Source organism: Peromyscus californicus, unplaced genomic scaffold, assembly GCF_007827085.1.
Source record: "Peromyscus californicus insignis strain IS unplaced genomic scaffold, ASM782708v3 Scaffold_11__1_contigs__length_118956290, whole genome shotgun sequence".
Lineage (NCBI taxonomy): Eukaryota > Metazoa > Chordata > Mammalia > Rodentia > Cricetidae > Peromyscus > Peromyscus californicus.
In genome coordinates, this window is record NW_026294402.1 from 61,644,292 (window position 1) to 61,698,801 (window position 54,510).

Sequence of the window (54,510 nt, forward strand, 5' to 3'; positions counted from 1 at the left end):
TTTAGGTGATGGTGCTGTTTGGTGTCACAGGGGCGAATGAACACGTCACACCACTTTGTGTTTTAGCTGTTCTCACAAGGTCCAGAGCAGCTCTGCCAAGGATGTCACTCATCTCCCTGCCCAGCTTCTCAGAGATGAAAATGGTGAGCTTTGCCTCGACCAGTCCAGCTGCAGACAGCACACACAGCAGCTTTGACCTGAGGGGGAGCCTGGACTTGGCACAATTCTAGACTCTCCCAAGGAATTCAGCATGTAATCACTCCTAAAGAGCCCAGATTTATACTAAAAAGAATAACTTAATGCCTCAGGAAGAAAAACTTAAACTGGGGAAACCAGCCTTGATGAAAATGCAGGTTATATACAGACCTTACCTGGCTAAGTTCTAGTGTCAGTGTAGGTTACTGCATTTAAAGGCACAGCCTATGGTGCTAGTGAAGGACCTAAAGCCGTTCACAGAGGACAGCCCTTCAGCCTTGTGTGCCATCAGTACATAAAAAGACAAGGACTACCCAGGTTACTACATCCAGAAATTTACTTGCTCAGCAGGAGTTGGCTTAGGAGACCGTTAAATATTGAACCTCATTCTCTTTGGGTGTTCTCAGAACTTCCCAGTGGACCCCAGTGGTTCTCAGCTGCACTGCACACCCAGGATGATCAGATCTGGAGGGGAAGTCCAGAAGCGTCAGTCTTTGTTTCCCCAGATGCCTCAAACATGCAGCCAGGCTGCAGGCCACCCTGCAGCTCTTCCAGAGGCTGCTGTGCGAAAGCTTAGGGACAGTTCCAGGCTAGACCGTTCTGCTGCTTCTGTGTTCCAGGAGAAAGGGTCTTTTTAGAAAAGGGCACAGCTGTGCCTCCTCTAAAGACACAGGCTGCTGTGTGGAGGTGCTGACTGTCAGAGGTTATCTGGAGCGCTGGTTGTAAAGAAGGAAGTCCTTGTCTTGGCAGAGCAGGCAGAGTTTCAGGCTTCGGCAGCTACCTCCAGCAACAAAAAATGCCCAGATGCCCATGACCACCATGATTATGTATGCTGACACCAGATTTACTCCATAATAAGGAGTTAGGAAGGTCTGCAAAGGAAAAGGAAATCAGCTTGGGTAAAAGCACAAGCTTTTAAAACCTGTGGAATAAACAGAGACAGAGGAAAATACACAATGCTTTCAACAGCTGGACTGCGTCTCACAAACATGGGATGACTGTCCTGTGTGAGAGACTCAGGAAGGCCCAGCAGACACTGGTCTGTGAACTTGCCCTGTGCTTGACTCAAATGGCAACCCCAGAAGACAGCTTTAGCCAGGACCTAATGGGATACTTAACAGAAAACAATGGAGCACCTGGGCCTGATTTGTAGCCATTTCTGTGTTAATTAAATTGGCTCTAAGAATTTGCAGCAAAGTCAGGTACATCTAGATTACTTTAATATGAACCATTAGTATTCAAAGGAACATGCTTTTGGCTGTACAATTGCTATGGATTCCAAAAGTTTAATCATTATAAAACACTATCAGGAACACAGCTCAGTGGTAGAGTGCCTGAAGGCCTGGGTTCAATCCCCAGCACCAAAGAATGACTGATAGAGAGTGCCAAATGGTTACATTGAGTGAAATTACTGAAGACAAGTATCCACCATAATGGAACTTATATACTACTAAATAACACAGATAATGAAGAAGTAATTAAATAATTAATTGCAAATTATGATTGATAGTAAGACAGAATATTTAGAGTTGTGATGAATGCTAGGATGAGAACATGGTGATCTTCTTAAGGGGTGATGGAGGCCTGGAGAAAATGGCACTTAACCTGAGACAGATAGCAAGAGGAACCCTGTATAGGCTGGCTGTGGGAGGAGCAAAGGTGAGGACCAAGAGCTGGAAACGGATGAAAACTAGAGCCCAAATGAATATAGTTTAGGGATGGAGGATCAGATGAGGTCAGACAGCTGAGGAGCCTGTGGGTAAACAATGTGAATGTTATTCTCTGTGCAATGCAGGGTCATAGAAAAGGTTTAGGTTGGGATAATAATGGTTGATTTTGATTTTTCAAACTGCATAAAAAGGATTAAGGGAGATTATGGTGAATCAAGATGAGTTAGGAGAAGATTGCACTGGGTGAGGAGAGCATAGGATGGTTACTTAGGGTGGTAGTGGTGGGGATGGAGAGTGAACAGGATGAGCTCACAGGGCTTGCTGACTGACTGAATGTGAGGCAGATGCCAAGGCTGACTCATTATTTCTGCCTTGATGGTAAATGAAGGCTTGAAAAGCACTAACCTTGAAAGAGACAAAAGTAGTGGGGAAGGAACAAGCTTGCAGTGAATGGTACCAATCCGATCCAAAGATGTCATGGTGAGGAGTAACAGGCCGCCAGGCGGGGGTGGCACATGCCTTTAATCCCAGCACTCGGGAGGCAGAGGCAGGCGGATCTCTGTGAGTTTGAGGCCAGCCTGGGCTACAGAGTAAGTTCCAGGAAAGGTGCCGGATCTACACAGAGAAACCCTGTCTCGAAAAACAAAACAAAACAAACAGTAAGAGGCCATGATATTTCAATAGGCAGAGGTCAAATACTTGTATGGATTTCTGAGCATGATACTTATAGGAGAGACAGAGGCTAGAAAAATACAAGCACAGTCTAATAATTAATGCCATTATTCCATTATTATTGTCACCCAAAGAGCTACTGCAGAGATAGGCAAAGGTAATACAAAAATTGAGCCCTGAGAAACTCCAGCACTTATAATACTAAGAGCCAACAAAGGAGTCCTGAAAAATCAGGACAGTGTGCTGCAGCAGAAGAAAAGTAGAGAAAATGAACTTTTTTTTTTCCTGGAGCTGAGGACCGAACCCAGGGCCTTGCGCTTGCTAGGCAAGTGCTCTACCACTGAGCTAAATCCCCAACCCTGAAAATGAACTTTTTAAAGGCTGCTAAGCTAGAGAGACGGCTCGTTTGTTGCTCTTTTAGAGGACTGGAGTTGGTTCCCAGCACCCATGAAGGGCAGCCTGCAACTGACTATAACTCTGGCTCCTGGAGATCTGATGCCCTCCCACCTCAGCTCCAGGGGAATCCAGTGACATTTTCTGGCCTCTATGCATACCCACACACATATGCATATATGTATACACTGATGTTACGGGACTTTTGATCATACTGTGACACTCTGAGACTGTTAAATAAAGTTTACCTTGAATCAGGAGGCAGAGCTAGTGACTAGCTGGCTGGAATTGGCCATAGAGAAGCCAGCAATTTGGGAAAGAAAAGGCAGGGACTTGAGTTTGGCACTTCCTTTTGGTTTGGGAACTGGTGAAGAGACATCTCTTACTGCGTCTCCAGCCAAAAAGCAAGGTCAACTGGTTGCTTCTTGGCTTCTCTGATCTAGCAGGTTTTTTTCTTTCTTTCTTTTCTTGGGTGGGGTTTGGGGTGTGTGAAAACCTGCTGGCTCAGAGAGGCTGAGTAGCAACTAGCTGACCTTCCCTCTTTGCGGTGTCTCTAGAAGACAGCCTCCTTTTGCTCAACCAAAACAAACAAACAAACAACAACAACAAAAAACCCCATGCCGCACAAAGGCCCACTTCCTGTGCATCTATGTCTATCATCTTACAGACACCCTGTGACTCTCTAGGATTACTTTCTGTCAACTAATCAACCTGACCCAAGGTTGATTTTATTTAATTAACACAAATGCAAACTTAGGGTTCACAGTGTGATCAAATGCCCCATAACACACTGACTCACCATATATACATAAATTAAAATAAAAAATCTTAAAGGCTGCCGGCATGAACAAAGAACAATGTCCATTAGATCTGGAAAAATGAAGGTTTGGAAGGACGGTTTGAGCAGAAGCCAGACTGGGCTAGAAGTCTGAGGGCAAAGTAGAAGAGAGGCCAGGGAGGTGGCTCAGTGGGTAAAGGCTCTTGTCGTCATCCTCTGACTTCCACACCATGTGCACGAGCGCGCGCACACACACACACACACACACACACACACACACACACACACACACACTCACACACACACACACACTCACACACACACACACTCACACACACACACACTCACACACACACTCACATACACACACACACACACACACTCACACACACACACACTCACATACACACATACACACACACACTCACACACACTCACACACACACACTCACACACACACACACACACACACTCACACACACACACACTCACACACACACACACACTCACACACACACACACACACTCACACACACACTCACACACACACACTCACACACACACACTCACACACACACACACTCACACACACACACTCACACACACACACTCACACACACACACACAGACACACACACACTCACACACACACACACACAGACACACACACACACTCACACACACACACACTCACACACACACACACAGACACACACACACACACTCACACACACACACACACACACTCACACACACACACACACTCACACACACACACACACACACTAATAAATACATACATACAAATAAATAATTTCTTTTTAAAAGTGGAGACAGAGTTTGTGGAGATTGTTCTTTGAGATGTGCGCTGTAATGAAAGAGGAAAAAGTTGCAGGAAGAGGGGAAGTCACATCAACAAGTTTTGTGTAAGATGTGTCTGGTGGAAAGAGGGAGAAAGACTGGTCCTGGATGACGGTGGCCCACCAAAGGAGGGCAGTACTCAGGCCAGGGAGGATGGACTAGGGTCACGGCCTAAGCAGGCTGGCCTTAACCTGGGAGCCAGATTTTGCCTCTGTTGGACCAGGGCTAAGGTTAGAACCTAAGTTTCTGTCCAGCCTCAGCCTTATCCTAACAAAGGAGAAGATTTGACTGTGGCAATTGTTTACCAGACGGTTTTAAAGTAAGTGTTTTGAGATTCCCCAAGTAGCCCTTCTCGTCTCCACTCAGCCTGCACATGGCCCTGGCTAAAGCACTGAACTTGACCTATAGGCTCTGTTTGGGGGATGGGTTCATTTTTCAGGTAGCACCTCACACAGGAAGAATGTTTTATTCTACAGGCATCTGTGGGTATGGCAGGTGTTGAGAAGTTTATGGGTTCTTTTCTGGAATAATTCTATAGACAACCCCATTAAACTTCAATTTAAATTACAGAATGATGAAGTCTTTGCATTTTCTTCAGTTTATTTCCTTTAGATCCAGTTTTCTCTTTTAAGCAATCACAAAAAACAATGTAACCTTGTTATAGAAAATGAGAACACACAAAAGAGAAAAGTTGAGAACAAATGAGAACAAACAAATGAGAAACTTGAAATTTAGTTACATTACTTATTCATCAGAACATAAAAAAAGAAATAATAAAACCCAATTAAAGAGACAATATAAAATGGAAAACTGGTATTAGGGATGTAACTCATGGGAGACTTGCCTGTGTGCACACAGGAGCCCCAGAGTTACACACACAAGACCTTCAAAAATAACACAAAAATAACGTGAAAGCTGGATGTGGCAGCTCATGTTTATAATACTAGCGCTAAGGCAGTTGAGACAGGAGGATTGCCACAAATGAGGCTAGTTAAAGCAACAGAATGAATTCTAAGCCAGTTTGGGCTATAGAATGAGATTATCTAAAAAACAAAACAAAGATAAACATGCTGTATAAGCTATTTGCAATATCTGACTAAAGATTCTTTTTTAGAAAATATAAAAAAATTCTAAAAAATTTAAAGACAGTTGGAGGTAGGTAAAATATTTGAACAAGAGCTTCAAAAAGAATTATCCAACTGACAACAGACATATGAAGATGTGTTTATTACTGAGGGAATGAAAGTTTGAAGTTTACTGTGCTTCTACTATATTCCCAGCAAGACTGAAAGTTATAACAGTGTTGGCAAGGACACAGAGGAGCTGAAGCTCATAAATAAATGGTTAGTGTTTAAGTCAACATAACCGTGCTGAGAAACTGAGTGATCCCACCAGCTGACTTATGTATTCCTCGAGCCCAACCAGAGCTTCTGGGAATGTATCCAGATGAAACGTGCACACGTGTTTGTTGAAGGACGTACATTTAAACACTTATTGTCATATTCTTTACAATAGTCAAAAACCAGAGCACTAAAGAGATGGCTCAGGGGTGAAGTGCTTTGGGTGCAGCAATCAGATGTTCTGCTACACGCCTTTAATCCAAGCATCTGGGAGGCAGAAGCACCTGGGTCTTTGTGAGTTTGAGGCCAATCAAGGCTACACAGTGAAAACGTGTCTTAAAAAAAAAAAAAAAAGACAGGTAGATCCCATGTCTCTCCTCAGTGTGCCTGGCTCTCAGGACACACTGCTCTCTGGGGTGTCCTCACTCCCTACTTTTCAGCTACTCCTTGTGCTTCTTTGCTGGCTCCCTTTTAACCTAATCTCAAGGATGGAGCATCATGGGACTCCATGCTTGAGCATCTTCTCTGTTTACCCACAATTCTTTGAATTATCTTTTCTCAGGCAAACTCCTTCCCCAAACTACCCCTTTTCATCCAACTTTCACCTGACCTCTACTCTTGGATGTTAAACAGGGTACCTCCAAAGTAATGGACCCCAAATAGAACCACCCTCTCAGGCCCTCAGTCTCAGCGGATGACAACACTATCCTTTCAGTGGTCCAGGCCAAACCATTAACCAAATCCTTGGCTCCTCATCTTCCTCATCCACTCTGTAGGGAACACTGATGGCTCTACTTTTGATACGTATTTCCTGAATCTGGCCATTTCTATTTCTTCACTGCTCTTTCATCCAAGTCCTCCTTGCCTTTCCCTTAAGGAAGGGACCTCTCCCAGCCAGCCAGTTTATTCTTAGTGAAGTAGTCAAGGCAATTCTTTCCAGATGTATATCAGATTATCCTCCACCTTTTCCTCCATTTTGTATTTTAAGGTAGGATCTCAGCTATGTAGACAAATACATGCTTGGCTTAACATAGATGCCATCATGTTAAAGGCAACTTTAGTATCCACAAGTTCTGCAAGGTTTAACCATGTAAAAGGCAAACAGACTGCATTTTAGCTGAGGGTAAGAAGCCTAGTGAATAAAATATTATAGGAATTCTAAATAGACAGAGAAGAGAGAAGCAGGAGGCAGGTCCCATTAGTAAAGACCTTTTTTTTTCTTTTTAACTTTCTTTTTATTTATTCTTTGTGTTTTTCATATCATGCATCTCGATCCCATTCATTTCCCTGTCCATATCTGCCCTCTGCCCTTGCAAAGCCCTCCCCCCAAAATAGAATAGAATTTAAGAGAAAAGAATGAAAAGTAAAAGAAAAAAAGAGGAAAAATCTTGTCATTAATACTGTAGTGTGATACAGTGAGTCACACAGTAAAACCTTTGCCCATATATCTTTACTTGGAAGTGTTCATTGCAACGAGCCATTGGTCTGGTTCGAGGCCTCTGGTTTCTGCTACACTATTGATTCTGGGCCCTCACTGGGACTCCTCTTGGATAACCTGTTGTTGCTTGGTCTGGTTCGAGGCCTCTGGTTTCTGCTACACTATTGATTCTGGGCCCTCACTGGGACTCCTCTTGGATAACCTGTTGTTGCCCTGTGTTGGAGATTCTGCAGCTGTGGGTCTGCAGGACCAGCCCTTTCATGTGCTCCCACCAGCCTGCCAGCCCACCAGCACCCAACGCCACTACCAGGGTGAGCTCTCCAGCATGCCCTGGTTAGTTCACCCCTTGCAGCAATAAGCAAGGGGAGGGGCCGTTCTCCTGCTTTCATGCCCTCAGGGTTGGCTCTCCCACACCTGGACCGTGAGGGCAGCTCTACTGTGTTGTTCAGGGGGAGGTTCAGGGACCACTCTCCGGAGTGCTGCAGCTGGTGAGGGGCAGGGACAGCCGTCCTGCTCTTATGACCTCAGGGTCAGCTCTCCCATACACCACCATATGGCAGATGAGGGGTTTGGACAGCTACTCCACACTCACACCCTCAGGGCCAGCTCACCCCTGCCTCTGCCAATAGGGTTAGCTCTCCTGTGCTGCCCAGGCAAGGAGCAGGGCCTGCTTTTCTGAGTGCTGCAGCTGGTAAAGGGGAAGGTTGGCTCCTCTGTCTGTCACAGGCAGTGAGGGGTAAGGGGTAAGAGTGCCCACATCACTCCATGACAGACAGCAGTAGAACACTTCTTCCATGCTCACAGCTTCGGGACTGGCTCACCCACACCTCCACCAACAGGGCCTGCTCTCCTGTGCTGCCCAGGCGAGGAGCAGGGCCTGCCTCCCTGAGTGCTGCAGCTGGTAAAGGGGAGGGTCAGCTCTCTTGCCAGCTGGAGGCGGTAGGGTCTAGGGGAGAGGGCATCTTTCCCTCGCCCCCACCACCATGCAGACTCAAACAAGGGAGGCGGTACCAGTGATGTCCCTCTCACACCCTCAGGGCTGGTTCACCTGCACCCCTGACTACAGGGTCATCTCAGGAGAGACCTTTTTAAAAAATCAACTATTATTATTATCATTTGTATACATATGTATAGCACACATGCCAATGTGCAGGGTAGAGATCAGAGGACAATTTTTGGAAGTTAGCTCTGTCCCTCCACAGTGGGCTCTGTGGCTCAAACTCAGGTAATCAAGCTTGCCGAGTTTACCTGCTGATCCATCTCCCTGGCCCAGGAGAAACCTTTTCAATATTGTACATAAAATGTGCAAAGGGTCTAGACAGGGCCGCGGCAGGGTCATTTTGATAACTGTCATGTATACAAATGACCAATTAGCACTCAGATCCAAGTCCTTACACACTGCTGTGTAAGACTCAAAATATTCAAGAACTCAAAATATTCACACCAATTGACTTCATAGTTCCCTGCCTCAAAGCCTAACATATGGGGAAAGCACATAAAGCCAAGTGTTCCAAGTCACAAAAGCTTCATAACAGAAAAAAAAGGGGAGGTGATTAACAAAATTAATCAAGTTAAAATAATTTTCACCTAAAGATTTAAACTTAACTAAAATCTGTATCTTAAGGAATTCGTAATGGAGGAAAATTGCTTCAGATATGCTTCATGCATAAGCATGATGCAAACTATTTTAGGCTTGACCAGACATCCTTAAAGGACAGACATGAGGAAAATCTCTAATGAGACAGAACCCCCCCCCCCAAAAAAAATTTATCTAGACTGTCACTGTGCTGAAACACACATGACCCACTGTCCACTCCAGGGCTTTTCTGACTTGCCCCACTTTCCCGAGGGTGTCCTTCATTTGGGTGGAATCCACCACACAGACCTCTGCACTTGAGCTCTGCAAGCACTGAGAACACAGGGACAACACTCACCTGGGTGGACACCAGCAGGTGAGTCAGGAGAACTGTAAGGAGGGTGTGCCACTTTTTCTTCTCACAGCCATCAAAAAACACAATGCTCCAGAACACATGCAGCATTATGATCACCAGCGTCATGAAAGCTGAAAAGACAAGTCGGCAATTAGTGGCCAGTCCTGCAGACAGCAGACACCAAACCCAGCTGAACCCCAACCCTGTGCACTGGCCCTGAGGGTCCCCTGACTACAGAGATAGAATCTGACCACCAGTGCACAGAACTGGCTTGCTAAGAACTCCACATTAACTTTCAAAGAAGTTAGGATGGGGCAGTCTTTGTAGAAGCTATTCCTCTAGAATACAAACCTGTTAGACATAAGCCAACTTGGATTTGGCTTTCAGAGAGTTTCCCTGAGGTATGCAATGAGATTAGTATGAAATTTACACAAGTATTTGTTTAAAACATATTTATTTTTATATGTATAGATGGTTTGCTTGCATATAAATCTGTGTAGCACATATGTGCCTAAAGTTCGAACATGCCTGAAAAAGACCTCAGATCTCCTGGGACTGGAGTTATAGACAGCTATGAGCTGCCTGCAGGTGCTGGAAATTGAACCCAGGTCTTCTAAAAGAACAGCCAGTGCTTTTAATCACTGAGCCATATCTCTACTCCAACATAGCTTATTTTCAAATAGCCTTCAGCCCCACTTAGAATTTTCTCAATTGAACAGAGCATCTTCTGTCTAAACAAGTCTCTGCACTGAAGGGGACTTTTTCTTTAGAACTCTTTTAAAAGAATGTAATAAAAAAATTAGTGTAACTAAAAATCACTATAATTATCTAAGATTCCTCTCTCTCTCTCTGTCTCTTTCTCTCTTTCTGATTTTTTAGAAACAGGGTTTCTCCGTTTAGTTTTGGTGCCTCTCCTGGAGCTCGCTCTGTAGACCAGGCTGGCCTCGAACTCACAGACATCTGCCTGGCTCTGCCTCCTGAGTGCTGGGATTAAAGTTGTGATTTCTTCTTTAAAGCAGGCAAGTTCCATATATTCACACTTTAACATGAAAAAAAGGCATATAGATTTCCCTTTCCTGCCACATAATAAACAGGCCATGAGCTTTAACCCACCAGACAGAAAAACCCCAGGCTAGAGTTCTACACCACTTGAAGGAAAAATAACCTGGCATTGCCAAGCAAAGGAGAATAGTTACATCTATTTCAGTCCAGCAAGGCATTTGAGCTACACTATAGACTATAGACTATATACACTATGGACTATGTACACTATAGACTATATATACTATGGACTATATACACTATCGACTATAGACTATATATACTATGGACTATATACACTATATACTATATACTATGGACTATATACACTATACACTATAAACTATATAGACTATGGACTATATACACTATAGACTATATAGACTATATAGACTATGGACTATATACACTATAGACTATGTGTACTATGGACTGACTATATATGCTATATACTCTATCTGTACTCCAAACCAGTGAGTTCTCAAATCAACAGATCACTAGCCCAGGGACCTGTTATCAGTGCAATTTACTGGTACCCACCCACCCATGAATCAGAAGCAATGGGGCAGGAGCCCAGCAAAGCCAGTTTAAACAGCCTTCCTAGAGATTCAATGCATGGTCAAGTTTCAGAATCCTGCCAAGGAGGCATTCTTATATATAAGGAGATACAAGAATATTTACACCAGCACTGCTGTAATAATAAAAATTCCCCACCATTACCACAACAGATAAGTAAATTACACTGTACTCACACAGTGGACTGCTGTATATGACCCACAACATGTATGATCTCAAGAACACAATGCTTAGTGAGAACAAACACACTGTGAAAATGCATATTATTCATATGAAGTAAGACATCAACAAAATAATATTAAAAGGACATAACTGTTGTGGCTAGAGGAGAGTAAGCTGTCACATCTCTGTGACAGTGTCTTTGTGTCAGCCTCTGGAAGACCACACTAAAAGGATTCAATCCAGGTCCAGTCATCATTCTGAAGAGGACAGTTCTTAAGGACAGATGCCTATCAATGGTCTGACACTGAGACCACTTAAGATGCCCAGGGGCTAAGCAAAGGCTTTTAAGTTTTCTCTGAGTCAAAAAAGACCAAGGCAAAAACTGACACAATGGGAACTTTTTTAAAATCATAAAGTGTTCATATTCTTTTTTTTTTTTTTTTTTTTTTTTGGTTTTTCGAGACAGGGTTTCTCTGTGTAGCTTTGCGCCTTTCCTGGATCTCGCTCTCTAGACCATGCTGGCCTCGAACTCACAGAGATCCGCCTGCCTCTGCCTCCCGAGTGCTGGGATTAAAGGCGTGCGCCACCACCGCCCAGCAGTGTTCATATTCTAAGGAAGGGTTTTCTAAGACCTAGATGTCAAGAGGAATCACTACCACAGGCATTTGCCATCTGCCCTGGCAGCCTCTGCTTGCCCTTCTCTCTAGGCTTTGCCATGGGTGCTGAGATCAGCTAAGTGTGCTCCCAAGGTTAGCTCCTAGAGTTCATTTTCCAGCCTGTTCTTATCCAAAACAGTGTTATTCTATAAGCTTCAGGCAAGTATCCTCTGGACCTTGCTCATCCTGATCATGCTTCCAAATTCCAGATCTGAATGTCTTGATCCTTCCAGCTAAGAGGTCTGATGGACTGACTTTGCCTCCAAAGTCAAATCAGACATCCCAGACCAGCATTCAAGTTCCTCCTCAATCTAGACCCAAATGATTTTAACAGCAGATCCTTGTGACTCTTTAACTGCGTCCTTGTGTCAGAAGCACAGACCTCAAGCCAGGCATGGTGGTACTGCCATTGAGAGGTAGAGACAGAGGCAGGAGGCTCAAAAGTTCAAGGTCATACTTAGTTACATATTAAGCTCGAGGCCAGCCTGGGCTACATGAGATACTATCTCAAAAAATCAGAACTGTTCTCTTCTCCTCCCTTTCTTTCCCCCTCCTCTCCTCCGTGTGTGTGTGTGTGTGTGTGTGTGTGTGTGTGTGTGTGTGTGTGTGCAAACAGATTGTCCCTTTAACCTAAATACCCACCCCTCCCCATTCTAACACACCCAAATCTTGCTTAAGATACTGTAGAGAGCCGTGCACGGCCGTGCCTCAAAGATGGCGCCGGCATCCGGCTTCTGCCTTCCCGATGGCAGGTGCTCCTTATTTGGCTAAGGCTAGGATCTGACTTGCTTCCGCACACCTGGACCTAATCTGGCTTGCTGGCGTATGTCTGACCCTATCGGCATTGTCCACGTGGCACTATGGGGTTGATTGCCCAGTGGCTATAAAGGGCGTGGGCTGGCTTTCCCGAGGGAGATCGGAGGAGAGAGAGAAGAAGATGGCTTTCCCCGGGGTCAGAAGATTGTCTCAAGGTTTCTGAATAAACTGCTTGGAGAAGAGCCTGGTGTTGCGTCTTCCTTGCTGGTCGAGGCGGACGCGACAAGATACAGCACAGAAGAGAGGAGGGAGGGATCCTATGAGCAAAGGGGTCAAGATCATGATGGGGAAACCCACAGAGACAGCTGACCCAAGCTAGTGGGAGCTCACAGACTCTGGACTGACAGCTGGGGAACCTGCATGGGACCAAACTAGGCCCTCTGAATATGGGTGACAGTTTCAAGGTTTCATTTGTTTGTGCAGCGGGGGAGGCTAGACCTTGCCTCAACTTGGTAGGCCAGACTTGGTTGACTACCCAAGGGAGGCCTTACCTCCTCTGAGGAATGGATGCGGGGTAGGACGAAGGGAGGTGGAGGGTGGGATGGGAGAAAGGGAGGGAGGGGGAACTGGGGATGGTATATAATATGACAAAATTTTTAAATAAATAAAAAAAGATACAGCACAGGGTCAACAAGATGGCTCAGTAGGTAAAGGTACTTGCTGCCAAACCTATGATGTAAGTTTAATACCCAGATACACATTGTTGAAGGAAAAAAGACTTTTGCAAGGTGTCCTCTAACATCTACACATGTGCGGGTGCATGTGTACATGTGCACACACAAACACCAAAATGTAATAATTTTTTAAGATCTAGCACAATGTTACTTCTTCAGTAAATATTCCCCTAATACATACTCTTCTCTGTGATTTTTCTTACATTTGTTGTTGAGACTCCTATTCCATAGACAGGTGGCATTGAATTTGTGGTATTCCTACTACCTCAGTCTCCCAAGTACTGGAATTATAGGTATGAACCACTGCATCTGGCTTCCAATTCTGGTTACACTCAATACACATTTTCTGAGCATGGTGACAGTCAAGTATGAATATTCTGGTTGGGTATCTTTAAAGTCAGATAACTGTGAATTAGAATGCCACTTGTGTGGATTTAGACAAGCTGTTTAACTCTCTCAGCTTACATTTCCTTTACTTCTAAAATGTATATTTCACAGACCCATTGCAAGGAACAACAGCACTTGGCAAATCAGAGCTTTTCAGCAAAACAGTGACCACTACACTCTACAGCAATGGTTCTCAACCTTCCTGATGCTGCAACCTTTTAATATAGTTCCTCATGTTGTGGTGACCCCAACCATAAAGTTACTTTGTTAGCATTTCATAACTGTAATTTTGCTACTATTACAAATCGTAATGTAAATATCTGATATGTGAACCCCGTGAAAGGGTTGTTTAATCAACAAAGGGGTCATGATCCACAGGTTGAGAACCGCTGTTCTACAGCCTCATAGATAATACAGCAAGTCCTTAGGTATACTGTCAGGTAGGAAAGTAAAGTGGAAGACATCTGATAATCACATTTATTCAAGATTCCTGGGTACTTGGCTATGGATTAAAACCCATTCCTCTCCACTCTTTTATAGATTATTCTTCCTCTGACTTTGTTTTATTATCACACTTTCTTCCTTTACTCTTTCAGTATCCAGCAAGTATTTTCTCAGTGACCAATACAGGCCAGGAACTATTCTAAGCACTGAGGCTCCTGCATATTTGGAACAGTCTCATAGAAGACACCCCACCTTCAGCTTTCTGTTTTATTAATGTAATATTCAAGAAATCACTCAAATGTTACTGAAAGACTGTACATTCCTACATTCTGGCTGGCTTTGCTATCACCATATAGCAGACACTTAGAAGCTGCTTTCATTAAAAAGCACTGGCTTCTTACTCAGGTAACTGAAAGCAGATTGAGAGCCTGGCATCTCTGACTTCACTTTATGAAGTGTTTCCTTTTTTGTTGGGTATCTGCTCATCTCTGTAGCAGGCATGATAATCATTCAAGGAGAGTTTGTCTTAAGAACTGGAGACTCCTAACCTATCTCATTCCCCTTCAAGGTTGAATGCACAAAGATAAGAGTAATTGAGGCATCTTACTTCCAGCTTTTTAATGTCCTGGTCCAGACCCCAAAGGCACCTGAGTGTCTCCAGTCATCATCTTAAACAAGCATTCATCTTGGATTAGAGGAATAGAAGGGCTGGCTGGAGAGAACACTTCCCAGATGAGGGCAGTTCTAATGCGGTTCTGGACCGGGGCCATCATCTCACAAGAACTTGCTTGTCTCCTCAAGCCATAAACTGTTTTCAGACCACCTTGCAGGACCAGAACTGAGACACTGACCAATCAGGACCACACACTGATGGCTTAACTGTTCACACCCTTTGCCCTCACACCTCAATTCTTCTTTTCAGACCTAAAGCTCTTGTCAATGTGATCGAGATAGAGTCTGGGGTCACTGAACCCCCATGACTGATCTTCTCCCCCACTGCACCATATTGATCTCTTCCTCAAACTTTTCATATTGCTCATCTCTTGACTTGGTGTACAGTAGACAGCTGGCCAATCCTAGTCTTGGGACTCTGAGAGATGGGATTTTGTTTCAAAATTCCAATACTGGCCATAAGCTAAATTTTACTATGGCAAATATTGTGGAGCATTTATTCCATCTACAACTGGTAAGAAACTGAGGCCTGACTATCTAAACTATCTACCACATACAAATAGTTACACTACATGCATGCCACTTTGTTACTTATTAACAAATGGACTGAATTCCAACTAGAAATGAAGACATAATAACAGTATCTGTAAAGTCTTCCCCCCCATTTTCATTGCTAAACTCTCTCAGTTCATATTCCTATACATAAAATCCTAAAAGTCCTTCAGAGACTCTAACTCTAAAATTTACTTTATTCTATTCTTCTTAAGAAAAACATGGGGCTAGAGAGATGGCTCCATGGTTAAGAGCTCTTAATATATTTTACAATGCTGGGTTTAGTTTTACTTAATTCTGTTTTTGTTTGTTTTGTTTTGTTTTTTGAGACAAGTTTTCCTTGTATAACAGCCTTTACTATCCTGGAACTAGCCCTGTAAACCAGGTTGGCATCAAACAGAGATCCGCCTGCCTTGAGTGCTGATATTGAAGGTGTGTACTGATGCTATCACCACAACCAGGCTAATTTTACTTAATTCTTACTGACTCTAATCTAGACATTCTCTTCCTTCTCTTCTTTTGTCTTTTTAGATTTAGATAGGGTCTCACTATATAGCCCTGTCTCACTTGAAACTTGTTATCTAGACCTGGCTGGCCTAGAACTCACAGAGATCCACCTGGCTCTGCCTCTTGAGTGCTAGGATTACAAGCATACACTACCATTGCCTGGCTTTTGATCATTTCTTCTGTCCTTCCTGAAAGACCTAGAAATTGAGGCCTGAGAGGTCAGGTCTCTTCCTCCAGTTTGGAACAGCCTTCTCCTCAGTTCCTTCCTTTGTTGGCATAGTTATTACTTATCTTTAAGTAAATCTCTATAATTCCATAAGCAGTGACTAGCTTCTATTTTTCAGTCAATATTTATCAAGTTTTGTCTAGTAACAATGGACCCCATGAGAATCTATGGATGGGATATGGTAATAAACAAGACATAGTCCTTGCTAAATCATGTGATTTAGCACAAAACTGGAGAGACAGGCACTAGACAATAGTGACATCATCAGTTAATCAAGGCTGGGGTACATAGGCAAAGAGACAGGCACTAAACAATAGTCACATCATCAGTTAATCGCGGCTGGGGTACATAGGCAAAGAATTGCACTGTCCACACATACCCTTACACTTCTCTTCCTCTTTGTAATATTTATATTATGCTTTGTGCAGTTAGGTGTTTGTTTTTATGTCATCGTGGGCAGAGAGCATGGAGAAATCTTTAGTAATTACTTACAGACTGCATACATAAATAATCAAAAGGACTTGTCCCCAAATACTAAATTGATGATATGACTTGAACTTGGAACCTAAATCTCATACTTCCTTCTCAGCCAAGTACTTCCAAGAAATGGCAATGAGTCTAACTTAATGTGGGCCTGCTCTACAAGTACTGATAAAAAAGAACTAACTTACATATGTATTTCATAAAACTATTTTTATGTAACACAAAAATTCATGTACATACAGATATCATACAATATGTGTATTATTAACATAATGGACATAGAGATGCTCATAAGGATCTCATATTCCTTACTTATTGTAATTACCATTTTAGGAACAAATCTACTCTTCCAAGGGACTCATTTTAAGCTGACCTTGAAAATAGCCTGGTTTACTAAGAGAGTTAGCACCATCTAGAGGACAAAAGCCGGCAATACATGATGATGGAAAGAAAACAGTTCCTGTAACAATGTAAACTAAGAAAATTCACAATACAGAAGGTGTCTTAATTTCTACTGGACTCTGATAGACATTAAACACTAGAACTACATTTGCTTTTTGCAACCCAAGCACTATTGCCATTTAAAATTTATGCCAGGAATATTCCAGTTTGGAATATTCACAAAGGCAATTTGCTACTTTGGGGGCGACATTAACAAGCATGATCCATTAACACACGTTCCCTTAACTCGCAGCCAGAGTTAAAGGGTCTGAACTGGATGCTCTCAGCCTCACAAAGTCAAACACTTTTCAAACAGGGAAGACTAGCTTGCTGGCTGCACAGGGGCAGGTTCACTTGAGAAGCTGACACATTAATGTCCACAGGTGAGGCTCAGATTTGAACACAAGGAAACTGAGAGTGGTGGGAGACTGTCTCTGGGGTCAGGGAGTGCCAGGATGTCTCTAAACTACTGCAGCTTTGAAAAATTGGCCATTTCGCTTTATAATCTTTTTATTCTATTAAAAGCTACTGAAACACTATTTAGTTTTTGGTCATATTCCCCTACAAGATGATAAGCTCCCTAATGATCTTTGGCCTGGATGTGAACATGGATTTAATTGAAAAAATGGGTATGTGAGTTCACTTATTCCAATTAATAACTGCTATTGGTCTAGACAACTACAAACACGACTATTTTTCCTCTAGTTTTTGTTTTTGTTTTTTGTTTTTTTTTTTTTTTGGTTTTTTTTTTTTTTTTTTTTTTTTTTTTTGGTTTTTCGAGACAGGGTTTCTCTGTGTAGCTTTGTGCCTTTCCTGGAACTCGCTTTGGAGACCAGGCTGGCCTCGAACTCACAGAGATCCGCCTGGCTCTGCCTCCTGAGTGCTGGGATTAAAGGCGTGCGCCACCACCGCCCAGCTGTTCCTCTAGTTTTAAACAAAGTGGAATTTAATAAAATAATATTCTAATTATAAAACAAACTTGTGGTCATTGTGTCATAACTTGTTGCTGGTGAATGAAAAGCAATGTGAAAAGAGTTGGTCCTTTTTTTACTGCATCTTTGCACAAAAAGATTAATGCATCTACTTTTCCTCTACATTTAAAGCAAGTCATGCTGCCTATCTACAAAAGGCACTGAGTTATAGATTAATCAGAGATTAGAATGTAGACTAGAGGTCTTGTGTTGAATCACTAGCACTGGGCAAGAAAAAAAGCAGGTGCTTACAGGTTTATATCGAAGATAAATCTAAAATGACAAAACAGAAAGGATATAGCTCATAAAAATTAGCTGCTAATGTTTCAACTACACTGTAACATTTTAGTATAGCCAAATAAATATATATATATAAATCTTTTTGTGTAGTTGGTTGGTTGGGTTTTGTTGTTGGTTTGTTGTTGTTGTTTGTTTGTTTGGTAGTTGATTGGTTGGTTTTTTGAGACAGGGTTTCTCTGTGTAGCTTTGGAATCTATCATGGAACTTGCTCTGTAGACCAGGCTGTCCTCAAACTCACAGAGATCCTTCTGCTTCTGCCTCCCAAGTGCTGGGATTAAAGGTGTGTACCACCACTACCCAGCAAATATATAAATCTTGTGCAAGATCAATTCCTGTAGTATTCTTTTTTTTTTTTTTTTTGGTTTTTCGAGACAGGGTTTCTCTGTGTAGCTTTGCCCCTTTCCTGGAACTCACTTGGTAGCCCAGGCTGGCCTCTAACTCACAGAGATCCGCCTGGCTCTGCCTCCCGAGTGCTGGGATTAAAGGCGTGCGCCACCACCGCCCGGCTCAATTCCTGTAGTATTCTAAAGCACTCCAATCAAACCCCTGCCCCCACTCCCAGGTCCTTCACTTGTAGTGCCCAAGAATATCTTCCCTTTGAAAGTCTTAACATAAACCACCTCCGCTTGAACTCTGAGGCCAATGAATTGCAATAAGGACGATGCTTTAGAGCACAGCTAGGACACATACCTGAATTAAGGAAGAACTGAGGAGAATCACCATGAATGCCCACTGTGCCTGGCCCCAACGAGTCAGACAGGGTGTTCACAAAGGAAAACACTCCACTCATGATTCCAAAGCCCAAGCCAGAAACTAGAGAGGAAGAAAACACCATTAAGCCCTTTTCCTGTTATGAGTTCAGTTCAAATCTAATTTGCAAGGACTGGGGAATACTATTTCACTGCAGGGAAAGGGTACACCTGCTGTTGCTGAAGCACCAGACAGCCAGCTCTGGAAGGCTAAGTGAGAAAGGGGAGGAGAAAGGGAAGGACAGGATGTAGTAGATCAATGAACAAGGAGAGGCACAGAAGAAACTGGAGAGGAAGAAGAGGGTAATGTGATGAAGGCCCTGGCTTTGGTTTATTGTCGCCAGACTAAGAGGGAGTAACTGTGATTGCAAGGTGGGATCTCTGGGCCAGACTGAGCTAATTCTACATGGAGACCTAGATCCAGTGTGTGTGTGTGTGTGTGTGTGTGTGTGTGTGTGTGTGTGTGTGTGTGTGCGCGTGCGCGCGCGCTGTGGGATGGTCTGTATGTCAAATATGTTGCTGATTGGTCAATAAATAAATCACTGATTGGCCCGTGGCCAGGCAGGAAGTATAGGCGGGACAAGGAGGAGAATAGAGCTGGGAAGTGGAAGGCTGAGTGGGGAGACACTGCCAGCCGCCATCAGGACAAGGAAGATGTAAAGTACCGGTAAGCCACAAGCCACGTGGCAAGGTATAGATTAATAGAAATGGATTAATTTAAGCTGTAAGAACAGTTAACAAGAAGCCTGCCACGGCCATACAGTTTGAAACCAATATAAGTGTCTGTGTTTACTTGATCGGGTTTGAGGGGCTTGGGACTGGCAGGTGAGAGAGATTTGTCCTGACTGTGGGCCAGGCAGGAAAACTCTAGCGACATGTGTGTGTGTGTGTGTGCCATGTGCAGGCTGTACAGGTGTTGGAGCCCCTAGAACTAGAGTTCCAGGTGGTTGTGAGCCATCATCTGGGTGCTGGGAACTGAATTCAGGTCCTCTGCAAGAGCAATAGGTGCTCCTAACTGCTGAGCCACCTCTTCAGCACTTCTATTATTTTTCTTCATGACACCACAGGGTCTAACTTACCATAGGCCAACAGTTGCATTGAGGGTGTTGTCTCCTCAGGGTTTACGCTTTTCAAACCCTCACTGGCTGTTCTAAAAGAAAAACACATTTTTTTTTTATTTTTAAAGAAATGACTCATATCAGGCACATCATGAACCCTTCAAAACTAGATTCTTAGTGAGACTTCTGATAAGGTTACACTCCAGGTTGCAGTTCAGAATCCATTTAAATGAAACCCAGCACTCTTTTTTGTTGTTTGTTTTGTTTTTATTTGAGACAGGCTCTCTCTACATAGCCTGGATGTTCACTATATAGATCAGACTGGCCTCAAACTCACAGAGGTCCATCTGCTTCTGCCTCCCAAAGGCTGGGATTAAAGGTGTGTGCCACCAGCTCCAGCACATTTTCTTTTCTTTTTTTTTTTTTTTTTTTTGGTTTTTCGAGACAGGGTTTCTCTGTGTAGCTTTGCGCCTTTCCTGGAACTCACTTGGTAGCCCAGGCTGGCCTCTAACTCACAGAGATCCGCCTGGCTCTGCCTCCCGAGTGCTGGGATTAAAGGCGTGCGCCACCACCGCCCGGCTCATTTTCTTTTCTTTTTAAGATTTACTTATTTTTATATGCATTAGTGTTTTGCCTGCATGTATGTCTGTGTGAGGGTGTAGGATCCTTTTGTACTGGAGTTACAGACAGCTATGAGCTGCCTTGTGGGTACTGGGAATTGAACCCCGGTCCACTGGAAGAGCAACCAGTGCTCTTAACTGCTGAGCCAACTCTCCAGCCCAACTCCAGCACATGTTCAATAACTGAAGCCAAGAAATGAGATTTCCACCAACTCTATCTAGCTGATGTTTCCATAAAAGGAAAAAATTAAAATATCAGTAACAAGCCAATAGGGATTGAGTTCAATAAGAATAAAAGCAGTACTCTAGTTTCTGAGCTCAATGAATATTTATTTCTTTGTCCTGAGGGATCTATCACTCTGGATTTTCTTTTCCCCAAAGTCTTAGGTCTTTATCTTCAACTTATGGTCATTTGGTCGTATTTTCCACTATGGCTATACTTACTACCCCTTCTCTCTTTCACACTGAAGAACCAAAATTATTCCCACCCTTCTAGCAGCAACTTTTTTCTTTGGTTCAGGAACTGATCCCACGCCTCACACCTGCCAGGCACATGTCCCACCACTGGGGTTTTTCTTTTTCTGTTTGTTCATTTGGTTGCTTTGAGATGGTCTATGTAAGTAGGCTGACTTCAAAACCACTATGTAGCGAAGATTACAGGTGTGTACCCTCGTGCCTAGTCTATGAGGTGCAGGTTACTGGGAATCGAACCCAGGGCTCCATCTTCAGCCCCCTTAACACACCATTTTAGAAAATTTTAAAAACAGAGAGACACTTCTAAAAAAGAAAAAAAACAAACAGGGCTGAGGGTCTGGGTCAGTGATAGAGCTCTCTCCTGGCTTGTGCCAAGACCCCGGGTGGGGGTGGGGGGACATCGACAGGGACAAAAAACAAAACACAACTGTAGCATTGGTTATCTTAGCTTTTCACTTTTCTGTAGATATAAGATTTCTCTAAAATCACAAAATGTGTATTTTATTAATATTATTTAAAAAACTGACTTAGGTTGCAAAACTTGCAATCCAAGTATTTAAAAAACACACACAAGACACAATTCCCATATATTTCAGGCATCATACAGCAGTTTTAGACAATACAGGAGTTCCTGAAAATGCTTTTTAGGCAATGACAGTTATGTTTTAGGCAAATAACTTGAAATTGTAAAAGGTTTGTGTGGAAAGGGCTAGAGAGAGAGCTCAGCGGTTGAGAGCACTGGCTGCTCTTCCAGGGAACTCAGGCTCTACTCCTAGCACCCACATGGTGACACATAACTGCTTATAACTTCAGGGCCAGGGGATCTGTTGTCTTTTTCTGGACTTCTTGGACACCAGGCATGCACACAGTGCACAGACATACATGCAGGCAAAACACTCATACACATAAGATAAAAATGAGTGTGTTAAAAAATGAAAAATAAAATTTGTGCAGAAATGGACATTGCAGCCATATGCCAACATCTCACTGTACAAGGTTTTGTTGTGTTTGAAAGTTACAATCATCTCATTCATTCATCAACAATGTAGTAACTACTCCTGATTTCCTGACTCATGAAATAAACTTATTTGACTGCAATGATTTATAAAAGTGGGTACAAATGCTCCACATTTTAATCAGGGCAGCAAATTCAGGCAGCAAAATTTTGGTTGAGTTGGTCCCTTAAACTAAAAGGCTCAAACATATTTGTATTAGTATAGATATTTAAGCAAAATCTGAATAAACCAAAATCTCTAGTACTGAATAAAGTATACCATGAGAGATCAATTTAAATGTACTCACTTATATCTTAGCTCCAAAAAAGAGCTCATGCCTCAGGCTTTGTTCTTAAATGTATTTTTCCTTTTGTAGATTTGAAACTATAGAATATGTTTTTTAAAAATGAGCCTCTGTTTCCCACTAATAGTAAAAAAAATGGAAGACATAATCTCCATAAGAATAATTTATTTCAGGCGGTAAGAGGGAAACATGAAGTCCCAATGGGAAGGCTCTCTGTTGTTTCAGTAATTATTTCTCTGGGTTATTTTTCTTCAATAATGTGGGGTTTTTTTGGTTTATTCATTTCTTGCCAGTTTCCTCCCATTATAAGCTCCACCAGCCAGAGTTCTCTCTTTATCACTTTTGTGATAAACCTCCAGTTTCTACAAAGTGCCTGGCATTGGGCAATTCTTAAGAAACATTTTTGAGAGGAAGGAGACGAAAGAGGAAAGAAAAAGGAAGGGTATGAGGGCAGGCAGGCAAGCCAGGCCAGAAGTTTAAATACTCCATATTTTCAGGCTAGAAATGGACCAATCACCAAATCACAACTCAAGTCTAACTGGGAAAATAAAGCAAACATTTAACTTACTTCAACAGCCTATAATACGCAAACCTGAACAGTTCTTGGAAACAGACAGAGAGCAACACTCCAAAGATGAGCAGGTACTTCTGTATTGGTCCATCTCTGTTGTCAGTAATGACTCTCACTAGGTACCAAAAAACAGATGAAAGCAGAAGAGACACCAACCAGAAGAAAGCTCTGGAATGTAGAAGAAAAAAAAAAGCCACAAGTGAACAGAAGCACAAGATATTAATAATGACTTTAAATCTGCTGGAAAAGGAACAAAGATCTTGATTTTTTTTTTTTAATTGGGAAAAAAGTCCTTGAAGTGGCGTTCTGGATCATCAGTTGCTGATCAATGGTCCATTTCTCTCCTAGTGAGAAAAATAGTCCAAGAGGAATGTCAGTCAGATGTGCTCAACAAGACCGTGCTCAGTGACCCTGTCAGGTGCACACTAAGACACTGTCTGCCAAGGACTGGCCAAGAGGAACTTGGTTGCTGACTATTTTCCTAAGCGATGTTTTGCCTTTTTTGGTGTGCCATAGAAATATATAACCAGTGACCATTGCAATTTTCATATTCTCAAAATTCGCCAGAAACTGTGGATTTAATGGCTAACTATCTGTAAAGATAAGTGTCTTTTTCTGACAGAAAACAAATACCTAAACCTGCATTCATAGTGTGCACCGTGTAAATTTCAGAAGTTGCAAACCCGTGCTCTGGTGTAGTTGTTTTCCAGGCCCGGTTCTGACAATCCTCCTGTGGATTTTAATGACGACAGCAAGCTTTATAAGCCATCGGATCAACAGACTCTATTGTTTTTAAATTACAATAGCGAAGGAGCACTGTTCGGTAGAGTCAAAAAGTAGCTCAGAAAGGCGGGAGTCCCTGGCCTAGCTAGCCGGCCTGATGCCAAGTCCCAGAAACTCTCAGCAGGTGCAAAGAGACCAAGACCACGTTCACCAGCGGAGTTCGGTGTTTACCGAGCTCTCAGGACCACGTGCCTGGTCAGGTGTTGCTGCCTTTTCTCGCACTTCCACCCTCCGCTGCACCCCAGTCGTTACCCAGGGGTCTACAAGAAAAATCTGAGCCCAAGCCCCTCTCAGGCATTCTGAGTCCGAGGATGGGGGCTGGGGAGGAGTGGGCCACTGATCCCCAGGTGACTTTCATGACAGAGGGTGGGAACGACCCTTGGACGCCACTGAGCACTGGGTGAAATGAGACTCCTGTGGAAAGGCGAAGGCTCCACACACGAATGGAGCCAAGTGTTCCCATACCTAGTCCACAGAAGCCTAGATGCGCAGGGCGCGCCTGCTCAGCCTGCCCTTCTCCTCAGACCCTGGCAGGAGAGGAGGAGTCTCCCCTCCTTTCAGCCCTGGCTGTCCCACAGGCTGGCGACAGTGCGGGGTGGTGATTCCTGAGGTCATGGGAACCCGGGCGCGGGAGGGGACCCGCTGCGTCAAGGACCTGGGGCAGTCTCACCCGGCGATGAGGAAGATGACGCGCAAAGGGTCGGTGGCGATGGTGAAGACGTAGAGAGAGAGCGCGGGCCCGAAGGCGATGAAGGCGCAACCGAAGAACACGGCCGCCGTCATGGCGACCGCGGAAGCGAGTCCCGGGAGCCCGAGGGGACCCGAGGTGCCCAGTGGGCAGTGGGTGCTGGATAAGGGGCGGGGCCAGGCTGCAAGGCTCCGAGTGCTCAGTCAGAGCAGAGCTCAGGAGGCGGGGCCTCGAGATGCTCCAAAGCCCGTGGCAGCCGAGGGAGGGGCGGAGCTCAGGAGGCGGGGCCTGGTGGTGATAGAAAGCCCGTGGCAGCCGAGGGAGGGGCGGAGCTGGGGAGGCGGGGCCTCGAGGTGCTCCAAAGCCCGTGGCAGCCGAGGGAGGGGCGGAGCTCAGGAGGCGGGGCCTGGTGGTGATAGAAAGCCCGTGGCAGCCGAGGAAGGGGCGGAGCTCGGGAGGCGGGGCCTGGTGGTGCTCAAATCAAAGAGAGGACCAGATTGAAGTTCGCGAGGCGCGTCTTCCCTGTGTTCCTTTGCCCGTCAGGGTGGATGGCGGAGCGGGCCTCTACTCCAGTCACAGCGGACAAGGCAAGACTCAGTTGTTGGGACCTCGAGAAGCTCCATGGCCGTAAAAGCGGATCGCTGGTTCGAGTTGGGCAGGCAGGCGGAGACTCAAGGTGCTCCAAGCTCAAAGGAGGAGGGGCGTAACTTCGGACGCTCCTCTCGAGGTGCTCCAGGCCCAGTCTAAGTGAGTTTCCTGGCAGAAATGTAGCAGCTCTGCTCCTGCCCTGGAGAAAGTTGTTACTTCTCTGCCCCGCTCTGCTCTGGTGAAAGGAGGTCATCACCTAAACCTCATTCAAGAGATTTACTGGCGGAGAGGAATCCAGGAGAGTGACAGCCTCTAATGGTAGAAAAAGGCAACTTCAAACTGAACAGGTACAGGAGTTATATAGGGTTTCTTAGGAAGTTTTTCCAGGGTGAAAATTTTCAGGGTGGGAATTGGTTGGATTTCAATCCCTGAGCTTGGACAAGCTCAGAGATTGGCTGGATTTCGTGCTCAGAGATTCGTTGGTTTTTGTACTGAGTTGGTCAGGGGCAAGGAGTGTTTCTTTCACTGGCCCTTTTTAACCCTTTGGCTCTGGTTTCAGGGTCAGGGTGTGTTGCTTTGGCTGACCCTTTTACCCTACAATGAGACCTGACTTTGATTCCCCAGGACCCATGCAAATCTTGGTTAGGTAGCAGGCATCTGAGTCCTTCAGTTAGATGGGAGGTGGATATAAAATAATTCCCTGAAGCCCTCTGTCCAGCTATCCTGGCACACACAGCAGCGAACAACAAAACAACAGAGACCTTTGTCACAAACAAGTAGAAGGTGAATCAAATCCCAAGGTTGTCTTTTGACCTCCACATAAGTACCAAATATAGGCTCCTGACCTTACACTCACATATGAGTACATGTGTGCGCACATACACACACACACACACACCACAACTATACACATATGCACATAAAGATTTTTTTAAAAGAATAGAACAGTGCATATTGAATATGAAAAGTTAGTAACTGAGTGGATGGGGCAGTAAGTAAATAGTAACACTCTTCAATAACTTCTTCATTCATTCACTCAACAAACACTGAGGGCCTTTAAAGGTTCAGGTACACTGAGTTTCTTGGTTTTAGAATGTATTTTAAGGAGCTGGAGAGATGTCTCAGTGGTAAAGAATACTTGTTTGCTCTTGTGGAGGACCCAGTTTCAGTTCAGAGGACTCAATACCCACATTGTGGCTCACAACCATCTGTAACTCCAGTTCCAGGGGATCCAAAGCCCACTTCTGGCCTCCTCAGGTATGCATATGGTACACAGACATACATGCAGGCAAACACGCATTAATAATTGTTTCTGATCTATCAATAAGCAAGCAACAACAAATGTAGGTACACAATAATTCTTTCCCTTGATCAAAAACTATTTTTATAAGGCAAGGAGCTCACTATGTCTGTAGCCCAGACTGGCCTTAAATTCAAGATCCTGTTGCCTCAGCTCAGGCCAGGGCTAAAAAAGTGCACCATCATGCTTGGTCACACTGTTTCCTTATTGCTATATAGTTTCAGTTTTTCCTCCATAGAATTTATTTCCACTCAGCATAAAAAGATATATGTGTCTATGAAATAAAAGTATCAGTGGAAGAAGAAAGCCAATATCCGCAAGATGTCCTCTGACCTCCACACACACATAACTGTCAATTTTTTTAATTAAAAAATTTTTTTGGCCAGCAGCGGTGGCACATGCCTTTAATCCTAGCACTTGGGAGGCAGAGACAGGCAGATCTCTGTGAGTTCCAGGCCAGCTTGGTCTACATAGTGAGTTCCGGAACAGCCAGAACTGTTACACAGAGAAATCCAGTCTCAAAAGAAAATAAAACCAAAAAAAAATTTTTTTGACCATTATCACACATTTAAAGGTGGCTTGTATGTGTTGGATACAACTCAGAAAGTTTATAAGGTAACTGACAATAACTATATTAAGTATATAATACATTCACACTTTATATACATGAATGCTGCATTCAGAAAGACTCACTGTAGTGCTCTAAATTAATCCAGTGTAATCCACACATATGTGCTTTGCTTTGACCAGTAAAGAGACAATACCATGAAAATAATTTGCATGGCTTGAGGTTAGGCTATTCCAAAACATAATCCTCTTGTCCTACAGGCAACCACAAAAACTACCAGCTAAGGCCACAGCAATGGATAGAGTAGGTTATTGAGATTTTTAAATCTGTGTTAATTTCTTGTGTGTGTGTGTGTGTGTGTGTGTGTGTGTGTGTGTGTGTGTGTGTGTGTGGTTCTTTGTCTGGTTTTGGTATTGGGGTAATAGTGGCTTTGAAAAAAAAATTAGGAAATGTTCCTTCAGTTTCTATTTTGCAGACTTATTTGAGGAGCATTGACATCAGTTCTTTGAAGGTCTGGTAGAATTCTATGCTGAATCCATTTAGCCCAGGGGTTTTTTTTTTTGGTTCAGAGATTTTTAATTACTGCTTCTGTTTCACTTGGGAATATAGGTCTGTTTAAATTGTTTATCTGATCTTGATCTAGCTTTGGTAGATTGTATGTATCAAGAAATTCATTTCTTGAAGGTTTTTCAGTTTAATGGAATACAGATTTGTAAAGTATATGCTTATTATTTCTCTGAATTTCCTTTGTGTCTGTTGTAATGTCCCACTTTGGGTCTTCTCTCACTGTCATTTAATTAATTTGGTTAAGGATTTGTTGTTAATTTTTTCAAATAATCAAAATAAATTCTTCATTCTCCAACTTCTTAGGCCAGAGATGCAGAGCTCTGCTAGGAAGCCCCCTTAAGTGGGGGCTGAGCAAAGCTCAGCTGTAGCAACTCTCCAGGAGAGGAGCAGGATTGCTATATCTTGCAGGGAGACCATCCCCTATCCCACCAGGTATAGCCTGACTCTCCGGAATAGTCAGGTTACCCTTCCTGCAGAGCTGTCCTGGCAGCTCCAGGCCTGACTTTCTTAGTCAGGATGCCCTTCCCTGCTGAAGCAGTTCCAGGCCTGACTCTCCTGAGCAGTCAGAAAAACTTCCCTTCCAGGGCTGAGCTGTCTCTTTGCAGCTCCAGCCATCAGAGCTGTCCTAAACAGCTTCAGGTGTTGCCTGACTCCCCAAGTAGTCAGGCTACCTCTTCCCAGAGTTGCAAAACTCACATTTTGGTGCCAAAATCTGGGACCAAACCCAAGAGTTGCAACAAATTTACTCACAATAACTCTGTTCTGTCATAGTATATTAATGATGACTAAAAGATGAGCAAAAGGAAGTGAAACACATGTCCAAAACCAAAAATTATATGACCTATGTTTTGGAACATCATGAATGTATCCCTGCTTACTAAATTCTGTATAAATAAACACTCTGGCTGCTAGTCAGTCAGGCTGCAAGATTCTCCCAACCATGGCCTGGCTCACTTCATTCCCCTGCTGACTCCTTACATCCTCTGCAGGACCCATCCACCACCGGGAATGGCTCCTGGCATTCCAGTATGTGGTCAATTTTGGAGAAAGTTCCATGAGCTGTTGAGAAGTATGTTCTTTAGTGTTTGAGTGGAATGTTCTGTAGATATCTGTGAGGGCCATCTGATTTACAGTATTTAGTTCCAGCATTTCTGTTTAGTTTTTTTTCTGGATGACCTATCTATTGGTAGGAGTGGGATATTGAAGTCACCCAGTATTGTGAGGGTCAGTATGTGATTTTAGCTGTAATACTCTTTCTTTCATGAACTTGGATCTCCTTGTGTTTCACACACATAAATGTTTAGAATTGCAATATCCTTTTGGTGGATTTTTCTTTGAGTATGTAGTATCCTTCCCTATCTCTTCTGACTAGTTTTGGTTTGGTCTATTTTGTCAGATATTAAAATGGTTACACCTGCTTGCTTTTTTGGGTCCGTTTGCTTGGAATACCTTTTCCATCCTTTCATTCTATAGTAATGTCCATCCATGATGGTGAGGTGTGTTTCTCAGATGGATTCTGTTCTCTATCCAACCTCTTAGTCTTTGTCTCTATATTTGGGGAATTAAGATCATTGAGTTATTAATGAGCAGTATTTATTGATTCCTATTATTTTGTTGTTATAGTGTGCCCCCACCCCATTTTTTACTTACTATTCTGGGATTGTTTATTCCTGTTGTCTTCTTGGTGTATGTAGTTGAAGTTTTCCTACTAGTGCCTTCTGTAGAGCTGGATTGGTAGATTACTTACTTAAATTTGGTTTTCTCATGGAACATTTTCTTTCTTCATTGATTGTAATCAATAGTTTTGGGGGGTATAGTAGTCTGGACTGGCATCTGTAGTCTCTCAGAGTTTGCAGAACATATATGCAAGTCTTTCTGGCTTTCAGACTCTCCATTGGAAAATCAGGGGTTATTCTAATGGGCCTGCCTTTATATGTGACCTGGTCTTTTCCCCTGCAGCTTTTCATATCCTTTCCATCTTGTGTAAATTTAATGTTTTGATTATTATGTGCTGTGGGTAATTTGTTTTCTGGTCCTGTCTATTCAGTGTTCTGTACACTTCTTGTACCTTAACCAGCACCTCCTTCATTACACCGGGGACATTTTCTTCTATGATTTTTTTAACAAATATTTTCTGTGCCTTTGACCTGGGTTCTTCCCCTTCTTCCATACCACCTATTATTCATAGGCTTTGTCTTTTTTTAGAGTCCCAGATTTTCTGGCTATTTTGTGCCTTGTTTTAAGGTCACATTTTCTTTGACTGAGCTATTTATTTCTTCTATCTTGTCATCAAGACCTGAAATTCCCTCTTCCACATCTTTTAATCTATTGGTGAGATTTACCTCTGAGATTTTAATTTGACATCCAGGGCTTTTCATTTCCAATTTTATTTCAATTTGCATTTTCTTTAGTGATTCTATTTCTATTTTCATGTCTTAAAGTGTTTTATTATTTTATTCAACTTTTCATTTGTGTTTTCATGGTCTTCATTAAGGCATTTATTCATATCTCCTTTAAGGTCCTTGAACATGTTCATATTGCCATTTTGAATCATTGTCTGATGATTCAACTAAATTTCATTTCTCCAGGCCTATTTCAATAGGGTTACTGATTTCTGGAGAAGGTATGTTGTCTTGACTGTTCCTGTTTATGTTTTTATAGTATCTGGAGTTAATGATATTTGAGGTGTTTGGGGGTAAATGTGTTTTTGTCTTTGCTGGTTAAGTATCTGTTCTTTGGTTGCTATTGCACACTGCTGTAGGGCTCCCAGTAGAGAGGTCAGTAGATGACACAAAGGAATAGAGACGGGCTGGGAGGAAAGGCTGAGAGGGTCAGCAGTAATAACCAACTAATGTGTTTCTTACTTAGCTTAACAAAAGAAAATACTGTGCTTGGGTAGGAACACATCCCAGCTCTATGGGCATCTTCTTGCTCTCGGTTCAGCACAGTGATGGTCACTGTTTGGTTTCTATATCTTTATCTTTTCTAGTTCTGGGGAAATCTTATATAAAGCTGCAAAACCCACCAACTCCAGCAGAAGCACTGCTGTGACTTAGTGCTGAAGTAACCTTTAAGGGCATAACTACAGTGTTTCTCTGGTGATAGGTAATCTTCCTAGAAGCTGCACTCCTCTTGCATCTCTACACTGAGACACTCAAACATTTTAAGCATGGTGTTTGTTCCCCAATTAAGGTTTGGATCAGAGGTAAAAAACACACACATGTTCTTCCTGTCACCACATGCTGTCGTGCTCATCTGCATGCACTGCAAGCCCTCTCCCTGCTGCTCCTGCTTCTGTAAATGTGCAAGGATGTGCTGGGCTCACCACTTTCCCGAGAGGTAATTTCTACTTTACACTCTAAGCTCCCAAAAGACTTCGACTGGGAACAGTTAGTACACTCAGTTCCGTAAGTAGCATTTATCATAAAAAGGAAGTCAGGTGACCTAAATAAGCCCAACAAAGCCCCTGGGTATTCTTATAAAGAGAATTCTATTTCACTGCAACCAAAACCTAGACCAACCTGCTGAAGATTAAAAGTTACATGCCAGCTTGAAATCTGGTAGCTTAATGTCTATCTGCAGGTTCACCCTTAGCATTTAGGTGATGGTGCTGTTTGGTGTCACAGGGGCGAATGAACACGTCACACCACTTTGTGTTTTAGCTGTTCTCACAAGGTCCAGAGCAGCTCTGCCAAGGATGTCACTCATCTCCCTGCCCAGCTTCTCAGAGATGAAAATGGTGAGCTTTGCCTCGACCAGTCCAGCTGCAGACAGCACACACAGCAGCTTTGACCTGAGGGGGAGCCTGGACTTGGCACAATTCTAGACTCTCCCAAGGAATTCAGCATGTAATCACTCCTAAAGAGCCCAGATTTATACTAAAAAGAATAACTTAATGCCTCAGGAAGAAAAACTTAAACTGGGGAAACCAGCCTTGATGAAAATGCAGGTTATATACAGACCTTACCTGGCTAAGTTCTAGTGTCAGTGCAGGTTACTGCATTTAAAGGCACAGCCTATGGTGCTAGTGAAGGACCTAAAGCCGTTCACAGAGAGAACAGCCCTTCAGCCTTGTGTGCCATCAGTACATAAAAAGACAAGGACTACCCAGGTTACTACATCCAGAAATTTACTTGCTCAGCAGAAGTTGGCTTAGGAGACCGTTAAATATTGAACCTCATTCTCTTTGGGTGTTCTCAGAACTTCCCAGTGGACCCCAGTGGTTCTCAGCTGCACTGCACAGCCAGGATGATCAGATCTGGAGGGGAAGTCCAGAAGCGTCAGTCTTTGTTTCCCCAGATGCCTCAAACATGCAGCCAGGCTGCAGGCCACACTGCAGCTCTTCCAGAGGCTGCTGTGCGAAAGCTTAGGGACAGTTCCAGGCTAGACCGTTCTGCTGCTTCTGTGTTCCAGGAGAAAGGGTCTTTTTAGAAAAGGTCACAGCTGTGCCTCCTCTAAAGACACAGGCTGCTGTCTGGAGGTGCTGACTGTCAGAGGTTATCTGGAGCGCTGGTTGTAAAGAAGGAAGTCCTTGTCTTGGCAGAGCAGGCAGAGTTTCAGGCTTCGGCAGCTACCTCCAGCAACAAAAAATGCCCAGATGCCCATGACCACCATGATTATGTATGCTGACACCAGATTTACTCCATAATAAGGAGTTAGGAAGGTCTGCAAAGGAAAAGGAAATCAGCTTGGGTAAAAGCACAAGCTTTTAAAACCTGTGGAATAAACAGAGACAGAGGAAAATACACAATGCTTTCAACAGCTGGACTGTGTCTCACAAACATGGGATGACTGTCCTGTGTGAGAGACTCAGGAAGGCCCAGCAGACACTGGTCTGTGAACTTGCCCTGTGCTTGACTCAAATGGCAACCCCAGAAGACAGCTTTAGCCAGGACCTAATGGGATACTTAACAGAAAGCAATGGAGCACCTGGGCCTGGTTTGTAGCCATTTCTGTGTTAATTAAATTGGCTCTAAGAATTTGCAGCAAAGTCAGGTACATCTAGATTACTTTAATATGAACCATTAGTATTCAAAGGAACATGCTTTTTGGCTGTACAATTGCTATGGATTCCAAAAGTTTAATCATTATAAAACACTATCAGGAACACAGCTCAGTGGTAGAGTGCCTGAAGGCCAGGGTTCAATCCCCAGCACCAAAGAATGACTGATAGAGAGTGCCAAACGGTTACATTGAGTGAAATTACTGAAGACAAGTCTCCACCATAATGGAACTTATATACTACTAAATAACACAGACAATGAAGAAGTAATTAAACTATTAATTGCAAATTATGATTGAAAGGACTGGGAGGATGAGGCAGAAACAAGCTTGAAATTATGGGCACGAGTAATCCAAAGATATCATATTACTATTAATAGTAACAGACCATGAGATTTCAAAAGGCCGAAGTCAAATAAGCACTTGAAAGTCTGAGCATAGTACTCAGAGGACAGGCCAAGGAAAGGAAAAGCACTAGCACAACCTCCACTTGGAACTTAATGCCATCCCATGAATGAGAGTTCCCAAGGAGCTACTACAAAGACAGGAAAAGACAATGCAAGATTAAGCCCTAAGATACTCCAACATTGCTCAATCTCTGGAAGACTGAGAGTCAGTAATGGCCAAGTGTTGGTAGAGCACGCCTTTAATCCCAGCAACTCAGGAGGCAGAGGCAGGTGGAACTCTGTGAGTTTGAGGCCAGCCTGGTCTACAGAGCAAGTTCTAGGACAGCCAAGGCTCACAGAGAATACCTGTCTTGAAAAACAAAAAAAACGAACAAAAATGAGTCTGCAAAGGAGTCAAGAATGAGGTAAAAGAAAATCAGGAATAGTGTCTGTAGCAGAAGTCAAGGAGGAAATTGAGGGACCAGTTCTAGCAAAAGGTCAATTTGTTGCCACACACCTTTAAAACAAGTGCGCTTTTCTTCACTCAACCTGCATATGCCCCTGACTAAGGAACCAAAGATGAACTCTCCAGAAATGGGTTTATTTTTCAGGTAGTACCTCATGCAGAAAGAATGCATTCTTCAAGAGCCATACTTGGGGCAAAGTAGATGTTGGAAATGTTATGGAAACTTTTCCAGAATAATCCTACATTCAAGCCCATTAAGTTTTAGTTTATAATGCAGAATGATCGAGTCCTTTGAATTTTATCAATTTATCTGTTTTAGAGCCATTTCCCCCTTTTAAGCAATCACAAAAGCATTGTATCTTTGTTGCAGAAAATGACACTACCCAGATAAGAAAAATAATTCTTAAAACTTGAAGTTTAGCTAAGTTATTTATCAGAAGACAAAAGTAAAATAATAAAAACCAATAAATTAGACAACATTAAAATGAAAAAACTGGGACTGGGGAAGTAACTCATGGGAGGCTTGCCTGTGTCCATGCAGGATACCCTTCGCTGGTGCCTCAGAACCACACACAAGACACATCTACAATACTAACTCCAGGTGGCTGAGGCAGAACAGCCACATTTGAGGCTAGCCAGAGCTACAGAATGAATTCCAGACCAGACTGGGCTATAAAGGGAGAGTGTCTAAAAAAAGAATATAAAGACAATGAAACAGAAACTGTTTACAGCACATATACCTGACAAGAGATTCTCTTGTAGAAAGTATAAAGAACTCCTAAAACATTAAAAAAAGATAGCAGGAAGTAGGCAAAATATTGGAAGAGATTTCAAAAAGAAATACTCCAAGTGCTTACTTTTCTATCAGGACATAAAAGTGTAGTATGCTTTCACTATATTCCCAGTAAAATAGGACAGAAAGTCATACCAAGTATTGGCAATGATGTAGAGCAACAGAAGCTTGTTGATAAATGGTTAGTAGTTATGTCAATATAAACTGCTAAAAAACTGAGTGATATGACCAGTTGATGTATGTACTCTTCTAGCTATGTATCAAAAGAAAATATGTGCCCGTGTTCGCTGACATATCCCGGAATGAATTATAGATGTAATTGTCACCGTAGCTAGGAACTAGAGGGCTGAGCAGAAGGCTTAGTGCTTCAAGTGCTTGTTCAATAACCTGCACTCATCTTCCTCTCATCCGCCTCATCCACTCTGTAGGGAACACTGATGGCTCTCCTTCTGACACGGGTTTTCCTGAATCTGGCCATTTCTCATTTCTTCACTGCTCTTTCATCCAAGTCCTCCTTGCCTTTCCCTCAACAAAATGACCTCTCCCAGCTAATCTACCCTTATCAAAGCAATCTTTTCCAGATGGTGTCAGATTATGCCCCACTTTCCCTGCTTTTTGTATTTTGAAACAGGATCTCACTCTGTAGCCTAGGCTAGCTTGTAAATCACTAGGTAGACAGACTAGCCTCAAAGTCATGGTGAACCTCCTGCCTCAGCCTCCTCAGAGCCCACATTCCTTTGTTCAACATTCTTATAACAACCCTTCAATTCACTGAGAGGAAAGACGAAGTCCTACATTATCTGTATGTGGCTCTCACTTCCAACCTCCTACTTCCCTCCCTCCATCAGTTCTCAACAGCATCTCCCACTAATCTCACATGGCTCATCTGCTCTGACCACCCTGGTCCATAAACATGCTAAGCATGCTCTCTAACCAGAAGACCTTGGCTACTCAGTCTAGTATGTTCTATCTTAAGACAACCACATGATCAATTCCTTTACCTAGACCTCACTCTCCCTCCCCCAAATGAAGTAAAGGCAGGTAGATCATGAGTTCAAGGTCAGCCTGACTATAGCACCAGTTTGCAAATTAAAGTTGAAAAAACTTGTCCAGACTCATTTTTAAAGTACTCTGTAATGATTTTAATCTGACTGGTAATTTGTTATTTAAGCACATGATAATTATCAAAATGCCCTTTTGTCTTAAAAATAGAAAAAAAATAAAAGAAATGTATAGTTCCTATATCCACAGATAAATGATATTAAATTTTTTAATATGTTTACTTTTCTGTCTTTTATGCTTACACTATTTGCTTGGCTTTGCATAGATGCCATCATGGAAGAGGTAACCTTAGTACTAAAAAGTACTGCAAGACTTTAGGCATGTATGGGGAAACACTATATTTTAGCTGGACTAGGGCAAGAGGCCTAGTGGAAGAAAATATGATAGAAACTCTAAACAGATGGAAAGCAGAGACTCAGGAGGCAGGTTGAGAAGAACCTTTCTTTAAAAAAACATACTATTATTGTTGTTTGTATTTGTGTAATGTGTATGAGTACAAACGTGCACATGCCAAGGCATACTTGTAGAGATCAGAGGACAACTTTTGGAAGTTGGCTCTCTCCTTCCACAACGGGCACTATGTATTAAACTCAGGTTATCAAGGTTGCCTGGCAAGCACATTTACCTGCTGATGAGGACTGGCACTAATTAGCATGTTTGTGGAAACCACAGGGAGATGCTGTTGAGAACTGATGGAGGGAGGGAAGTAGGAGGTTGGAAGTGAGAGCCACATACAGATTATGTAGGACTTTGTCTTTCCCTCTCAGTGAATTGAAGAGTTGTTATAAGAATGTTGAACATAGGAATGTGGGCTCTGAGGAGGCTGAGGCAGGAGGATCACCATGACTCTGAGGTTTAGTCTATCTATTTGGTGATTTCCAGGATAACCTAGGCTACAGAGTGAGATCCTGTTTTCTTTTACCATCTCCCTGGCCCAGAAGAAACCTTTTCAATATTTACATAAAATGTGCAAAGGGTCTTGACAGGGCCACGGCAGGGTCATTTTGATAACTGTCATGAATATAAATGACCAATTAGCACTCAGATCCAAGTCCTTACACACTGCTGTAAAAACAAGTCTGACAACTGTTTTAAACTTGACTTTGCAGACTGGCTCTGTTACAATGTCACTAAGGGAGGGAAACCAGCACATCTGCTACTGGTCAGAATGTGTAAAGAAGCCTGTTTTAGCAACTTGTATCAAGAACTCAAAATATTCACACCAATTGACTTCATAGTTCCCTGCCTCAAAACCTAAACATGGGGAAAGTCCCATGCACATAAAGCCAAGTGTTCCAAGTCACAAAAGCTTTACAACAGAAAAAAAAAGGGAGGGGGAGGTGATTAACAAAATTAACCAAGTTAAAATAATTTTCACCTAAAGATTTAAACTTAACTAAAATCTGTATCTTAAGGAATTCATAATGAAGGAAAATTGCTTCAGATATGCTTCATACATAAGCGTGATGCAAACTATTTTAGGCTTGACCAGACAACCTTAAAGGACAGACATGAGGAAAATCTCTAATGAGACAGAATCCCCCCCCCAAAAAAATTTATCTAGACTGTCACTGTGCTGAAACACACATGACCCACTGTCCACTCCAGGGCTTTTCTGACTTGCCCCACTTTCCCGAGGATGTCCTTCATTTGGGTGGAATCCACCACACAGACCTCTGCACTTGAGCTCTGCAATCACTGAGAACACAGGGACAACACTCACCTGAGTGGACACCAGCAGGTGAGTCAGGAGAACTGTAAGGAGGGTGTGCCACTTTTTCTTCTCACAGCCATCAAAAAACACAATGCCCCAGAACACATGCAGCATTATGATCACCAGCGTCATGAAAGCTGAAAAGACAAGTTGGCAATTAGTGGCCAGTCCTGCAGACAGCAGACACCAAACCCAGCTGAACCCCAACCCTGTGCACTGGCCCTGAGGGTCCCCTGACTACAGAGATAGAATCTGACCACCAGTGCACAGAACTGGCTTGCTAAGAACTCCACATTAACTTTCAAAGAAGTTAGGATGGGGCAGTCTTTGTAGAAGCTATTCCTCTAGAATACAAACCTGTTAGACAAAAGCCAACTTTGGCTTTCAGGGAGTTTCCCTGAGGTATGCAATGAGATTAGTATAAAATCTACACAACTTATTTTCAACTATCCTTCAGCCCTATTTACAGAGAATTTTCTCAGTTGAATAGAACACCCTCTGTCTAAACAAGTCTCTACACTGAAGGGAAATTTCTCTTCAGAAACTTTTTAGAGAATGTAATAAAAAATTAAAAACCATTGTAATTATCTTAATATACTTTTTAAGCAGTTGGCGGTGAATCTGACCAGCACTTCCATGTCTCTGGAATATTGCCTGTATAGGTGTCCTGTGTCCTTGATAACATTTTTTCTTTAAAGCAGGCAAGTCCCATATATTCACACTTTAACATGAAAAAAGGCATATAGATTTCCCTTTCCTGCCACATAATAAACAGGCCATGAGCTTTAACCCACCAGACAGAAAAACCCCAGGCTAGAGTTCTACACCACTTGAAGGAAAAATAACCTGGCATTGCCAAGCAAAGGAGAATAGTTACATCTATTTCAGTCCAGCAAGGCATTTGAGCTACACTATATACTATAGACTATATACACTATGGACTATATATACTATATACTCTATCTGTACTCCAAACCAGTGAGTTCTCAAATCAACAGATCACTAGCCTAGGGACTTGTTATCAATGCAACTTACTGGTACCCATCCCACCCATGAATCAGAAGCAATGGGGTAGGAGCCCAGCAAAGCCAGTTTAAACAGCCTTCCTAGAGATTCAATCCCTGGTCAAGTTTCAGAATCCTGCCAAGGAGGCATTCTTATAAATGTTATAAGGAGATACAAGAATATTTACACCAGCACTGCTGTAATAACAAGGAATGGCCATGGTTACCGCTTCTGCCTCCACCTCCCAAGTGCTGCACCACCATGCCTGGCATGAGTTCTATGTTTCTGACTCAAGGAGGCATTTGGAGAGTCGTAGATGATCTGCTGTTAAAGTCATTTGGGTCTAGATGAGTGCAGAGGAACTTGGATGTTAGTCTGAGATGTTTGACTTGACTTTGGAGGCAAAACCATTCCATGTATAAGTAAATTACATTGTACTCACCTACTGGACTACTATAAATGACTCACAACATGTATGATCTCAAGAACACAATGCTTAAGCCGGGTGGTGGTGGCGCACACCTTTAATCCCAGACACTCGGGAGGCAGAGGCAGGTGGATCTCTGTGAGTTTAAGGCTAGCCTGAGCTACAGAGTTCCAGGAAAGGTGTAAAGCTACACAGAGAAACCCTGTCTCAGAAAACAACAACAACAACAAAAAACAAAAACACAATGCTTAGTGAGAACAAACACACTGTGAAAATGCATATTATTCATATGAAGTAAGACATCAACAAAATAATATTAAAAGGACAAATCTGTTGTGGCTAGAGGAGAGTAAGCTGTCACATCTCTGTGACAGTGTCTTTGTGTCAGCCTCTGGAAGACCACACTAAAAGGATTCAATCCAGATCCAGTCATCATTCTGAAGAGGACAGTTCTTAAGGACAGATGCCTATCAATGGTCTGACACTGAGACCACTTAAGATGCCCAGGGGCTAAGCAAAGGCTTTTAAATTTTCTCTGAGTCAAAAAAGACCAAGGCAAAAACTGACACAATGGGAACCTTTTTTTAATTCATAAAGTGTTCATATTCTAAGGAAGGGTTTTCTAAGACCTAGATGTCAATCAAATGTCAAGAGGAATCACTACCACAGGCATTTGCCATCTCCCCTGGCAGCCTCTGTTTGCCCTTCTCTCTAGGCTTTGCCATGGGTGCTGAGATCAGCTAAGTGTGCTCCCAAGGTTAGCTCCTAGAGTCCAGCTAATTGGGAAACGCTCTTACTGATGACATTTTCCAGCCTGTTCTTATCCAAAACAGTGTTATTCTACAAGCTTCAGTCAAGCATTCTCTGGATCTCTGTCAGGGACCAGCTCTGACCTGTCCAAGGGTTCTTGAGGGGAGGAGTGAGGAATGAGGAAGTATTAGCTAGAAATATAGACAGAGACTAAGAGAAACACAGAGACACAGGATAGCTTTGGGAGGGCCCTGGGTCAATACCCAGCCACCTCGACTTTATTCATGATGGGCTTTTTATACATCAGCAAGGGGAAGGGCAAAAGACCTCCCCGTTTCAAGGTTGAGGTATAAAGTACCAACAAGTATAGACCCTTCAAAACACCTGGTAACCATGCCCTTAGCCAAATCATCTTATTATGCAGCCCTGCTGGGCAAAGCAAACCCAGATTTTCTGACCTTGAATAAGGCCTTACTAGGGAACCTCTGTGGGCTACCACAGACCTCATTGGTCCTGATTGTGCTTCCAAATTCCAGATCTGAATGTCTTGATCCTTCCAGCTAAGAGGTCTGATGGACTGACTTTGCCTCCAAAGTCAAATCAGACATCTCAGACCAGCATTCAAGTTCCTCCTCAATATAGACCCAAATGATTTTAACAGCAGATCCTTGTGACTCTTCAACTGCATCCTTGTGTCAGAAAGACAGATCTCAAGCCAGGAATGGTGGTGCAGCACTTAGGAGGTAGAGACAGAGGCAGGAGGCTCAAAAAGTTCAAAAGGTCATCCTTGATTTGACTAGGAGATATTAAGTCATACAAAGTAGAACTTAACTAAGGGAGCGCTGCCTCCAAAATACTCCAAAGATAAGTAGTTTGCTAACCAGGTTTGTTAGTGATAAACAAAATTTAGAACGCTAGAATATAAGTAAGTGTTTGTTCATCAGGATTGACCAGCTTAGGCTCCATTCCCATAACAACAAAAACAACCCTGATTTAAAGCCAACCATTATGTCCATCCCAGTATCAAAGAACATGCCTCTGACAGACAGATCAAGAGGGCAGTATAGGGTCATAACCACTGTCAAGATCTGGTGTGCAAAAAAGCCCACAGTTCCCTTCTTGAGACAGCATAATTCTACTAGATGGCCAAATCACCCCTGGTGACAACTATTTGAAACAAACACACCATGGTGGCATACTTAAAATAATATCTTTCTGTGTAAATCTCTCATATGCTAAGTTTCCAGATTTGCATTCTTCTATCTCTGTTTACATTGTATAGCCTGGATATGGGTGGGAAGTGGGGAAATTTAAGAATGACAGCATATATAAAAATTCATAAGCCTAAGATGTATATATGTTAGCAAAACCTACTATTGGAGGCTGGCTCTTCTTTGGGCATTAGCCATAGCTGGATGCACACTATTATTAAAGAGCATTTGTTTATTAATCTCTAAGTGTACAGAGTGATTTCTCACTGGGGATACATAATATTTCATAACATTACAGTGGCAGAAGGAGAGAACTGACTCCCACAAATTGTCCTCTGACCTCCACACATATGCTATGACACCCAAAATTAAATTGCCAAATGAATACATCCTCTGTGCAACCAGCAAGCTAAATCTTCCCTGTTTGAAAAGTTCGGCTTTCTAAGGACTATAGCACACAGTTCAGACCCTTTAACTCTGGCTACGAGTTAAGTGAAGGTGTGTTAATGGGTCATGCTTATTAATGTTGCCTCCAGCATAGCAGGTTACCCTTGTAAATATTGACCACCAATTAGGCTCCATTACCATACAAAATAAGACAACCCTGACTACAGCTGGTCACTAGACCCATCCCCATATCAAAGAACATGCCTCTAACAGGCAGCTCAAGGTAGCTGGTATATCATTAAGTCCCCTGTGCTTTTATCAGGAAAAGCCTCAATCTGCCAGGTGGGCAAGATGAACCTGGGAAACTATTAAAAAAGAACAGCATTGGTGTACTTAAGAAAAAATTGTGGCAATGTCTTTACCATATAAATCTCCCAACTGCCCAAGTGGCCAGACTTGCTGTTTCCTGTCTCTGTTTTTGTTCTAAGTGTAACCTGGCGCTAGAATCCAAAAGAGATTTAAGGTTAACAGTGTATGTGGAATATATATGCCTAAGGTCTACATAAGCTGGTATAATTTTCTGTTTGAGACTGGTTCCTTTTTCTTTACTAGTCAGAACAAGTCACACACTATTGCTAAGGAGCTTTTTCCTTTATTAATCTTTAAATGTGAGGAGTAATTTCTCACTGCTAATGCATGTCAATTCTATGCTACAACAATAAAATAATTTACAATGTGAATGCTTCCTCCAGAAATCAGGCCATGAGCATCCTGATGTGAACACTTTGACTCTCGTTATCAGAGATGTGGGGAGTGCAAGGGGAGCTTAAGAGTGAACTGGCACAGTAGAGCCAGAACTAACCAGAAGAAATGGCTGTGGAACAATCAACAAATGCCAGGATGCCTAGTACATGTGTCCCATACAGCTACAGAGCCACATGGGTTCTAGCTGAGGTAGTTGAGGGAAGCTAGACTAATAATGCTAAAAACAGGGTGAAATTTTTCTCTTTCAAGTTTTTATAGTACTGGATTTAGTTTCATTTAATGCTTAGTGACTCTGAGCTGGGCATTCTTTCTTCATTTTTTATTTTCTTTAGACAGTGTCTCACAATGTAGCTCTGGCTGGCCTCTCACACATGGGGATCCACATGCCTCTGCGTCCTAAGTACAGGGATGTACATGCACACACCACCATGCCCAGCTTTTGGTCACTACTTCTGTCCTTTCTGAAAGAGTTAGAAATTGAGGCCTGCAGGAGAGAGGTCTCTTCCTTCTACTTGGAACATCCTTCCTTGCAGCTCCTTCCTCTCTTGGCCTAAATATTAATCATATTTAAGTAAATGTCTATTCAAATGGTCCTTCCTCCATAAGCTGTGACTAGCTTTTATTTTTCAGTAACCATTTTAAGTGGCATCTAGTAACAAAGGACTCCAAGAGGCTCTAGGGACACAAATGAATGAGACAGACATAGCGCTTACTTATATATTTTAGCACACAACTGGAGAGCGAGAGGCACTAAACAATAGTCACATCAATCATTCACAGCTAGGATGTATATGACAGAGTCAAAGCACTTTACTGTCTCCATATGAGTCCACAACTCTCTCCTTCTCTGTAACATTTATATTATGCTTTGTGTTTGTTTTTATTCCTATCATGGGCAGAAGACATGGAGAAATCATTAATACTTATTTATAGACTGCATACTTAAATAATCAAAAGGACTTGTCCCCAAATACTAAATTGATGATATAACTTGAACTTGGAACCTAAATCTCATACTTCCTTCTCAGCCAAGTACTTCCAAGAAATGGCAATGAGTCTAACTTAATGTGGGCCTGCTCCACAAGTACTGATAAAAAAGAACTAACTTACATGTGTACTTCATAAAACTTTTTTTTTTTTTTAGGTTTTTCGAGACAGGGTTTCTCTGTGCAGCTTTGCACCTTTCCTGGATCTCGCTCTCTAGACCAGGCTGGCCTCGAACTCACAAAGATCCGCCTGCCTCTGCCTCCCAAGTGCTGGGATTAAAGGCGTGCGCCACCACCGCCCGGCTTCATAAAACTATTTTTATATAACATAAAAATTTATGTACATACAGATATCATACAATATGTGTATTATTAACATAATGGACATGGATAGAGATGCTAATTAATGACCTCATATTCCTTATATATTCTAATTACCATTTTAGGAACAAATCTACTCTTCCAAGGGACTCATTTTAAGCTGACCTTGAAAAGAGCCTGGTTTACTGAAGGGAGTTAGCACCATCTAGAGGACAAAAGCTGGCAATACATGAGGATGCCAAGAAAACAGTTCCTGTAACAATGTAAACTAAGAAAATTCACAATACAGAAGGTGTCTTTCTACTGGACTCTGACAGATATTAGCCACTAGAACTACATTTGCTTTTTGCAAACCAAGCATTATTAACATTTAAAATTTATGCCAGGTGGCTGGAAAGATGGCTCAGTGATTAAAAGCATTGGCTGCTCTTCCAGAGGACCTGGGTTCAATTCCCAGCAACCACATGACAGCTCACAACTCTCTGTAACTCCAGGTCCAGGGGATCTGACACCCTCACAGACACACATGCAGGCAAAGAACAAATACTCATAAAATACAAATAAGTAAATCATAAAAATTGCCAGGAATATTCCAGTTTGGAATATTCACAAAGGCAATCTGCTACGTTGGGGGCGACATTAACAAGCATGATCCATTAACACACGTTCCCTTAACTCGCAGCCAGAGTTAAAGGATCTGAACTGGATGCTCTCAGCCTCACAAAGTCAAACACTTTTCAAACAGGGAAGACTAGCTTGCTGACTGCACAGGGACAGGTTCACTTGAGAAGCTGACACATTAATGTCCACAGGTGAGGCTCAGATTTGAACACAAGGAAACTGAGAGTGGTGGGAGACTGTCTCTGGGGTCAGGGAGTGCCAGGATGTCTCTAAACTACTGCAGCTTTTAAAAATTGGCCATTTCGCTTTATAATCTTTTTATTCTATTAAAAGCTACTGAAACACTATTTAGTTTTTGGTCATATTCCCCTACAAGATGATAAGCTCCCTAATGATCTTTGGCCTGGATGTGAACATGGATTTAATTGAAAAAATGGGTATGTGAGTTCACTTATTCCAATTAATAACTGCTATTGGTCTAGACAACTACAAACACGACTATTTTTCCTCTAGTTTTAAACAAAGTGGAATTTAATAAAATAATATTCTAATTATAAAACAAACTTGTGGTCATTGTGTCATAACTTGTTGCTGGTGAATGAAAAGCAATGTGAAAAGAGTTGGTCCTTTTTTACTGCATCTTTGCATAAAAAGATTAATTCATCTACTTTTTCTCTCTGAATTTAAAGGTCAAGTCATGCTGCCTATCTATAAAAGGCACTGAATTATAGATTAATCAGAGATTAGAATGTAGACTAGGGGTCTTGTGTTGAATCACTAGCACTGGGCAAGAAAAAAAAGCAGGTGCTTACAGGTTTATATCAAAGATAAATCTAAAATGACAAAACAGAGAGGATATAGCTCATAAAAATTAGCTGCTAATGTTTCAACTACACTGTAACATTTTAGTATAGCCAAATAAATATATATATAAATCTTTTTGTGTGGTTATTTGTTTGGTTGTTTTTTTGAGACAGGGTTTCCTCTGTGTAGCTTTGGAACCTATTATGGATATCACTCTGTAGACCAGGCTGGCCTCAAACTCACAGAGATCCTTCTGCTTCTGCCTCCCAAGTGCTGGGATTAAAGGTGTGTACTGCCACTGCCCAGCAAATATATAAATATTGTGCAAGATCAATTCCTGTAATATTCTAAAGCACTCCAATCAAACCCCTGCCCCCACTCCCAGGTCCTTCACTTGTAGTGCCCAAGAATATCTTCCCTTTGAAAGTCTTAACATAAACCACCTCCGCTTGAACTCTGAAGCCAATGAATTGCAATAAGGACGATGCTTTAGAGCACAGCTAGGACACATACCTGAATTAAGGAAGAACTGAGGAGAATCACCATGAATGCCCACTGTGCCTGGCCCCAACGAGTCAGACAGGGTGTTCACAAAGGAAAACACTCCACTCATGATTCCAAAGCCCAAGCCAGAAACTAGAGAGGAAGAAAACACCGTTAAGCCCTTTTCCTGTTATGAGTTCAGTTCAAATCTAATTTGCAAGGACTGGGGAATACTATTTCACTGCAGGGAAAGGGTACACCTGCTGTTGCTGAAGCACCAGACAGCCAGCTCTGGAAGGCTAAGTGAGAAAGGGGAGGAGAAAGGGAAGGACAGGATGTAGTAGATCAATGAACAAGGAGAGGCACAGAAGAAACTGGAGAGGAAGAAGAGGGTAATGTGATGAAGGCCCTGGCTTTGGTTTATTGTCGCCAGACTAAGAGGGAGTAACTGTGATTGCAAGGTGGGATCTCTGGGCCAGACTGAGCTAATTCTACATGGAGACCTAGATCCAGTGTGTGTGTGTGTGTGTGTGTGTGTGTGTGTGTGTGTGTGTGTGTGTGTGTGTGTGTGTGTGCCATGTGCAGGCTGTACAGGGGTTGGAGCCCCTAGAACTAGAGTTCCAGGTGGTTGTGAGCCATCATCTGGGTGCTGGGAACTGAATTCAGGTCTCTGCAAGAGCAATAGGTGCTCTTAACTGCTGAGCCACCTCTTCAGCACTTCTATTATTTTTCTTCATGACACCACAGGGTAGAACTTACCATAGGCCAACAGTCGCATTGAGGGTGTTGTCTCCTCAGGGTTTATGTTTTTCAAACCCTCACTGGCTTTTCTAAAAGAAAAACACATTTTTTATTTGTTTGTTTGTTTATTTATTTATTTTTGGTTTTTTGAGACAGGATTTCTCTGTGTAGCTTTGGAGCCTGTCCTGGATCTCACTCTGTAGCCCAGGCTGGCCTCGAACTCACAGAGATCCGCCTGCCTCTGCTTCCCGAGTGCTGGGATTAAAGACGTGTGCCACCACCGCCTGGCACATTTTTTTTTTTTTAAAGAAATAGCCACATATCAGGCAGGTCACAGAACCCTTCAAACCTAGATTCTTAGTGAGGCTTCTGATTAGGTTACACTCCAGGTTGCAGTCAGAATCTATTTAAGTGAAACCCAGCACATTTTTGATAACTGAAGTCAAATTAAGTATCTACCAACCTCATCTAGTTGATATCTCCATAAAAGGAAAAATAAAAAATATTAGTAACAAACCAATAGGGATTAAATTCAATGGGAATAATAGCAATGTTTTAATTTCTGAGATCAACAAATATTTATCTCATTAGCCTGAGGGATCTATCACTCTGAATTTTCTTCTTCCCAAAGTCTTATATCTGTATCTCTAACTTAGTGGCATTCTGTTGTATATTTCACTATGGCTACATTCTCCTATCCTCAGTTCTACTTCCCACTCCAAATAACTAAAATCATTCTCACCCTTCTAACAGCAATTTTTTTAGTGTAGTAACTAAGCTCATATGTCACACATGCTAAGAACATGATCACTGAGTGACACCTGTAGCCTGCCCCCAACTTTTCCCATTCCTCCCCATAGTAATTTATTAAAGTAGCTGATACACCGGGGAGCTAAATTCTCATGTTGGTACTTAATCATGAGGTCTTTTGATTCTAAAATGGTTTACTATTTGATTCACATTCCAGTTCAGAAGCACATGAAATCTGATATTTTTATCGTATCCTGTATGAAATGCTGCCTTTAGAATAGGCTATAAATACTTAAATGAAAAAACAAATACATCTCAGTAATAAATCAATCCAGAGTGATCAGATCCATACTTCTGTTATGGCCAGTTCACAAATGTACCAAGAATCTGTGTCTGCCCCCTACCCTATTGCCATGCAGATGTATTAGGAACACTAACTGTGACTTCTTATACTACTGTCTCTTTTACTATTCCATGTTGGCCAGAAACTCTGCAACCATTTACAAGCCAACTGAAAGGATATTTAAATTATACATACTGTAAAGTATATCTACAAAAGAACCAAAATACTTTGGAATGACTTGTCGGCCAGTGCTGAAACAAAAGGAGTTGAGATGAACTGTAAGAACAGACAAGTTAACCAGAACACACTTATTTCTCAGACATTGCATTAATTTAAACTTCAGGGAAGCCAGGTGTGGTGGCTCATGTCTGCAATCTTAGCACTTGGGAGGCTGAGGTAGGAGGACTTCTGAATGTTCAAGGCCAGCCTGGGCTATACAGTGAGACTCTACTCAAAAGACCAATGTAAAATGAAATTTAAAATCTCAAGGAACACATAGTTATTACTGTTGGTCTATTCATTACATAAGTACAGAATCACTGCACAAATATAAATGTCACTGATTATATTTGGTAATGTAGAATTCAATCAAAATAGCCATGTGAATAGTGAAAAGGGCCCTCTGCTTCTCTAGAATCAAAAGGAACAATTTGCAATTTCAGTGTTGTCCATTTGGAAGCACTGTTTGGCAGGAAGGATGTGACTCAGATATTTATGTGACTGTCTTCTTATTTCTCCAGAGCAGCAACCAACTAAATTGTACAATTTTCCTTAATAAAACAAACCTACCTGTCAGAGGAATTCTGTTAAAGGTTACTTCAACTTTATGAGTTATATAATAGTAATAATCTACAGCAACAAATGTACATATGTAGTTTAATTTATAAATTTGGGAGGATTTCTGTTTTGTGTAAGTTGTTTTCTCAGTTAGACACACTGTGGTACTGCAATCAGTAATATCTTAAGTTTCTAGGCATGGTGGCCCATGTCAGAAATACCAGCAAGGTCAGAAGTTCAAGGTCATTCTCAACTACATACTGAGTTGGAAGCCATGTGGGGATATATAAGACCTCTACTTCTAAAATAACTTTTAAAATAAAGCAAAACAAAAACAAAACCACCGAAAAACTCAAATGGTGTATTTCTATTCAGATCCCTTGATAATCTCACTCTCATCTGTACACTCAAAAAAGAATAAATGAACCAGAGGTGGTGGCACACCTCTTTAATCCCAGCACTTAGGAGACAGAGGCAGTTGGATCTCTGGGAGTTCAAGGCTGGCTTGGCTTATATAGCAAGTTCCAGGCCAGTCAGGGTTACATGAGATGCTGGATCATAAAAATAAATAAATAGATAGATACATAAATAAGCAAATAATAAATAAGAAAATAGTTTATCAATAGTTTCAAAGAATTTATATTGTAAAAATTGGAACTTTTAATTGTGGGAATCTGGTAACAAATGTAACAGAGAGTTTATACTTCAGTAACCAGAAGAGACATCCTGCCCCGCACAGTCAGTGTTCATCTAGAACTTGGAAACTCATCACATTTTGTGCTCTCTCACTTCCTAATGTTAACAGTGAACTGTCAGTGTTGCACCATTTCCTCTCACAAGCTCTGTAAAACAGAATGAGGAAGTTTATTCAACTTTTGACTTCACGTATTTAAGATACTTGGAGTTTTTCTTTTTATTTGTTGGTTTGGTTTTTGAGATAGTCTCATGTAACTGGCTGGCTTCAATATCATTATGGAGCTAAGATTACAGGTGTGAACCACCATGCCCATTTTATTAGGTCCTGGGATGGAGCCCAGGGCTTCCTGTTTGATAGGCAACTACTCTCCAACTGAGTTACATCTAATACACCACTTTAAAATTTTTAAAAAATAGAGTGACACTTCTTTAAAAAAAAAAAAAAAAAAAGCAAAAACCAACAACAACCAAAAACTATGCTGATCTGGGCTGGAGAGATGGCTCAGTGGTTAAGTGCATTGACTGCTCTTCCAGAGGACCTGGGTTCAATTTCCAGCCCCACATGGCAATTCACAGCTGTCTGTCAATCCAGTTTCAGGAGACCTAATATCCTCACACCAATGCAGATTTTAAAAAAAGAAACTGTAGCAGGAGTAGGGGAGGTATAGGTCAGTGGGGGAGGGGCAAACAAAACCCATAACAGTGGTTATCTTAGCTTTTTTTCTTTTCCGTAAACATAAGATTTTTTCTAAACTCACCAAATATGTATTTGTATTATAATGAAACTGAATTATGTTACAAAACTTTCAATCCAAGCAAAATTAATTCTATATAGGCATTGCACAGCAGTTTTAGGCAACAGTTACCAAAGACATCTGTTTTAGGTAATGAACGGCTATATTTTAGGCTACATAACTTAGAACGTTTTAATATTTATATGTTATATGGAAAGAGCCACCACTTGTGGCCACATGCCAATTTCTTACTCTGCAAGGCCTTGTCATGCTGACAGTTACAATTCACTCACCAAACAAACATAAACAAAACATTCATATATCGTGAATATATTAATTTAGAAGTTTGGTAAACTTCCACATTCTGTGCTACAGAATTCATGATAGGAAATATTGTCGCACCAGTAGTTCTCACTATTACTATTCATTCATTAATTCATTCACAGTGAAGTAACTATTCCTGACTCATGAAAAAAGTTATTTGACTGCAATGGTTTAGAAAATGGGTGCAATGCCGGGTGGTGGTGGTGGTGGTGGTGGTGGTGGTGGTGGTGGTGGTGGTGGCGGCGGTGGCGGTGGTGGCGGCGGCGGCGGCGGCGGCGGCGGTGGCGGTGGCGGCGGCGGCGGCGGCGGCGGCGGCGGCGGCGCACGCCTTTAATCCCAGCACTCGGGAGGCAGAGGCAGGTGGATCTCTGTGAGTTCGAGGCCAGCCTGGTCTCCAAAGCGAGTTCCAGGAAAGGCGCAAAGCTACACAGAGAAACTCTGTCTTGAAACCCACCCCCCCCCCCAAAAAAAAAAGAAAAAGAAAATGGGTGCAAATACTAAACATTTTAATCTTGGAAGCAAATTCAGGCAGCAAAACTCTGACTAAGGCAGTTCCTTAAACTAAAAAACTCAATTTTTGACAAAACCCATTTTTGGCAGTGGGTTATTTAAGCAAAATTTGATTAAAGCCAAATCTTTGTTTTAATACAGTATAGCATAAGATATTAATTTAAATGTATCCACTTACATATTAGTCATTAACAAAGTGCTATAAAAATTGTCAAAATTCTCAAGCTTGCTTTAACACAGCTATATAATATTCAACAGTGGTAAATTCTTCGGGAATTTGAAAAGTTTGGTTTTGTTTGTTGGGGATTTTTTGTTTTGTTTTTGCTTTTAACATAGGATCTCATGTTAATCAAGTAAGCTTTAACTTGGAAGTAACTAAAGGTACCTTTGAACTCCTGATCCTCTCAGCCCCATCTCCCAAGTACTAGAATTACAGAGTAGGCATGACAGGAAATTTTCATGGAATATACCAAAAGCTTATTAAATATGAATTCTGCAATGCAAACAAAGACATCTATTAATGCATGTTTCTCTGATTGACTGTTTGCAATTTTCCCAAACATCCTTTCAGATGAACAAGAATAATTTCCCTAGGAGGCCAAAGAGGTTTCTCTGAACTTCCTAGTTGATTGCCTGCAAAACGTCAGGATTCCTTCTTCACATGGTGCCATTCTCTTACTGCCCTCATTCAAAATGAGGACCTACTTTCAGTTTATAGTCTTTCGGAAACTCTGATTGGTGCCAAGAAAAGGCTGTTGCTTCAAGTGAAAAACTGAAGAGATGGGCAGGGAAAAACAGCAGGTACCATCTAAATCTTGGCACTCTGGTGAAGTCAGGTCTTGAAACAAGAGGTTACTAAACCCATGTCCTAAACTGTAAAAGTATTATAAATGAAGGTTTTTCAAAATTAAAACCATCATCTAAAAGTGCAAAGGCAACAGAAGCCAGTGAGGATGCTGATAGAAAACTTATTCCTCAATGAGGCTGGGTTATGTAGAAAACAATGTCTGGTCAAGGGTGCTGCTTAGATCACACTGCAGTACTAGCATCTGGTGAAAAACAGGCAATGACAAAAGGGGGTGTGTCCACTGCCAACCGAGGAAAGGGCTTAGAGGCCACAACCATGCCTTTGGTGGTTCGTGTGAAGAACGGAGGTGTGCTGAGACTTGACAGGGACCCTATGACAATCACCATGGCACAGGCCAAAAGTGGAACCATTTTGATTACCCTCATAATAATATACAGTTAAAATTTAGATTGTAGATTGAGGGTTAGGGGTGTGAACTGTTTGCCTCTCATGTGCAAGATCCTGGCCTCAATCACTAGTACTTTAAAATAACAATAACAATAAATCAAATCTTAGGATGGTAGTAACTAACTTCTGCATATCAGAAACATTCAACATAATTAAATGTCCTCCCTGTAAAAATTTAAACGTTACTTTTTGTTTCTTTGAAAGTTCTGGGCTCAAGGTCTTTTCTTCCGAGTAGCAGGGACTACTGGCTGGTGGCCACCATGACTAGCTTTAAATGTTACTTTTTTCCTCTCTTTGCTTTTTTTCTTTCTTTCATTTTTTTCTTAAACAATACTGGGGAATTAAAACCACCAAGGCTCTGAGCATGCTGGCATGGGCTCTACCAACTAAGCTGCATTCCCAGTTCTTAACGTTCCTTTCAATATTTACTTAATGCTCTTTAAGTTCTCCCCAGAGACTAGCAATTGCAATTTTAAACCTTTTCAAAAATATATCTTTTTAAAGTTACATTTATTTTTTATTTTCTGTGTGTGCATGCAGGTGAGCACATTAATGCTAGGGTATACATGTAAAAGTCAGAAGGCGCCGGGCGGTGGTGGCGCACGCCTTTAATCCCAGCACTCGGGAGGCAGAGCCAGGCGGATCTCTGTGAGTTTGAGGCCAGCCTGGGCTACCAAGTGAGTTCCAGGACAGGCGCAAAGCTACACAGAGAAACCCTGTCTCGAAAAACCAAAAAAAAAAAAAAAAAAAAAAGTCAGAAGGCAACTTGAGGGAGGTCTTTCTCTTCTCCTACGTTTATATGGATCCAGGGCTTGAACTCAGCTCATCAGGCTTGGTGGCAAGCATCCTTACCCACAGAACTATCATCTGCCAGGCACCCAAAAGCTATGGTTTTTGCTTCTAAGCAATGGTTTCCTGGTTTTCAATTTGTAACTTAAATTGCTTCATTATAAAAAGGGAATCTAATATCTATTAGTAAAGGCAAAATGTTTTTTTAATCCTGAATAATAACATATTAGGAAATCAAATTACCAAAAGCCTATTCAAGGTGCTGTTGCTGAGGTTCACTTTTATCTATGAAATCCATGGAGAGTCTCATTGGCAGAAATGAAAACAAGACAGCACATTTATCACTCCACTGAGCTTTACTACACAAGCAAAGCTAATCTCATGACTTACAGGAACAACATGAAGTTCCAAGTACAAGCTGTGTCTCAAATGAGTGGTTTCATCTGAGATCCTCATGGGTCTGACTGATGACCACATCCTATCCCCAAAAGGGAGCACATGCCTTGGGCTTTTAAAAAAATGTACTTTGCAGACTTGAAACTAAAGAAAATATTTAAAAAATGATTTTTTTCTCACTAAGTCAAAACAATGGAAGCATAATCTCCATAAGAATAATTTATTTCAGGTGGTAAGGGGAAACATGAAGTCCCAGTGGGAAGGCTCTTTGTTGTTTCAGTAATTATTTCTCTGGGTTATTTTTCTTCAAGGTACTTCTCATCTTCTATTTGTTCATTCATTTCTTGCTAGTTTCCTCCCATCAAAATCTCCAGGAGGTCTGACCTCCCCGCTTTCTCTCTGTTTTTTTGAGACAGGTCTCACTATACTCTGTAGACCAGGATGACCTCCAACTCACAGAGATCCACCTGCCTCTGCCTCCTGAGAGCTGGGATTAAAGGTGTGCACCACCACCAGAGCTTCTGTATCTTCAGTTTCTACAAAGTGCCTGGCATTGGGCAATTCTTAAGAAACATTTTTGAGAGGAAGGAGACGAAAGAGGAAAGAAAAAGGAAGGGTATGAGGGCAGGCAGGCAAGCCAGGCCAGAAGTTTAAATACTCCATATTTTCAGGCTAGAAATGGACCAATCACCAAATCACAACTCAAGCCTAACTGGGAAAATAAAGCAAACATTTAACTTACTTCAACAGCCTATAATACGCAAACCTGAACAGTTCTTGGAAACAGACAGAGAGCAACACTCCAAAGATGAGCAGGTACTTCTGTATTGGTCCATCTCTGTTGTCAGTAATGACTCTCACTAGGTACCAAAAAACAGATGAAAGCAGAAGAGACACCAACCAGAAGAAAGCTCTGGAATGTAGAAGAAAAAAAAAGCCACAAGTGAACAGAAGCACAAGATATTAATGACTTTAAATCTGCTGGAAAAGGAACAAAGATCTTGATTTTTTTTAATTGGGAAAAAAGTCCTTGAAGTGGCGTTCTGGATCATCAGTTGCTGATCAATGGTCCATTTCTCTCCTAGTGAGAAAAATAGTCCAAGAGGAATGTCAGTCAGATGTGCTCAACAAGAACGTGCTCAGTGACACTGTCAGGTGCACACTAAGACACTGTCTGCCAAGGACTGGCCAAGAGGAACTTGGTTGCTGACGATTTTCCTAAGCGATGTTTTGCCTTTTTGGTGTGCCATAGAAATATATAACCAGTGACCATTGCAATTGTCATATTCTCAAAATTAGCCAGAAACTATGGATTTAATGGCTAAATATCTGTACAGATAAGTGTCTTTTTCTGACAGAAAACAAATACCTAAACCTGCATTCATAGTGTGCACCGTGTAAATTTCAGAAACTGTATACTTCTGGCTTCTGGCGGGTGCAAAGAGACCAAGACCACGTTCACCAGCAGAGTTCGGTGTTTACCAAGCTCCCAGGACCACGTGCCTGGTCAGGTGTTGCTGCCTTTTCTCGCACTTCCACCCTCCGCTGCACCCCAGTCGTTACCCAGGGGTCTACAAGAAAAATCTGAGCCCAAGCCCCTCACAGGCATTCTGAGTCCGAGGATGGGGGCTGGGGAGGGGTGGGCCACTGATCCCCAGGTGACTTTCATGACAGAGGGTGGGAACGACCCTTGGACGCCACTGAGCACTGGGTGAAATGAGACTCCTGTGGAAAGGCGAAGGCTCCACACACGAATGGAGCCAAGTGTTCCCATACTTAGTCCACAGAAGCCTAGATGCGCAGGGCGCGCCTGCTCAGCCTGCCCTTCTCCTCAGACCCTGGCAGGAGAGGAGGAGTCTCCCCTCCTTTCAGCCCTGGCTGTCCCACAGGCTGGCGACAGTGGGGGGTGGTGATCCCTGAGGTCATGGGAACCCGGGCGCGGGAGGGGACCCGCTGCGTCAAGGACCTGGGGCAGTCTCACCCGGCGATGAGGAAGATGACGCGCAAAGGGTCGGTGGCGATGGTGAAGACGTAGAGAGCGAGCGCGGGCCCGAAGGCGATGAAGGCGCAACCGAAGAACACGGCCGCCGTCATGGCGACCGCGGAAGCGAGTCCCGGGAGCCCGAGGGGACCCGAGGTGCGTAGGGCGCAGTCTTAGCGGGTCGCCGGGTGCTCTGTGCTCAGTCAGAGCAGGAGGCGGGGCCTCGAGATGCTCTGCTGCAGGGCCGAGCGGTGGGCGGGGCGGAGCTCGGAGGGCGGGGACTTTGAGGTGACCCTAAGTTTGTCAGTGCGGAGGGCGGGGCCGAGCCCGGGAGGCGGGGCCTCGAGCTGCTCCAAGGCAGAGCGGTGGGGCGGGGCGGAGCTCGTGCAAAGGAGGCTGGAGATGCTCAGCTCTCTATGGTAGACAGGGGCCGAGGCCGAGCTCCCGAGGTAGTTCCGGGAGGTGCTCCAGATGCTATGAGTGAGGGGCTCGGGAGGCGGTTTCTTGAGAGGCTCAGAGTGCCTTCAGAGGGCTTCGAGAGGCTTCATAAGCAATTAGAGCGGCGATTCCTCCAGGGTCTC

The 54,510-nt window shown here is 42.6% G+C and overlaps 2 protein-coding genes across 3 annotated transcripts; both read right to left on the reverse strand.

Annotated features, from left to right (window-relative positions):
- Positions 1-514: 514 nt before the first annotated feature.
- Positions 515-24,710, reverse strand: LOC128094555 (gamma-secretase subunit APH-1B-like). 2 transcript variants are annotated; one of them, XM_052712985.1, is made up of 6 exons: positions 24,411-24,695; positions 22,955-23,125; positions 20,015-20,085; positions 18,877-18,999; positions 9,282-9,409; positions 515-1,067 (listed from the first exon to the last, which is right to left on the reverse strand). In XM_052712985.1, the coding sequence occupies exons 1-6, from the start codon at positions 24,521-24,523 to the stop codon at positions 900-902; spliced, it is 774 nt and encodes a 257-aa protein (XP_052568945.1). In that variant the 5' UTR covers positions 24,524-24,695; the 3' UTR covers positions 515-899. The 2 variants fall into 2 exon arrangements, with proteins under 2 accessions (XP_052568945.1, XP_052568954.1); XM_052712994.1 differs by lacking the exon at positions 515-1,067 and adding an exon at positions 1,074-2,495 and having other exon boundaries at positions 24,411-24,710.
- A 6,853-nt stretch (positions 24,711-31,563) lies between these two features.
- LOC128094545 (gamma-secretase subunit APH-1B) lies at positions 31,564-54,189 on the reverse strand. Its single transcript, XM_052712974.1, has 6 exons — positions 53,930-54,189; positions 52,691-52,861; positions 45,393-45,463; positions 44,664-44,786; positions 36,883-37,010; positions 31,564-32,116 (listed from the first exon to the last, which is right to left on the reverse strand). The coding sequence occupies exons 1-6, from the start codon at positions 54,040-54,042 to the stop codon at positions 31,949-31,951; spliced, it is 774 nt and encodes a 257-aa protein (XP_052568934.1). The 5' UTR covers positions 54,043-54,189; the 3' UTR covers positions 31,564-31,948.
- Between the last annotated feature and the right edge of the window lie 321 nt (positions 54,190-54,510).

Bases quoted from the DNA above. Each gene is read 5' to 3' on its own strand.
- LOC128094555 (XM_052712985.1), bottom strand. From the start codon at position 24,523: ATGACGGCGGCCGTGTTCTTCGGTTGCGCCTTCATCGCCTTCGGGCCC. The intron at 23,126-24,410 runs GTGAGACTGCCC...TCTACATTCCAG, and splicing joins GTCATCTTCCTCATCGCCGG to AGCTTTCTTCTGGTTGGTGT. The intron at 9,410-18,876 runs GTATGTGTCCTA...TTGTCTTTTCAG, and splicing joins TCAGTTCTTCCTTAATTCAG to CTTTCATGACGCTGGTGATC.
- LOC128094545 (XM_052712974.1), bottom strand. From the start codon at position 54,042: ATGACGGCGGCCGTGTTCTTCGGTTGCGCCTTCATCGCCTTCGGGCCC. The intron at 52,862-53,929 runs GTGAGACTGCCC...TCTACATTCCAG, and splicing joins GTCATCTTCCTCATCGCCGG to AGCTTTCTTCTGGTTGGTGT. The intron at 45,464-52,690 runs GTAAGTTAAATG...TTTTTCTTTTAG, and splicing joins GCGTATTATAGGCTGTTGAA to AAAAGCCAGTGAGGGTTTGA.